We start from the raw sequence: 72,089 nt of genomic DNA, 5'->3' as shown, positions 1-72,089 counted from the left end.
AATGTACCCCCCATAAGCAGACTCTATAGTATAATGCACTCCCCATTGGCAGATTCTATATAGTATAATGTACCCCCATAGGCAGACTCTATATAGTATAATGCACATCCAATAGGCAGACTCTGTAGGATAATGTAACCCCCCATAGGCAGACTATGTAGGATAATGTAACCCCCCATAGGCAGACTCTATAGTATAATGCAGCCCCATAGGCAGACTCTATATAGTATAATGTACCCCCATAGGCAGACTCTATATAGTATAATGTACCCACCATAGGCAGCCTCTATAGTATAATGCACTCCCCATAGGCAGACTCTATATTATATAATGCACTCTCTATAGGCCTCCATATAGTATAATGCACTCCCCATAGGCAGACTTTATATAGTATAATGCACATCCCATAAGCAGACTCTATAGTATAATGTTACCGCCATAGGCAGACTCTATAGCATAAAGCACTCACCATAGGCACTCTATAGTACAAGGCACTTCCCATAGGTAGGCTCTATAGTATAATGCAGCCCCTAATATAATGCAACCCCATAGGCAGCCTCTATAGTATAAAGCAGCCTCTAATATAATGCACCCCCAGAGGCAGCCTCTATAGTATAAGGCAGCCATCTGATGCATCTGTCTGGCCACAAACTCCTTAGAGAAGTCTGGTTCCTTCAACACTGGCTGTTTACACAGGGCTAGCTTCAGGTCCTGGAAGGCAGTCTCCGATTCTGGAGACCACTTAGCCACAGCCAACTTCGTCCCTTTAAAGAGGTCTATCGTAGTGGCGGCTATCATGGCAAGATTAACGATAAATTGGTGGCAGTAGCCCACTATGCTCAGAAAGATCTGATCTGCTTCTTTGAAAGGGGTATTGGTCAACTCTGGATCGTGTCAATTTTATTTATTTGGGGCTTTATCTCGCCCAACTATTTAGCTTCCTCCATCCCCATGTCATATTTCTTCGGGTTTATGGAAATCTCCGCCTTCTGTAGAGCATCCTGGATCAAGATCACAATGTCATCCAGGTAGGCCACTGCGTACTTCTTATGGTGAGCTTGGATCTATGGGTCTTTGGAAGGTGGCAGAAGCTCCTAGCAACCCACACAGCATCCTTGTGTACTGGAAGCAACCGTCTGGTGTTGAGAAGGCCTTTTTCTTGGCATCTTGGGATGTTGGAATTCGTCAATACCCTTTTGTGAGGTAAAGGGTGGTAATGTACCTAGCCGGCCCCAGCCTTTCAATCAGTTCATCAACACGGGGCATTGGACACGTTCGAACTTAAAGAGACCTCATTCAGCTTCCTATAGTCATTGCAAAACCGCCATTCTCCATCTGATTTTGGTAACAAGACTCTCTTGGACTCTTCAATGACTCCCAGGCTCAGCCTCCGCTTCATCTCTTTCGAGATCACCTCTTGGCGGGCTTCGGGAATCCAAAACAGCTTCAAGTTCACCTGAACATGAGGCTCAGTGAGCACTTCATGCTCTGTAACCTGATTACAACCCGGTAATTCTGAGAACAGGTTTCTGTTCAGATGTAGCAACTCTCTGAACTGCTGCTTTTGAGCATGTGACATCGACTTTGCCACCTTGACCTCTTTCATGTTGTCTTCAGACTTAGCCACCAAACACAGGGCATCCATGGGCTCCCTATCTCACCAAGGCTTAATCAGGTAGGCATAGTACACCTAGCAGGGCTTCCTTCTCCCTTTTTGGTGGAATTTATAGTTGACGTCGCCAATCTTTTCAACTAGTTCCTAGGGCCCCTGCTACTTTGCCAGAAATTTGGTCTCCACCATAGGTACCAGCACCAAATTCCCAGGGTTGAAATGTCTCACCCTCACTGCTCTATTGTTAATCCTTGACTGTGCCTATTGTGCTTTGAGGTGTTCTTTCAAAATGGGCAACACCTTGCCAAATCTCTGTTGCATCTGGGCCACATGTTCGATTACACTGCTGGACGGTGTAGACCCTGCCTCCCAGATCTCCTACGCTACATCCATGAGTCAATGGGGGTGTCGGCCACATAACAGTTCAAAAGGGGAGAAACCAGTAGAGGCCAGTGGATCTTCTCCGACGGAGAATAAAAAGTACGACAGTAGTCAGTCCCAGTCTAGTCCATCCTTCTCTACTACCTTCTTTAACATGGCTGTCAAGGTTTTATTAAATCTTTCTACTAAACCATCTGTCTGGATGGTAGACTGATGTCCTGAGTTGTGTGTTCTGCAGGGATTTGGACAACTCTCTCATTACCTTTGACATGAATGGAGTCCCTTGGTCCGTTAGGATCTCCTTAGGCAACCCTGTTCTAGACCAGATCTGGACCAACTCCCAAGCTTGGCGGAGAAGTTTCGTAGTGGTACAGACTCCGGATAACTTGTAGCATAGTCCAGGATCACCAAGATATACTGATGCTCTCTGGCGGACTTAACCAGGGGTCCCACTAGATCCACGGCTATGCAATCAAACAGAACCTCAATGATGGGCAATGGCACTAAGGGGCTACAGAAGTGAGCCACCGTGGAGGTCAGCTGGCAGGTGGATCAGGACCTACAATAGTTCAAGATTTATCAGTGACAACATGGCCAGTAGAACCTCTGAAGGATCTGTTCCGGTGTTTTATCTACTCCCAGATGACCACATAGACATGGCCCATACTCATGTGTTAACACCCTGCGTCTGTACGGCCCTGGCACCAGTAATTGCTCAATTACCTCCCCTCTCTGCTTGGTGACCCGATATACCATAGCAGTTACAGCGAAATATGGATATCAGATATTAACCCCCAGCTCCTGAGCAACACCATTAAAGTACAGTCACGTTATCAAATGTTGTTTATAGAATGAAGTCCCTGAGTTGGGCGGTTCCAAAGTTTCCCCCAGACGCCTCCATCTCAGGGATGTTGGCCTCTAGGAATGCTACCTCATCCTCTTTGCCAACAAGCACACAAAAGGGAAACCTGTCAGTTGCAGCCTGTGACAAGGTTTCTTTAGGAGCTGTCTTCCAAGCAATTAGGCATTGTGAAGAAACCGGATTATATCTTAATTACCCAGACAACTATTTTTAGCAAACCAAGAAGAATACCCTGTTATCTATACTTTTGCTTGTGTAAGCCTGTAAGGCTGTGTGCACACATAGCAGATTTTTTGTGTTTTTTTCGCGGGTTTTCGCTATAAAACCGCTATAAAACCGCGAAAAAAACGCTAACATTAAGCATCCTATGTAACAGAATGCAATCCGCATTTTTTGTGCACATGCTGCATTTTTTTCCTGAGCGGAATCGCAATCCAGAAAAAAACGCAGCATGTTCATTAAAATTGCGGAATCGCGGCGATTCTGCACACATAGGAGTGCATTGATCTGCTTACTTCCCGCACGGGGCTATGCACACCATGCGGGAAGTAAGCAGATCATGTGCGGTTGGTACCCAGGGTGGAGGAGAGGAGACTCTCCTCCACGGACTGGGCACCATATAAGTGGTAAAAAAAAAAAGAATTAAAATAACAAATAGTGATATACTCACCTTCTGGCGGCCCGACCTTCTCAGCGGCTTCCGAGGTGTGTGTGAAGGACCTGCGATGACGTCGCGGTCACATGACCACGGTCACGTGACCGCTACGTCAATGGAAGGTCCTGAACACACAGCATTAGGAACGGACGCCTGCAGGTGAGTATAACCTTTTTTTTAATTTTTTTTATTATTTTTAACATTCTATCTTTTACTATAGATGCTGCATAGGCTGCATCTATAGTAAAAAGTTGGTCACACTTGTCAAACATTATGTTTGACAAATGTGACCAACCTGTCAGTTTTCCAAGCGATGCTACAGATCGCTTGGAAAACTCTAGCATTCTGCAAGCTAATTATGCTTGCAAAACGCTAGTTTTCTGCGGGTGTATGCATGCAAATTCTGCATGCGATATACCCGCGGCAGGAGGCGCAGAATTGCCGCGGAAATTTCCGCGGCAATTCTGCTACGTGTGAACTCAGCCTTAGGGTATGTCCACACGTCAGGATTTCTTGCAGAAATTTCCTGAAGAAAACCGGAAATTTTCTGCAAGAAATCCACATTTTTTTTTGCGGTTTTTCCCGTTTTTTTTCGAGGTTTTTTTAGCATTTTGCAAGCGTAATTAGCTTGCAGAATGCTAAAGTTTTCCAAACGATCTGTAGCATCGCTTGGAAAACTGACTGACAGGTTGGTCACACTTGTTAAACATAGTGTTTGACAAGTGTGACCAACTTTTTACTATAGATGCAGCCTATGCAGCATCAATAGTAAAAGATAGAATGTTTAAAAATAATAAAAAAAATTTAAAAAATGGTTATACTCACCTGCAGACAGCAGATCTCCTCAGCGGCTTCCGTTCCTATAGATGGTGTGTGTGTGCAGGACCTTCGATGACGTCGCGGTCACGTGACCGCGACGTCATCGCGGTCACGTGACCGCGACGTCATCGCAGGTCCTTCACACACACCATCTATAGGAACGGAAGCGGCAGCATGCACCGCTGAGAGGCGGGAAGACTCCGGGGGCCATCGACGGTGAGTATATGACTATTTTTTATTTTAATTCTTTTTTTTTTACCAATTATATGGTGCCCAGTCCGTGGAGGAGAGTCTCCTGGGTACCAACCGCACATGATCTGCTTACTGCCCGCATGGTGGGCATAGCCACATGCGGAAAGTAAGCAGATCAATGCATTCCTAGGTGTGCAGAATCCCCGCAATTCTGCAAATTTAATGAACAGGTTGCTTTTTTTTCCGCGATGCGATTTTTTCGTGGAAAAAAATGCAACATTTGCACAAGAAATGCGGAATGCACTGAAAATAATGGGAGGCATATGTAAGCGTTTTTTTCGTGTTTTTATAGCGAAAAAACTGCGAAAAATACTGAACGTGTGCACATGGCCTGAAAGCAGAGAGGGAAAAACTATTCACATAGATTAAATAATCAAGCCATGCTACTTGCTCTCATCACCATTGTTCCCTTTTGTGTGAGGCTGGACTGAAGGACACTGGGTAAATCTAAAAATAGGCTACATGCCTTTGTATAAAGAGATTGAGATGGAGAGAGTCAGCCGGAGATTCTGCCAAGGCACAAAACACCCAAAGTACCAGAAACAGGACTGCAGCCAATTCATCATGGCTCCATCATGAGTGACACGGATCTATCATTCTACAGGAAACAACCAAGGGGTATTGGGCTCCGGTTGGAAGTATACAGATCTGCTCCATTGACGATCGCTGGACCATGGATATGTTTGGAGAAAGCTAGGATTGGAACCCGCTGGACACCTGGCTCCATGGAGATGTTCGGATAAGCCAGGTTGTGACTCACATGTCAACTGGCCTTGTACCTTGTATGGACTCAATAGATTATCATTTTCCAAAGCTTGTCGTTACCTCCTCTCTGTGTGTGCCATAGGTGGAGCAACCGATCCTGGAAGATGAAGGCAGGTTGTGATTCTCGGATCAACTGGCCTTGTATGGACTGTCATCTTCCTATGCTCTAAGTTACCTCCTCTCTGCGTGCGTGTCACAGGTGGGGTAGCCGACCCTGGGAGCTCTAACATAACATCTGCCGTTATCCCGGCGGGTCAGCGGAAGGGTGAGACTCTGTAATGTGAACCATCAGGGGTACTGTGCTGGGACTGTTCTATGTATTTGCCTGTTTTGTGGTTCAATACAGTATTGCCATACTGTTTTACCCTCACCCTGTGTTGTTCGAGTAGGGTTATGCCCACAATCCCTGGTCCATGCGGTTCTGGCTAGCGGACCTGGGCGCCCACCAATCCTCACAGGCATCCTCACTTTCCCTGACAAGTCCCAAAATAATGTAAAGTCCTGCCCTATTATAACAGGGTGCAATAGGTCCTTGACAAATGGTAAGGTTTTTAATATTAGAGTTAGGACAGTTCCAATTAGGGTCACCGTGAAGTGGTGGGATTGCTTTTGAATTTTTTGATCATAAAACGTTAACTAAATACTCTATATTATTTTCATGAACTATTGCTGTTTATTTACTGCAGGGTATTCAATAATTATGTTTCTGTCTTTTTTTTTTCTGTTCAGTGGCTAGTGTGAACGTGTGCTTACATGCTGCATGCTCACCAGTTTATATCCCAGTTCATACCCTTGGGTTCTTTTCAGTCTGTTTGCATCATGTGCATATAAAGGTGTGACCTGCCTTTCCTTGAGCTAGACGTTATATTGATATGGTTGCCCCTGGCTGGGTGTCCACTAGCTGGGCCGTCTTTCTCAACCTTTATACACATGCATGTCACTTGACAAACGGTAAGGTTTTCAATATTAGAGTTAGGACTGTCCCAAATAGGGTCACCGTGAAGTGGTGGGATGGCTTTTGCATTTTTTTTTTACTCATGTGTCCAATATTATTTTAATTCACTATTGCTGTTCATTTATTTACTGCAGGGTATACAATCATTATGTTTCTTTGTTTTTTTTCTGTAATAGGTCCTTGACTACACCAACCTCATGTGAATCTGGACCACAATTTGTGTCTATGATCACTTGGGCAACAGGGTAGTCTTTAGCGTCCCCATGGATACAGCAGATGTTCACCATCTTCCCAGGAATCAGCTGATGAGTAATTGAGGCCCTTACTAAGGTTATCAAGCTTCCCGAGTCCAACAAACCAGGCATTTGCACAGCGTTCACTGACACGGGACATGTCTGCGGTCCCTCATCTAGTTGAGGGACAGCACTGCAGGCAGGATATGCAAAATACAAGTCCTATGCTGAGGTACATCGGTGGTCATGGGGCACCCTCCAACAAATTACGTTATTGGATGGGGCCATGGCCAAGATCTCAGATGACTCTTAGACACCCTCTAATTTGGCTGTAGTTGCCCTCTTTTGGGGTGTCAGCCCTAGTTTGGAAACCCCAGAGGAAATGCTAAGACCCCTTAGTTCCCCATGGAAATTTTGAATTTCTGATACCTTTCCACCAGCTCATCGGCATACCGGGACTATCCCTGCGCAATCCAGGATTGCACCGACCTCGGAAGTGAGTGTATGAACCTGTCCATTACAACCCTCTCCACCATCTGTGCTGGAGAGGAAGATTCAGGTTGCAACCACATTTGACCCAGGTGGTCGAACATTTGGGACCGGGGAGGTTTGTCACCGTAATAGGCCCAGTGGTGCACCAGTTGCACCCTCACAGACAGGATCACTCCTAAGTGTGCCAAGAAATGTCTTCAACTTGGCATACTCTTTTGCGTCATTTAAGGCCAAGTCATAATAGGCATTCTGCAGTTCCCCCATTAGATATGGCACAAGAACCTCCGGAGGCAATTTCTCCAGTTCCGGCACCCTTTCGAAAACAGTCATGAACACCTAGTCATCATCATCCGAGGTCATCTTTTGCAAGGCTCTCCTTACAGTTTTCCTGACGTGCGAGTCATCACCTTGACTTAGGAGTTGGGCCCTGCCATGGATCGCCTTGGCTAGGAGTTCCATCTGCTGCTGCATCTGTTGCTACTGCTGCTGTCATAGCTGTTGCTGCCTGAGATTAGTCTCCATTTTGAGATTAATCTGCAATTGTTGCTTTGTCAACTCCTCAATGTTGTTAGCTTTCACTGCTGCAGTCACTTTTCCCAGGACATATAGTATCTCTGCGGCAGTCACATTGCCCCTTGGGATTCGTGCCCGTGCTTCTAGCACCAATTGTAGGGTTTCTCAGCGCTATACGTGCTGGAAACTGCTTTCCCGGGCTTACATCACCGAAGCTACCAACCTCGATGATAAATATCTACTCTCAAGGCACTTTCTGGCGGCCCTCTTAAAACATGTATAATGGGATTTCTTGTGGCGAGGACTGATTTTTGAACCTTGCGGAAAGGGTATTTTCATGGTCTCCTCTCTTGTTGCTCAGTGCGTCTTCCAAAACGAGATCGCCAACGTCCTGATTCTATCACATTGTCCAGGCTTCTTTCCTGTAAAGCTGCCCTCTGTCCTCACGCCCTTTGCCTACACTTCAGGAGAGTGTGCATGTTTTTAATGAGGAAAAGGGGGTGAGCTGCTGTCGTTTATTGCCTGATTAAATACGGTAAGGCTACTTTCACACTAGCGTTTTTTTTGCATACGTCGCAATGCGTCGTTTTGGCAAAAAAACGCATCCTGCAAAGTTGTCTGCAGGATGCGTTTTTTTCCCCATAGATTTACATTGGCGACGCATTGCGACGTATGCACACACGTTGCAACCGTCGTGCGACGGTTGCGTCGTGTTTTGGCGGACTGCCGGCAGCAAAAAACGTTACATGTAACGTTTTTTTGTGCCGACGGTCCGCCATTTCCGACCGCGCATGCGCGGCCAGAACTCCACCCCCACCTCCCCGCACCTCACAATGGGGCAGCGGATGCGTGGAAAAACAGCATCCGCTGCCCCCGTTGTGCGGCGCATTCACTGCTAGCGTCGGTACGTCGGCCCGACGCACTGCGACGGGCCGAGTACGACGCTAGTGTGAAAGTAGCCTAAGAGTTTCTGCGTCAATTTAACATTCTGGAGGCGTGAGGTCCCATACACATTAGATAGTTGGCCTTAGGAGGGTCTTATGTAACGTTCCCTTGTGGGGTCTTGATATACTGAGTGATGGTACAATTGTTGTGCTCTCGTCTCCTTTCGAGTCTATCACTAGTCAAGACTTCGCTGGTTTCCAGTCGGCAGACAGTAGCGTATATTGTCGGGGTTCAGATGATTTTAAGGCTGAATTCAGAAGAAGCAGACTGGATGCGTTCCCAGCAGATTACAGTGCAAGGATTTTATAAATGTCACCGACGTGATGTCAACTTTGCCGTGAGGAAACACATGCATGCGGAGGATTACATGACATGAACACTGATCACGTTGGTGAAATCCAAAGTGGTTATTGGCGACAGCTCAGTATTATAATTGGAGCAAATCTGTTAATCGCACATGACCAAGTGGAGAAACCCGTCATCAGTCTCCAAGGATTTCTTATTTTCATCCTCTCCAGGAAGCGACCCTGTGTACCGGTTTAGGCCATTTCCTCCAGTGATGCACTCACATTGCTATAGCTGAAGCGTCCCTGTCGTCGGCAGCATACGGCCCATTATGGCAGCGGCCCGGATTTGTCCTCCGTACACAGGTCTGACAGGGAGGAGAGCAGGGGATTAAATCCTCCATATTCTGGCCTGAAGCACCGGTCTAACATTACCTGCTCTTAACGATCACATCCCTCAGTGACACCGTTACAAGCCTCTGTGACTCGTCCTCCGTCCCTGTACACTGGACATCATGCCTCATAGTGAGTACTACATGTGCATCAGACTCGCATAAGAGGCAGATGGACCGTGTGACAGCACTATCTGCATGACAGCCACCATGGCTGGCCAGAGCACTTTCTGCCGAGACCTAGCTGACCAGTCACTGCCACTACATACATTCAGAGCCCAACAGATACCAATGGGGAGACCACCACCTATGGGATAACCGCAGCGTTCTTCTGCTTTGCTTATATTGTGACATCTTATTCTGCAGCGCTCTACAGACATCACTGTCCCCATTTGAATTTCCAATCACTATGTCTCTAGAGAAATCTGAAGAACCCAAACAGAGGGAGAACATACAAACTCCTTGCAGAGGTTGTCCTTGGTGGGATTTGAAACCAGGATCCCAGCACTGCAAAGCAACAGTGCTAACCACTGAGCTGCATATATTTCCAGTGTTAACCACTGAGCTGCGTATATTTCCAGTGCTAACCACTGTGCTGCGTATTTCCAGTGCTAACCACTGTGCTGCGTATATTTCCAGCGCTAGCCACTGAGCTGCATATATTTCCAGCGCTAACCACTGAGCTGCGTATATTTCCAGTGCTATCCACTGTGCCGCGTATATTTCCAGTGCTATCCACTGTGCCGCGTATATTTCCAGTGCTATCCACTGTGCCGCGTATATTTCCAGTGCTATCCACTGTGCCGCGTATATTTCCAGTGCTATCCACTGTGCCGCGTATATTTCCAGTGCTAACCACTGAGCTGCGTATATTTCCAGTGCTATCCACTGTGTTGCGTATATCTCCAGTGCTAACCACTGAGCTGCGTATATTTCCAGTGCTAACCACTGAGCTGCGTATATTTCCAGTGCTAACCACTGAGCTGCATATATTTCCAGCGCTAGCCACTGAGCTGCATATATTTCCAGTGCTAACCACTGAGCTGCATTTCCAGCGCTAACCACTGAGCTGCGTATATTTCCAGTGCTAACCACTGAGCTGTGTATATTTCCAGTGCTAACCACTGAGCTGCGTATATTTCCAGTGCTATCCACTGTGCCGCGTATATTTCCAGTGCTATCCACTGTGCCGCGTATATTTCCAGTGCTATCCACTGTGCCGCGTATATTTCCAGTGCTATCCACTGTGCCGCGTATATTTCCAGTGCTAACCACTGAGCTGCGTATATTTCCAGTGCTATCCACTGTGTTGCGTATATCTCCAGTGCTAACCACTGAGCTGCGTATATTTCCAGTGCTAACCACTGAGCTGCGTATATTTCCAGTGCTAACCACTGAGCTGCATATATTTCCAGCGCTAGCCACTGAGCTGCATATATTTCCAGTGCTAACCACTGAGCTGCATTTCCAGCGCTAACCACTGAGCTGCGTATATTTCCAGTGCTAACCACTGAGCTGTGTATATTTCCAGTGCTAACCACTGCGCTGCGTATATTTCCAGTGCTAACTACTGAGCTGCGTATATTTCCAGTGCTAACCACTGAACTGCGCATATTTCCAGTGCTAACCACTGTGCTGCGTATATTTCCAGTGCTAACCACTGCGCTGCGTATATTTCCAGTGCTAACTACTGAGCTGCATATATTTCCAGTGCTAACCACTGAGCTGCGCATATTTCCAGTGCTAACCACTGAGCTGCATATATTTCCAGTGTTAACCACTGAGCCACCGTGCGGCATATACTTACAATGCTAACCGCTTATCCCCGTGCGTCTGCTCTGACAGATAATGGACACCATGTGGCTGCTGTCTGTCGGAGATAAGACATGTCATACATTCACTCTAGATCTAAAGATTGGCACAGCAGTGTGCACAGGACGGTCCTCAAGGAGAAGCCGCTGATATTAAATAACAGAAGACCAAGCTGTTCAGAAGACATTGTGCCATGAGCAGCGGTAACACACGTCACTGTTTTATTACATGGATGTCACGGTTCCCTACAGAAGACGGCTGTGACCAGGTCTCCGTGTACCACACATCAGCAGCGTATACACTAGACTAGAGCCGGACTTTTAATAATTTTCTGTATCTGCTCCACAATTTATTTATTTTTTTCTAGTGGCGCAAGTCAAGCAACAAAAATTAAAAATTTGTGTGTCTCCACCCGTGGTGCTTTCTGTGACGGTCTCAAGTGAAACTGGCAGAAGTCCGGGGAAGTGATAACACAGACGTGTCCAGGAGGGGAGGACAGTGTTCGTGTTCTTTCGTTAATTTTACACTAATCAGAACTTTATTTAAAAAAAAAAAAAAAAAAATTAAATTGTTTATAGAGAGAAAAAAAGTAAATAAAAATTGTATCTCTTTGCAACTGTGCAGAGATCTCCCGCAGACGCTGTAGTGATTGGAGTATTTCCTTCCTACGGCCCGGCTCGCTAGCTCGTGCGCTGCAGAGGATGGCTTTATTTCCTATGGACTTGTGCACTATAAAGGTTGCCATCAGCATTTCTTGGCTACATTTGGCGTTTTCGGTAAAGCACTCGCAGGGTTTATCGCGCAGACATTGGCCAGGCATTTCACAGCTTCTGTATATAAGACAATCGTGAACTCTGACATAAAGCCATGGCATCACCTTCATCTTCCATTTATACATGTCCGACCGGGTGCTCAGACGTGGCGTGAGCCTTATACAGATGAATAGTAAAACTAGTGTCAGGGTATGTGTCTAGTCCACGTTCAGGATTGCATCAGGATTTGGTCAGGATTTTCCATCAGTATTTATAAGCCAAAACCAGGAGTGGAACAAATAGAGGAAAAGTATAACAGAAACATATGCACCACTTCTGCATTTATCACCCACTCCTGGTTTTGGCTTACAAATACTGATGTAAAATACTGACCAAATCCTGATGCAATCCTGAACGTGGACACATACCCTTACTCAGGCTTGTGAAGGTTTACGTGAGCATGAGGCACGGAGACGTCTGACAAGGATATAGAAACAAGAGGCACATTGTACATAATATAACAAAAATTTATTCTCAAAGTTGTTTTTACAAAACAAAAATAAAGAAGGTATATATGGGAGAAGATATCCAAAAGCCCCCAGGGAGATAATTAAAATATTCAAGTGTCAGATCCACTCAAAAATTAATACAATCTCACCCAGAGAGCCTTCCGCTAACACCCATATGGACTCCTCCAGACATCCAGGACGTACCCTGAGCTCCCAATCCTAATGACTACCTACAATAGGAAGCATGTACCTCCCGTCAGCCACACCGAACCCCAACATGTCCTCCTCATCCATATTGTTAGCATTCAGGTGCTGCTATTCTCCTAATATCCAGACACAACACACCACATAGTCCCCCGTGGTCCCAAAAACCTGCGCCATCCATTTACTGTACAAAGACGTCAATCAGAGAGGACAATCACTTCATCCGGGTCACACTGCGTGGAGACATGAGACTGGAAGAGAAAGCAGAAGAAACCAAAGATGGAGCCGCAGTATAACAGATGGGAGGAGAGGGGAAAATGTCAGGTTAGAGGAAGCAGAAGGGTACAACTCATGGTTGGCTCGGTGTGGCCAGATCCCTCACCTTCCTGGTTGGCTTGGTCGGCGTATCCACCGGACTGCTGCAGGTCATCATCAGGCCTGGAGTGTCCTCGTCCTCAGTCATACTGTCACAGTCAGAAGAGCTGGAGAGCGACGTGTAAGGGCTGCCGAGAAAAAGGACTATATTAATATGCTGGAATCAAAATTGGTGCAAGAAAACTTACTCCTCAACATATATCCCTTCTCATCAGAGTCTATGGCTCCTGGCCGGATATTGCTACATGACTCGTGTACAGGGACAGAATACACTCAGGAAAAACCCACATAAATGGTTCCTGAACGGCTCATCTTTATGCAGCCTTCACCTACCAGTCGTGACGCTCTAGGATATTACTAAAGGGTACCTGTCACCTAATCTGACAGCAGAGTAATGTAGGAGCAGAGACCCTGATTCCAGCGATGTGTCGCTTACTCTGGGCCATTCAATGATCTGTCCTAAAAGGGAATTTACACTAAGAAAAAACAAAAAAGATTCCTGATAATTGTGCAGTGTAAACAAGCTGCTGTGAATGAGCAAACAATATAGCAATCTGTACATCAGAATGTGATCGGACCCTCAGCACCTTCCCAAAACAGATCAATAGCAGTATGGTAGGAGAAAATACTAAAACATAACCTTTAATAATATCCTAAAAACAGGCTGATATCCACAATGAATAAATAGACTATTAAACAATAACTAAAGTGCAAGTGCTCAAAATATAAACCTGGTATGTTCTCACCAAAGCAGAACTTCCTCTATTCCAATTATGTAGATAGGACTTCTCATAGGAGTAAAGGCTCCACTTTCCCCTTAGGGTAACTTCACACAGGGCGTTTTTGTTGCTTTTTTTTCTGCAGCAAAACCTGATCATCTCGGTAGGAAAGAAGCTGCGTCAAAAACGCAGGTTTAGGTGCATTTTTGGTGCGTTTTTTTTTCTCTTTGTCCATGCTAATGTCCTTGGATTTTCAGCAGCAAAAACGCAGCAAATAATAATACCTGCATTTTTTTCAACACCCATTCAAGTCAATGGGTGAAAAAATGCAGCAAAAACGCAGAAAGAAGTGACATGCTCTATGTCCAAAAAATGCAGCAAAGCACAAAATACTGATCACACAAAAAACCAATGTGTGTGCATGAGATTTCCGAAATCTCATAGGCTTTGCTGGTACTATAAAAAGCAGCTGAAAATTAGCATAAAAAAACGAAGCAAAAACTCCCTGTGTGAACTTACCCTTAGAGTCAAAACATGGGGAATGGGCAAAAAAAGAACACAAGAACAGAGTATATTTGATTATTACCACTCCGTGTCGTGCCCCTGCATTGCTGCCATCCTAACAAGGGCTATAACCTAGTGTGGACCTGTAAGTAAATTACCCATAGGGTTATGTAACCTCCCCAATGCATTTCTCCCTCCGTATGGGGGGGGGGGGGGGGGGTCATCAGGTTTTTTTTTTTTCCCCCCAAGATCAATAGCAGTATCTTTTGAGGCTCCTTGCAGTGGAAGGTCAGCCTCATAGACCGACAAGTTGTGTCAGCGCCCTTGTCAGGGGAAAAAAAAAAGAAGGGGTCTTGTATTAGGGCGGCAGCAATGCAGGGGCCCGACACGGTGTGGTAACAATCAAATATACTCCTCCCTTGTTCTTGTTTGCCATTCCTCATGTTTTGAACCTAAGGAGAAAATGGAGCCTTTACTCCTATGAGAAGTCATATCAACATAATTGGAATACAGGAAGTTCTGCTTTGGTGAGACCATACCAGGTTTATATTTTGAGCACTTGCACTTTAGTTACTGTTTAATAGTCTATTTGTGCATTGTGGATATCAGCCCATTTTTAGGATATTATTAAAAGTTATGTTTTAGTATTTTCTCCTACCCTGCTGCTATTGTTGGTTTGTGAATGAGCAAAACATTTGTTCGTCAGGTGAAATGACCTTTCGTGCTGCTCAGATGATTATCGCTCTTGGCAGCGCATCGTTCGGTGTAAGAAGTGTGAGAACAACGGCAGCCTGTGTGCACTGGACCATTTATTACTCAGTGTTTTATGTGCAACGTTAAAAGGGTTTCCCAATACTGGACACCCCAACATAATGAAGTCCGGACCGCAATTAACATATAATTAGTGTATACCCTCTGGCAGCGGCGCTGTTGTTCCCAGTGACGTGACTTGTGTCATGTGCAGACTGTAGAGAGACTGCAGCTCACCAATAGTCTGTGCGGGCAGACGGCCATTGTGACGAAACGGTAAAGGCTGCAGCCGCCACATGACAAGCCACGTCTCCCTCCGAGAACACCGGTGCAGACATTGCTGGGACGGCGCGGCTGCAGGAGGGGACTATGAGCGGTCTGTATTTTAATGGAAGTTCTGAATTAATTACATAAATTAAACTGGGGACGTCCAGAAGCGATAACGCCTATTGGCACGGACTGTCTAAACATTTAACGCTGCAGATCTGTTAATGTAAATGCACCTGAAGGCTTCACGGAGTATTGTAGTATTAGAGACAACACATTACATCCGGTAGCAAATGTCTCCGAGCCGCCATGAACTTACTGAGAAATCCTTATGACATTGGCGTTTTGGGTATTGCCAAATTATTTACTACCCATCCCCACACTTTCTATAGACACAATGAGTGTCCAGACACACCAGGTCAGACAAATGGTCACAAATGCCTAACAGGGTAGATAAAAATGGAGGTAAAAATAAACACCAATTCTTACAGCCACCACCAAACTGGACAGTTATGTGACTTCACTGTTGGGTCAGGAGCAAAATAAGATCAGGAACACATATTGCAGGAGAAGTTACTGACATCAGGAGGCTGGATATCAGACATCAGTCAGCAATTATGCCAGAAGACGTGATCCTATTACCCAAATATCTGATCCAACAAGCTGCACACACGGGTATGTATTCACTTCTCTAATAAAACAGACACTAACGACTGAAGTAGCTGATCTTACACCATGTGAACCCTCGCTTATTACCCTTGGTCTGGTTTACTAATCTGAGATGTCCCCTCACTGGTTCATCCTTCTCCCATCTCTGCCCCTGTCCCACTGATACATCTTTCTCCCATCCCTGCCACCGTCCCATGCCTCACTGGTTCATTCTTCTCCCATCCCTGTCCCATGTCTCTCTGGTTCATCCTTCTCCCTTCCCTGCCCCCGTCCCATGTCTCACTGGTTAATCCTTCTCCCATCCCTGTCCCCTTCCCATGTCTCACTGGTTCATCCTTCTCCCATCCCTGTCCCATGTCTCTCTGGTTCATCCTTCTCCCATCCCTGCCCCCATCCCATGTCTCACTGGTTAATCCTTTTCCCATCCCTGTCCCCTTCCCATGTCTCACTGGTTCATCCTTCTCCCATCCCTGCCCCCATCCCATGTCTCACTGGTTCATCCTTTTCCCATCCCTGCCCCCGTCCCATGCCTCACTGGTTCATTCTTCTCCCATCCCTGTCCCATGTGTCTCTGGTTCATCCTTCTCCCATCCCTGCCCCCGTCCCATGTCTCACTGGTTCATCCTTCTCCCATCTCTGCCCCGTCCCCTGCCTGTGGTTCATCCTTCTGCCATCCCTGCCCCATGTCTCACTGGTTCATCCTTTTCCCATCCCTGCCCCCCCGTCCCATGTCTCACTGGTTCATCCTTTTCCCATCCCTGCCCCCCGTCCCATGTCTCACTGGTTCATCCTTTTCCCATCCCTGCCCCATGTCTCATTGGTTCATCCTTTTCCCATCCCTGCCCCATGTCTCACTGGCTCATCCTTCTCCCATCCCTGCCTCAGTGGTTCATCCTTCTGCCATCCCTGCCCCATGTCTCACTGGTTCATCCTTTTCCCATCCCTGCCCCCCCCGTCCCATGTCTCACTGGTTCATCCTTTTCCCATCCCTGCCCCCCGTCCCATGTCTCACTGGTTCATCCTTTTCCCATCCCTGCCCCATGTCTCACTGGTTCATCCTTCTCCCATCCCTGCCCTATGTCTCATTGGTTCATCCTTTTCCCATCCCTGCCCCATGTCTCACTGGTTCATCCTTTTCCCATCCCTGCCCCCGTCCCATGTTTCACTGGTTCATCCTTTTCCCATCCCTGCCCCACTCCCATGTCTCTCTGGTTCATCCTTCTCCCATCCCTGTCCCATGTCTCACTGGTTCATCCTTTTCCCATCCCTGCCCCCGTCCCATGTCTCACTGGTTCATCCTTTTCCCATCCCTGTCCCCGTCCCATGTCTCTCTGGTTCATCCTTCTCCCATCCCATGTCTCACTGGTTCATCCTTCTCCCATCCCTACCCCCTTCCAATGTCTCACTGGTTCAGCCTTTTCCCATCCCTGCCCCTTCCCATGTCTCACTGGTTCATCCTTTTCCCATCCCTGCCCCCGTCCCATGTCTCACTGGTTCATCCTTTTCCCATCCCTGCCCCCGTCCCATGTCTCTCTGGCTCATCCTTCTCCCATCCCATGTCTCACTGGTTCATCCTTCTCCCATCCCTGCCCCCTTCCAATGTCTCACTGGTTCAGCCTTTTCCCATCCCTGCCCCCGTCCCATGTCTCACCCTTCTCCCATCCCTGCCCCATGTCTCACTGGTTCATCCTTTTCCCATCCCTGCCCCTTCCCATGTCGCACTGGTTCACCCTTTTCCCATCCCTGCCCCCTTCCCATGTCCCACTGGTTCATCCTTTTCCCATCCCTGCCACCGTCCCACTGGTTCATCCTTTTCCCATCCCTGCCCCTGGTCTCACTGGTTCATCCTTTTCCCATCCCTGCCCCCGTCCCATGTCTCTCTGGTTCATCCTTCTCCCATCCCATGTCTCACTGGTTCACCCTTTTCCCATCCCTGTCCCCCCCTTCCCATGTCTCACTGGTTCATCCTTCTCCCATCCCTGCCTCAGTGGTTCATCCTTCTGCCATCCCTGCCCCATGTCTCACTGGTTCATCCTTTTCCCATCCCTGCCCCCCGTCCCATGTCTCACTGGTTCATCCTTCTCCCATCCCATGTCTCACTGGTTCATCCTTCTCCCATCCCTGCCCCCGTCCCATGTCTCACTGGTTCAGCCTTTTCCCATCCCTGCCCCCTTCCAATGTCTCACTGGTTCAGCCTTTTGCCATCCCTGCCCCCGTCCCATGTCTCACTGGTTCATCCTTCTCCCATCCCTGCCCCATGTCTCACTGGTTCATCCTTTTCCCATCCCTGCCCCCTTCCATTGTCTCACTGGTTCATCCTTTTCCCATCCCTGCCCCCTTCCAATGTCTCACTGGTTCATCTTTTTCTCATCCCTGCCCCTTCCCATGTCTCACTGGTTTATCCTTTTCCCATCCCTGCCCCCTTCCCATGTCCCACTGGTTCACCTTTTTCCCATCCCTGCCCCTTCCCATGTCTCACTGGTTTATCCTTTTCCCTTCCCTGCCCCATGTCGCACTGGTTCACCTTTTTCCCATCCCTGCCCCTTCCCATGTCTCACTGGTTCATCCTTTTCCCATCCCTGCCCCCTTCCCATGTCTCACTGGTTCATCCTTCTCCCATCCCTGCCCCCTTCCAATGTCTCACTGGTTCAGCCTTTTCCCATCCCTGCCCCCGTCCCATGTCTCACTGGTTCAGCCTTTTCCCATCCCTGCCCCTTCCCATGTCTCACTGGTTCATCCTTTTCCCATCCCTGCCCCCTTCCCATGTCTCACTGGTTCATCCTTCTCCCATCCCTGCCCCCTTCCAATGTCTCACTGGTTCAGCCTTTTCCCATCCCTGCCCCCGTCCCATGTCTCACTGGTTCAGCCTTTTCCCATCCCTGCCCCCTTCCAATGTCTCACTGGTTCAGCCTTTTCCCATCCCTGCCCCCTTCCAATGTCTCACTGGTTCATCCTTTTCCCATCCCTGCCCCTTCCCATGTCTCACTGGTTTACCCTTTTCCCATCCCTGCCCCCTTCCCATGTCCCACTGGTTCACCTTTTTCCCATCCCTGCCCCTTCCCATGTCTCACTGATTCATCCTTTTCCCATCCCTGCCCCCTTCCAATGTCTCACTGGTTCATCCTTTTCCCATCCCTGCCCCTTCCCATGTCTCACTGGTTTATCCTTTTCCCATCCCTGCCCCATGTCTCACTGGTTCACCTTTTTCCCATCCCTGCCCCTTCCAATATCTCACTGGTTCATCCTTTTCCCATCCCTGCCCCCTTCCCATGTCTCACTGGTCTAGCTTGATTCTTTTGCTGCTCTTCTCTTTGTGATCTTCTGTGCGTTCTTTTCCATTAAATACGTTCAGCCCATTACTGTTAGTCCAGTTCTCTGGCGACATGTCTTTCCGTTTTCGGCGAGGTGGAGAACGGTCTTCCCCTTGATCTGAAGGCTTACAAGAGTCTTTAATAAGAGGGGCGCTGATCTTTCTAAGTTTCAGGCGATGTAATGATCTTTTGCGCACTGGTGTGGCCATGTGTACTCCATTCCTACTGCGCAGTGGTGACAAGTCACAGTCTGTCTTGTTTTCACAGTCGTCCGGGGCTGTTGCCGTTGAGTGGACTTTGGGAAGGGTTACCTCGTCTTCCCTGATAGGACTATCTGAAGGTGTCCGATCCCTGCTGGCTGCAGCTTCAACCATGGAATCATCGTCTTCATTGTCACGATTTCCTGCAGTTTCTATACAGATCGTCTCCTCTTCCGTGCTTGCAACCTCACTGTCTATACTCGTCCTTCTTGACACAGAAGGTTCTTCTGCATTTACATCAGGGCAGCTTTCTTCTTGGCCCACAGGAGATGGAGGCGGCTCGCTATACATCCCTGCATCACTTCCGTCAGGTGAAGGATCATCTTCAGGTTCTGTGACGTCTTTACCATCTCCTTCCAAGTCATCCTTGTCTTTCACCATCAAGGACACAGTCATATCAGGTAGTAAATACTTTTCTGTGTTTTTATGATTTTCTTCATTCACTGTGTTGTTAGGAGATGACTCGCAATTCAACAGCAGATCCTCCGTTTCCTCAAATTCATTAATCTCGGGACTTTGTCTCAAGACAGTGTCTTCTTGATTCTCCTCTGTTTGCTCTTCGGAGTTTGTGGGGGTGTCGCAGACCTCCTGCTCCTCATTCTGCTCATCGTCAGACTTGGCTTTAGCAGGGCTGCCGTTACTTGGAAGTCCAGAGGAACCCGAGAGTTGTGCTTCCACCTCTGACTCCAGGGTGGTGTTTGAAGAGTCTTTATCAAGTGATGTAGAGGATGCTGGGGATGAATCCTGTTCTGTTGCTTCTTCACCGTCTTCCTTTTCTTTTTCCCCGTCAGATGCCATATCCATCTTTTGATCAGCCTCATTTTCTTGGTCGGCAGCAACTTCTTCTAAATGGAAAAGACAGGAATGCAAAATAAGATTAGAGCAACGCATCAAGGTCACATATCACTACAGTAATACCGTGCAATGTTGTAGAAGTGAGCACAGTTGTCATATGATATGTATGAAGCCGCATCCTATTTTTCATCCTAAGAAGCCTTTTGTACGTTATGCTGGCCTTGATCAGCCCAATCGCGAGGGTCCAGCTTTAGAGGTCCCCAAGGAAAAGCTTAATTATTTATTGCTTTGTTAGAGAAAGCTGGGCCGTTCATACATGTCTTCGCATTTATAGGTCATACAGCACACTAGGGGTACGTTCACACTGTATATGCGGGATTATATTACAGTACTGGCATTGGGGATCAATGTGGAAAATCTCATCAAGATACTGTAGAGAAAAGCTTCGGCATAAATTGACCAGTGCTGAAGATTTGACATCTGATCAGTTTTTGTTTTGTATTTTCCATGTGTAATAGAAATAGTAAATTTTCAACCTGCAGAATTTATGCAGCAGAATCCAAGTCATTTGGTGCCAAATTAGCCAATGGATATTTGCTACAGCTTTTCCACTACATATCTGCCTAATAGGGCAAATGAAAAGGGGTCGTCTGGAAGAGACTTTGGCTCTAAGTCACCGGGGTCCATTACATGGCAGAGGCCGTGAGACGTGTTTGGGACAGACCCCACCTCACCTTCCTCGTTCTCTCCCTCCTCACTATCTGGACTTCCTTTACTGTGCTCCAGCTCTTCCTCAATGTCCGTTTCAGAGTTTTCTGATTCAACGTCTTCCTCTGATTCCCCCGATGACGACTGTGTTGATGACTGTGTATGCTTTCCAGATGTCTGTCAATAAGAGAAGAGATGTTACTCCAGGACACAGCACCTCTGCCAGCAAGAATTAGACAAGAAGCGATTTATTAGACAATCTTATCAGTGTCGGGCCTTATACTCCATACAACTGAGACTGGAGACATCCAAAATGATCCACCATGGTGTAAGGAAATGCACTGCTGACGGCTCAGCTATAATGCTGCGCTGCAGTCACACAGCAGAGCACGGCCTGGGCAGACACTGAAACAGCAGGGGCTGCTCCTAACGAGAGGCGTAGGTGACAACAGAAGGCATGACAGCTGAGAAAATCAGAGGTAGGAAGTCTAATATTCGCAAGGTAAGCTTTCAGTGGCCGACACCATCTCCGCACAATTTCCCTGTTACCAGTACACGTTCTCTTGCAGCTTACGATACTGTTGGACATTTTTCCAAATACTATTTGGAAGTCTTCACATCATCTCTACTAAATATCTCAGATTTCTCTGGGCAGGATAATTGTGAAAACTGTCAGGAAGGCCTTTATCAGCCCATGATGAGCTGTATGCACAGTCTTTCTCCGCTCCCGGTCTATGTGGTTTCTGACATTGCACCTACCCTTCTCGTCTTCCTCCTGGTGTCCTCCTCGCCGTCATCCTGCAGCTGAGCATACTTCTTGATGATGATATCAAGGCTATTCAGTGCCGTATTGCGGTTTTCTCGCAGACGTCGTGACAAGCTCAGGTCCTGCTGAGCGGGATCATTCACTAGAAAACACATTAAGGGTTAATGAGAAGTTCGCACCTACCAAAAGCAGTCATTGACCGGCGTTACAGCAATCTGCAGTCTGCCCCGGCCACTGACGAGATTTCTTACAAACAAAACAGAAAAGCTTCACAAGCAAAGTCACCAGCTATCATACACATAGGCATGGACACAAGATCAGACATTAAAGGGGATTTCCCATCTCCAAGATGCTATCCCAATATGTAGTAGGTCTAATAATAATAATATTAGGAAATACCTCCAATTAAAAGTGTATTATAGTTCTTCTGATTAGCTATGACGCTTACCCCATGTCCAGGGCATTGCAGTAGCTTAGGTATCCATGGTTACAGCCACTCATAGTGAGTTAGCCGCTAGTGTTCATAGTCCTGGATACCTAAGCTACTGAAATGCCCTGCATATGGGGTAAGCAACATAGCAAATCAGAAGAACTATACTACATTTCTAGTTGGAGGTATCTGCTAATAATAATAATAATAATATTATATAATAATATTATACCTACTACATATTGGGATAAGATCTTGGAGATGGGAATACCCCTTTAAGCATACCATTCCATCGGGGATGATGATTTATTTTACGCAGTCAAACCTGACCCTCGGAGTAGATTCATCCACTTTATTCAGGTAACTGGAATCCAATAATGAAACCTTGGACTTTGCTTTCCATGTTGTAAGTTGTTTATATACCGTAGTAAGGGTTGGCAGACTATGGCAGACTACTGTGCCCGTCGCCACTTAGCAGGTACAGGCACTAATAAGAGGTACAGGTCTGTATCTGGGAGGAGGAAACTAGAGGAGGCACGCACTGACATGCCATTCATTCCTTCTTGACTGAATTTTTGTTATTTCAATTTTATTCTCTCCTTTTCAAAAACGAAATTCAGAATTTTGTTTAAGAAAAATAAATAAATTGGTTTGTCACCATTTTCAAAGACCACTTATTTTTTTTGCTGATGGACCCGTATAGTGTCCTTTTCGCATGGAGAGCTGTAGTTTTTATTGGTAGCGTTTTGGTGGACAGACCGTTTTGAGTGGATTTTTTCAGGGAAGGTGCAGTCACAGGCTTCATAGAACAAAGATGGAGACCAGAGTCTTTAGTAGGCCAACGGGTGCCATGGCAACCTATTGTCCCCCCCTTATGTCGAGGGTGGGGGATGGGTGGGTGAAGAATTGGAATGGACCCCCATCCCAGATCTCACCAGTTAAATGCTGCTGACAGCATCATTTAAAGTGTTAAATGGGAGATCTGAATCCAAAGTTGAAATTATTCCTAGATGTCCATCAATTCAATATAATAATCAATTCAATATCATAATTTACTCACACTTATAATGTGCTTTAATTAATTCCTTACTGCTTCCATTCTGCTATTTTTTTTACTTCCGTTGTGATTTTTGTTATAAAGGGATGTCATTATTGATAAAGGGCTGTGGTCAATGCCATAGTCACTTTTCCCACCCCGCCACAAAGCGTCCATTTCAGAGGCCCCTAAAAGTGACATCAGTTTTGGGAGTTGGTCTCTGCTCTCCACGTTCTCTGCTTACAATGCGCAGTGACCGTGCACTCTCTTGTTACTTCTCATTAGAGCTGATGAGGGAGCGCACTGTCACTGTGCCTTCAAAGGAATAAAGAACTCGTACTGAGCATGTGTCAGAATTAACAACCAACACAAGCTCAATACAGTAAAGCCAGGACTAGCCCAGCATCTGAAACAGACACATTTAATTCTTTGTTTCAGGGTGGGGAAAGAGACTGTGCCTGTGACCACAGCCCGGACCCACTGAGGACGTTCCGATTTGGTATCCCAGCATGCACTGGGGAGTCTCAAATGAAACGTCATCGGAATGGAAAAAAAAAGCTGGAAGATAGAGCAGACCGGGGACTTTTAGTTAACATAATCTAATCATTTCAATAACATATTTTAAGACGACATTGAGGATCTAATTTTACTTTGGTTTGGGACCACCCCTTTAAGCAGCAGTGATCAAAGTTTCTAATGGAGCGTAACAGCTGGCACCTGCCGTATATGACGTGGCCTGAGCCCAAGTCTGCTCCATGCACCTGCATAGGAAATGCAAGTACTATGCCAGGAAGTGGTTAAACAACTAATTGGGAGGTTGCCGAATGTATGACCCCTCCCCAGGATCCTAAGGAAAGGACATGAATGTCACTGTTTAGATAAGTGAATAAAAACTAAATGCTCTACCCCTACTTGTTGCTCCCTGGAGATCTACAGACGATGTAGATCAGAGGTCCCCAACCTTTTTTGCACCAGGGACCGGCTTTAAGCAAGACCAGTTTTCCATGGCCCGGTGGGGGTGGGGCAGGGGCGGGGCTTTGGTCATATGGGGGTGGGGTTATGGAGGGATGGAGCTTAGTGCATACTTATCATATAATTATGACATTTATAATGAGAATGTGATTCAACTTACCATAGGTTCAGAATGAGTGGGAGCACCATGCTTGTTTCCCTGGTGCTTTGCACCATTATTGCCCCATAGCTGTGCCATATAGTGCTCTGCACCATTATTGCCCCATAGCTGTGCCATACAGTGCTCTGCACCATTGCCCCATAGCTGTGCCATATAGTGCTCTGCACCATTATTGCCCCATAGCTGTGCCATATAGTGCTCTGCACCGTTCATTATTGCCCCATAGCTGTGCTGCTGCTGCTGCAATAAAAATAATAAAACACATACTCACCTGTCTTGCTTGCAGCTCCTCGGCGCCATCTTCCCGGCGTCTCTCTGCACTGACTGATCAGGCAGAGGGCGGCGCGCACACTATATGCGTCATCGCGCCCTCTGCCTGCAGTCAGTGCGGAGAGACGCCGGGAAGATGGAGACAGCGCCCGGCGTGTGGAACGAGGACACGTAAATATGCGATACTTACCTGCTCCCGGCATGCCGCTCCTTCCCCCGGACAGCTGGTCTTCGGTGCCGCAGCCTCTTCCTCTGTCAGCGGTCACCGGCACCGCTGATTAGAGAAATGAATTATGCGGCTCCGCCCCTATGGGAGGTGGAGCCGCCTATTCATTTCTCTAATGAGCGGTCCCACGTGACCGCTGAACAGGGGCGCCGCGGACCGGCTGAAAAACCCCAACGGCCCGGTCCTGGTCCGCGGTCCGGCGGTTGGGGACCTCTGATGTAGATGATATATTATGATACACAAGACACGTTCACTTCACAAATGATCTGAGATACAAATCAGAAAGTAACCAAGAAAAAACAGATAAAGCAACCACACAAAAAGCAACTAATACTGCCGCTGTCCACTCACCGCTCTTATAGGGGTCAGTCAGGTGGCAGCCAAAGTTGTAAATCATATCCAAATGTCTCCTGTCTTGCAGCTTATTACCAAGTTCTCGGAAGGCATCTTGGGCCATGCTTTGCATCTGCTTACGTGACAGTCCTAGGCTATGCTTCTCATTCGCTCGCTCAACCACCTGAATCACATCCCCATAATCAGGGAAGAGGTCTCTGCTACTATTGATGAACTTTTCCAGGCGCCGGTTGACTTCTGGGTACCGGGTGCCCCTGTACAGAATCCTCTGCTCGATGACTCGGCCGGTCAGACTCGAGCAGTCTTTTAGGTCACACAGTTTTTCAAATATCCGCAGCAATTTGCGCTTGAGCCTGGACTCCTGGATGTAGGACGAGTCCTCATCTTCAAGCTCGTCCAGGCTCAGCTCTTTCTCCTGCAGCTTTTTTATCTCCAGAGAGTAAATTCTCAGCAGATTCTCCAGGTAGCGAATCTGACGCTTGGAGCCAGTTTTCTTTTCGGCCACGCCCTCGGCTTCCTCCTCCTCGATTTCTGCTGGCGTTTCCGCTTGCACCGTGGTGGGCTTCTGGATGGCTCGTGTCTGCAGGACGACCTTGCGCTTTTGGGAGTTTGCTTTGAGCGAGGTGCACAGTTCGTTGATGTAAACAAAGACTTTGGAGCGCTTGGCTTGCACTCGAGTGAGACAACGGCCCAGGGTGTTTCTGAACTCCACCGAGGTCAGATAGGAGGGATTGGCCTTGGAGTATCTTCCCTGAAGAAACGAGATAACCTCCGGGTGATCCGAAGTCAAATTTGAGCAGAATTCAATAAACTGAAAAAGAAAGATGTAGCCCAGATTAAGACACCGACCTAAAAAACTAACAACATAGACTCCATTTATAAAAGAAGACTCCAAAAATACTGGGGTCACCAGCGCCCCCCTGCGTTGTAAGATTAACAGGCCCCATATAACGTGGCTATGACGCAGTCTTGTCCTGTCCATAGAGATGACACCAGGCCACTAATGGTGGCTGCAATCATAAGACGCGACATCACTACTGTGACAATCTGAAGTGACACCAACAGAAGGGGACAGAAGCTCAATTTTAAATCGAGATCAACTTACAAAATAGTAAAAAAAAAAATGGTGACAAGAGCGATAACAGAAGTGCAATAGAATATAAGGGGTAAGGGACATATTGGAATAAAAGGACATGTCCTCACCTCATTAAACAGAGTCTTGTTTTGGGCACTGATCACCTCCGCCTTACTCGGGGGGCTGCTGCAGCTTTTTTCCGTGTTTCCATTGGTTTCCTTACATGGATTGCGTGGACTTGCTGTGGCTTTTGTGGGACGTGGTGGTTCTTCCTCTTCATCGTCATCTAGTATGATGATTTCCTTCACTGTTGACATTTTTCTCTTTCAGGAACTCAAGGATGTGACGGTGTAAACATGGCAGGACTTACCAACTGACAACCGAGTGTGACCTGTCAAAGATAAAGCAGTGATAAGGCCTTGTTCATACTACGTTTATGAAGTGTGTACAGTGGTTTCATCTAAACCCCTGAAAAATAGGATTTGGGCAAAACCAACAGGACGCAATGAGGACTTTAAAATTGACTTTAGCTTTTTCCGATGGTGTAGGTCTTTTCAGACGGGCACCAGCAGACTGACACCACCGTAAAACAAACGAGGGGTTTATTTGAACTCCAATTGTGTCCGTGCAATCTGCGGGTTTCTGCTTGTTGCCCACTAATAGAAGTATTAGGATAATAAAATACACCTTTACTTTCCTTCTAATGGTCCTGGCATCCCTGCCGAAGTGATGTCACTGGTGCCAGACCAGTGGAGCGGAGTAAAAATGTAAGCAATGGTTAATGAACTATTTCAACTTGTTACCTTCATAGAGTTTCTCCTTTGTTAAATCTGCAAATAACCTTGAATTCTCAGGACATTTGCAAGATACCCACTGACCCTGCACAATTCCCAGCGGGTATCCATCATTTCTCCACTCAGCTTTCCATGGAGAAGAGTTTAAACTGAGACTTCCCTAAGAAATTAGCTAAGAAGCCTTTACACTGCAGTGAACGGAAGCCACCGTGAACGTTGGCGGCATCAACAGATTTATTTTTCCCTTTATCTTGGGTGCTCTAAGTGAATGGAGTCCAATAGGAATCAGTCACCCCCTGGACGATTTTGATCTATGGGCAGTGTCTACATCGAACTTCTGCGCAGGCGAGTCTCTGCTACTACGCAGCAACTCACCGCAGACACTGCCCATAGGAGAGCGGACAGTGATCATGTAACCGTGCACATGCATAGAGCATGTGCGGGACTACAGCGCTGAACAGGTCAGTGTGACACAGACTGGGGGGGACCATTATAATGAAGTTGGGAGGCAATGGTTTCTTCCAGGCACCGCACGCCCCAAAGAAATCATTAGCATATAACAAATGGATTTCTTAAGATCTACACCACAGCTACGAGGCACACAGGCCAGACTGGTTTAACCATTCTATTACCTGTATGCCCATAGTAATAGATCAAAATTGTCCAGGGGGTGACAGATTCCCTTTAAGGGAAAACCCGGCCACAGTAAAAGTTGTTTCATAATGTATAAAATGCAAATTAATTCCTGCAATACTTATATAGTGCCTCACTCACATTGTATTGTATCTTATTAGGCAATTTTATTCGGATTCTACAAATGACTTCCTGTAACAAATACACGGCCATCGCCTTATTGCTGGCAGACGGGCCCATGCAGAGGGATCAGACAGTGCGTCACGTATAGAGTTGAGCGAATTTTTCAAAATTCGATTCAGATTATGATTGGCGGCAAATATTGATTATGCAATATTCACCACACACAGTCGAATGTCATTTGAGTCAATGGGAGTAGAAATGACCGAACATGTTCGAAACCGATCATCAAACAAATTCGGCACGAATAGGGTAACGGTATGGCAAATTCAGGGACTGATCCCAAACATATTCATTCGCTCAACTCTAGTCACGTACCTCACTGTTACAAGTATCACCTACAGAGCAGTGACGCAGATCACAGCTGATGTATTTAATGGCCACATACACATTAGCAGGGCTGTGTTTGTTAGTTGGCATGCTGTAGCAATGCGACCACAGAAACCTCTGCATTTTGCTAGGAGGCGAGTGTCAGTTTCGTTCTTTGAGATAAGACAATGGCTGCAGGCCGTGCACCGCTGATCACTGGGCTGCAGGGCCCTGATCTCAGGATCGCCGGGGTCCCAGCGATCAGCAAGATGCCCCCTACCCCATGTATAGGGTATAATGTGACGGACCCCCTATAGACGTCCTCCCATCGGGTACACTTATGGCGCATCCGTAGGACGGAGCGGCATCTACAGACGGTTACCGCGTGGATACAATATAAATGTGTGACCCCACACAGAGGGCTGACCACCGGGGAGCAGAGGTGGCGGCCATATTGGATGTCACTTATAAGATAACCTGATAACAAAGGAGCATCTGTGCAGGCAGAGCAGTGCAGAGATCCAGCTGGGGCAGCAGCTCCTGGAGGACCCTGCACAGACCCCAGGTCACCTCCACAGACATGGAGCCCCTAGAAGGAGCACAGCACACAGCCGGCTCAGCAGCGCCCCTGGCGGACGGGCAGGAGGCGACACTAGTAACTACACACGGCACGGAGGGATAACGGGCGCTCCCTGGACACCCCGAATACACTCACTGCGCCCCACGGGTGTGAGAGAAACTCGGCCATAGCGGCGCCGGAAGCCACAACACCCCGCAAACACAACAATGACACGTCCCCGCTCGCCGTATTACCGCTCAGCGACTTCTCCCGCCACTTCCGGCCTCCTGTAATGTCAATGACGTCACGAGAGTCATTTCCGTTTCCGGAAAGATCCAGAGACGCCATGACGCGACACACACAGCAGGGGGCGGAGCCGGCGAGGTTCAAACCTAGAAAAGCGCGCGGCGGGGCGTGGCTGCGACCGGATGACAACGTAAAGGCACGCCCACTGCGGGGGGCGTGGTCAGCGTGTATATAACGGCTGCACACTAGGCGGGAGGCTCCAGTCACCGCGTGCGCGGAGTTACAGAACGCCTGGGCGCCATTTTTTTTCTCCACTTCATGACCAGAACCGTTTTTCTTTGTATTCGTCATATTATTTTTTTTCTATTTATAATGTATTTTTTTAGTGTAATATTGGATGGAAGATTATTTTTTAATATTCTCCATGCGAGATAAATAAGGATCGTGTTTAGAAGGGGCAGTACGAGCAACATGGTGCTCGAGTTGTAACTGCTGTTTATAAGTAAATCACATTTTTACATAAACGTTTTATTTTTCAACATTTCCTGAGACTTTAACCCCTTCATGACCCAGCCTATTTTGGCCTTAATGACCTTGCCGTTTTTTGCAATTCTGACCAGTGTCCCTTTATGAGGTAATAACTCCGGAACGCTTCAACGGATCCTTGCGATTCTGAGATTGTTTTTTCGTGACATATTGGGCTTCATGTTAGTGGTAAATTTAGGTCGATAATTTCTGAGTTTATTTGTGAAAAAAACGGAAATTTCGCAAAAAATTTGAAAATTTCGCAATTTTCACATTTTTAATTTTTATTCTGTTAAACCAGAGAGTTATGTGACACAAAATAGTTAATAAATAACGTTTCCCACATGTCTACTTTACATCAGCACAATTTTGGAAACAATTTTTTTTTTTGCTAGGAAGTTATAAGGGTTAAAATTTGACCAGTGATTTCTCATTTTTACAACAAAATTTACAAAACCATTTTTTTTAGGGACCACCTCACATTTGAAGTCATTTTGAGGGTTCTATATGGCTGAAAATACCCAAAAGTGACACCATTCTAAAAACTGCACCCCTCAAGGTGCTCAAAACCACATTCAAGAAGTTTATTAACCCTTCAGGTGTTTCACAGCAGCAGAAGCAACATGGAAGTAAAAAATGAACATTTAACTTTTTAGTCACAAAAATGATCTTTTAGCAACAATTTTTTTATTTTCCCAAGGGTAAAAGGAGAAACTGGACGAGGGACGTTGTTGTCCAATTTGTCCTGAGTACGCTGATACCTCATATGTGGGGGCAAACCACTGTTTGGGCGCACGGCAGGGCTCGGAAGGGAAGGAGCGCCATTTGACTTTTTGAATGAAAAATTGGCTCCAATCTTTAGCGGACACCATGTCGCGTTTGGAGAGCCCCCGTGTGCCTAAACATTGGAGCTCCCCCACAAGTGACCACATTTTGGAAACTAGACCCCCCAAGGAACTTATCTAGAAGCATAGTGAGCACTTTAAACCCCCAGGTGCTTCACAAATTGATCCGTAAAAATGAAAAAGTACTTTTTTTTCACAAAAAAATTATTTTAGCCTCAATTCTTTTATTTTCACATGGGCAACAGGATAAAATGGATCCTAAATTTTGTTGGGCAATTTCTCCTGAGTATGCCGATACCTCATATGTGGGGGTACACCACTGTTTGGGTGCACGGCAAGGCTCGGAAGGGGAGGCGTGCCATTTGACTTTTTGAATGGAAAATTAGCTCCAATCGTTAGCGGACACCATGTCGCGTTTGGAGAGCCCCTGTGTGCCTAAACATTGGAGCTCCCCTACAAGTGACCCCATTTTGGAAACTAGACCCCCCAAGGAACTTATCTAGATGCATAGTGAGCACTTATAACCCCCAGGTGCTTCACAGAAGTTTATAACGCAGAGCCGTGAAAATAAAAAAATAATTTTTCTTTCCTCAAAAATGATTTTTAGCCCAGAATTTTTTATTTTCCCAAGGGTAATAGGAGAAATTGGACCCCAAATGTTGTTGTCCAGTTTGTCCTGAGTACGATGATACCCCATATGTGGGGGTAAACCACTGTTTGGGCGCACGGCAGGGCTCGGAAGGGAAGGCACGCCATTTGGCTTTTTGAATGGAAAATTAGCTCCAATCATTAGCGGACACCATGTCGCGTTTGGAGAGCCCCTGTGTGCCTAAACATTGGAGCTCCCGCACAAGTGACCCCATTTTGGAAACTAGACCTCCCAAGGAACTAATCTAGATGTGTGGTGAGCACTTTGAACCCCCAAGTGCTTCACAGAAGTTTATAACGCAGAGCCGTGAAAATAAAAAATGTGTTTCCTTTCCTCAAAAATATTTTTTTAGCCCAGAATTTTTTTATTTTTGCAAGAGTAACAGGAGAAATTGGACCCCAAAAGTTGTTGTCCAGTTTCTCCTGAGTACGCTGATACCCCATATGTGGGGGTAAACCACTGTTTTGGCACACGTCGTGGTTCGGAAGGGAAGTAGTGACGTTTTGAAATGCAGACTTTGATGGAATGCTCTGCGGGCATCAGGTTGCGTTTGCAGAGCCCCTGATGTGCCTAAACAGTAGGAACTCCCCACAAGTGACTCCATTTTGGAAACTAGACCCCCAAGGGAACTTATCTAGATGTGTGGTGAGCACTTTGAACCCCCAAGTGCTTCACAGAAGTTTATAACGCAGAGCCGTGAAAATAATAAATGTGTTTCCTTTCCTCAAAAATATTTTTTTAGCCCAGAATTTTTTATTTTTGCAAGAGTAACAGGAGAAATTGGACCCCAATATTTGTTGCCCAGTTTGTTGTGAGTACGCTGATACCCCATATGTGGGGGTAAACCACTGTTTGGGCACACGTCAGGGCTCGGAAGGGAAGTAGTGACATTTGAAATGCAGACTTTGATGGAATGGTCTGCGGGCGTCACATTGCATTTGCAGAGCCCCTGATGTGCCTAAACAGTAGAAACACCCCACAAGTGGCCCCATTTTGGAAACTAGAACCCCGAAGGAACTTATCTAGATGTGTGGTGAGCACTTTCAACCCCCAAGTGCTTCACAGAAGTTTATAACTCAGAGCCGTGAAAATAAAAAATAATTGTTCTTTCCTCAAAAATTATGTTTTAGCAAGTAATTTTTTATTTTTGCAAGGGTAACAGGAGAAATTGGACCCCAACAGTTGTTGCCCAGTTTGTCCTGAGTACGCTGGTACCCCAAATGTGGGGGTAAACCACTGTTTGGGCGCACGTCGGGGCTTGGAAGGGCGGGAGCACCATTTGACTTTTTGAACGAAAGATTGGCTGGAATCAATGGTGGCGCCATGTTGCGTTTGGAGACCCCTGATGTGCCTAAACAGTGGAAACCCCTCAATTCTAACTTCAACACTAACCCCAACACACCCCTAATCCTAATCCCAACTGTAGCCATAACCCTAATCACAACCCTAACCCCAACACACCCCTAACCACAACCCTAACCGCAACACACCCGTAACCCTAATTCCAACCCTAATCCTAACCCTAATCCCAACCGTAACCCTAATCCCAACCCTAACCACAACTGTAACCCCAACACACCCCTAACCCTATCCGTAACCCTAACCACAAGCCTAATCTTAACCCTATTTCAAACCCTAGCCCTAATTCCAACCCTAACTCTAATTCCAACCCTAACCCTAAGGCTATGTGCCCACGTTGCGGATTCGTGTGAGATTTTTCCGCACGATTTTTGAAAAATCTGCAGGTAAAAGGCACTGCGTTTTACCTGCGGATTTAGAGCAGATTTCCAGTGTTTTTTTGTGCGGATTTCACCTGCGGATTCCTATTGAGGAACAGGTGTAAAACGCTGCGGAATCCGCACAAAGAATTGACATGCTGTGGAAAATACAACGCAGCGTTTCTGCACGGAATTTTCCGCACCATGGGCACAGCGGATTTGGTTTTCCTTAGGTGTACATGGTACTGTAAACCTGATGGAAAACTGCTTCGAATTCACAGCGGCCAATCCGCTGCGGATCCGCGGCCAATCCGCTGCCGATCCGCTGCGGATCCGCGGCCAATCCGCTGCGGATCCGCTGCCAATCCACTGCGGATCCGCGGCCGATCCGCTGCGGATCCGCTCTGTGTGCACATGCCATAACCCTACCCCTAACCCTACCCGTAACCCTAACCCTAGTTCTAACCCTAACCCTAGTGGAAAAAGAAAAAAAAATATTTTCTTTATTTTATTATTGTCCCTACCTATGGGGGTGATAAAGGGGGGGGGGGTTATTTATTATTTTTTTATTTTGATCGCTGTGATAGAACCTACCACAGCGATCAAAATGTACTTTGTAATGAATCTGCCGGCCGGCAGATTCGGCGGGCGCACTGAGCATGCGCCCGCCATTTTGGAAGATGGCGGCGCCCAGCGAGGAGACGGACCGACACCGGGAGCCTCGGTAAGTATAAGGGGGGGGAGATCGGGGCATGGGGGGGGGCGTCGGAGCACCGGGGGGTGACATAGGAGCAGGGGGGGAGCGGGCAGGAGGACGGGGGAGCGGAGCACAGGACGGAGGGGACCGGTCCCCATAACGGAGCACTGGGGGGGCGATCGGTGGGGTGGGGGGGGGTCACTTCAGGTTTTCCAGCCATGGCCGATGGTATTGCAGCATCGGCCATGGCTGGATTGTAATATTTCACCAGTTTTTTAGGTGAAATATTACAAATCGCTCTGATTGGCAGTTTCACTTTCAACAGCCAATCAGAGCGATCGTAGCCACGGGGGGGGTGAAGCCACCCCCCCTGGGCTGAAGTACCACTCCCCCTCTCCCTGCAGATAGGGTAAAATAGGAGTTAACCCCTTCACCCGATCTGCAGGGACGCGATCATTCCATGACGCCACATAGGCGTCATGGGTCGGATTGGCACGGGTTTTCATGATGCCTACGTGGCGTCATGGGTCGGGAAGGGGTTAATCTGTTCATATTTTCAAGTGCTATAACGGTTTGTTTTTGGCACAATGAGACGTAGTGTTATTGGCGCCATTTTGGAATATGTACGACATTAATCACATTTATTTCATTTTCTGTCATGGCACTCCTGCCTCAGTAGTTCGTATTTTTTTGTGTGGTGCCGCTACAGGTTTATATTACTAGACTCTGGGATTCCCCTACACAATAGGATCAGTAGAAAGTCACAGGATTATATTATGGATCGTTATAGACAGGAACTAGGGCTGAGCGAGCGCTAAAATGCTCGGATGCCTACAGGACCCTACAAGGAGGTCTGGGGGGCAGTGAAAATGTTCAAATGAATGGAAAAACAACATGGGGGGACCCCTGGAAGCATCTCTGACCCCACTGCTGAGAACAATGGGGTCACACGTTTACTCCATCTTAAGGACTGACAACAAAAACATTCAAAACAGACCAGAAATTTTACAGGGAAAAAAGTGAAGAAACATTCTGTCCTGTATAATGACTTGTATATAAGGCAAAATTTTAAAAGGATGAAAAAATTATTTAAGTAATCCAAAATTTACATTTTTATTTAAAAGAAATGGAAGTTTCATTGTAATTTATTAAGGAAGCAAGAAGTGCCAAAAATTTAATGGAAGATGAACTTACACCCTGTGTAAGATATAAAAGAGAACCTCATACACATTCTGTTCAAATTGTCATGTTGTGGTACTCCTGAACTCATAAAAGCTTTGCACACAATGCAAAGCCTGCTAAAAATTATAAGCAGGATCATCCATACACCCTTGAAGGCACCAACTGTAGTACCTCATTCAAATATTGTGAGCAAAGTGTAGTGGTACTCCTACACTCATAAAAGCTCTGCACAGAGTGCAAAGTCTGACATACTGTAAATTACAAAGCAGGGCCATCCATACAACCTTGAAGGCACCGACTGGCGTGCCTCATAAAAAACATTAAGAAGGTGTAGTTGTGGTACTTCTACACTCATAAAGGCTCTGCAGGCTGCTAGGGACAGCGTGAGCCACGAACCTCGGGACAGTGGGTAGCCAGAGAACCCCTCTGCACGAGTCCCCTTTTCCACCCTGGGAACCCCAAGATAGACATCGGGGGCACACTCTTCTGCAGGAGAAATTGGACTGAAACCTTTAGGCGGAGTGAGATGGAATCCAGATATACTGCTAGAAAAGAAGACGACCCCCTAGAACTAGAAGAGATAGTAAAAGGGATGTTCTTCCTATACTGAAGAACAGGGCTGAAGTTGTATCCGGTACCAGTGGGAAAGTTGACAACCCGTTGGGCCTTATCCTCTATAGCTGCCTGTAAATACTGCCATTGACCAAGTAAAAGATTGGTCATTTTTATGAACCTCATGTCTCTTGGAGTGATTGCTGCCCTGGTTCCAGAAGAGGGATTCCTGGAGTCCGAAGAGGCCTGTGGACCTGAAGTAAGTGAGATGCACCTCACACACAGCAGCAAACTGGGACTGAGACGCAAGTTGTCTGTAGGATGCCAAAGTCAGTGGGAACAGAACCTCGCCCATGACCACCTACACAAGCATGGAGTGTGTGTAAGGCTACGTTCACATTAGCGTTGTGCGACGCAGCGTCGGGCGCCGCTGCGGCGACGCATGAGTCATGCACCCCTATATTTAACATGGGGGCGCATGGACATGCGTTGCACTTGCGTTTTGTGACGCATGCGTCACTGCGGCGCACGCATCAGGGCACACAGGACGCAGCAAGTTGCATTTTTTGTGCGTCCAAAATCAAGCAAAAAAAGGACGCATGCGTCACAAAACGCTGCGTTGTGCATGCGTTCACATTTGCGTTGTGCGTTGCGTCGCCGACGCTGCGGCGCACAACGCAAATGTGAACGTAGCCTAAGCTTGCCAAGCTTCACAGTCGCCACCAGGTTGCGGCCATTATCACACACGAAAATGTCTGGTTGTAGGTTCAGCAGTGAGAGCCACAAATCTATCTGGTCTGTTATTTTTTTCAAAAACTGCCACGGTGTGAGGTTTGTCTTCTAGACAAATTAGCTTCAGCAGAGCCTGTTGCCACTTCGCTGAGGCTGATGTGGACAACATGCTCCGAGATAACACATTATTATTATTTATTTATATAGCACCATTAATTCCATGGTGATGTACATGAGAAGGGGTTACAGCAAAATACAAATATCACTTACAGTAAACAAAACTAACAATGACAGACTGATACAGAGGGGAGAGGACCCTGCCCTTGCGGGCTTACATTCTACAGGATTATGGGGAAGGAGACAGTAGGTCGAGGGTTGTAGTAGCTCCGATGGTGTTGACGTGGCCATGTGGTCATTACAGCCTGTAAGCTTCTTTGAAGAGATGGGTTTTCAGGTTTCTTTTGAAGGATCCAAATGTGGTGGATAACCGGATGTGTTGGGGCACAGAATTCCAGAGGATGGGGGATATTCGGGAGAAGTCTTGGAGGCGATCGGGTGAGGAGCGAAGCAGCGTGGAGAGGAGGTCTTGGGAGGATCGGAGATTACGTGAGGAAAGATATTGAGAGATTAATTTGGAAATATATGGAGGAGAAAGGTTATGGATGGCTTTGTAGGTCAGTGTTAGTAGTTTAAACTGGATACGCTGGGAAATTGGGGGCCAGTGAAGGGATTTGCAAAGGGAAGCAGGAGTGTAGCAAGGAGAGAGATTAATTAGTCGGGCAGCAGAGTTAAGGATGGACTGGAGGGGTGCGAGAGTGTTAGAAGGTAGGCCACAAAGGAGGATATTGCAGTAGTCGAGGCGGGAGATGATTAGGGCATGCACAAGCATTTGGTAGAGTGTGAAAGGGAGGAATAGGAGAAGGTTCAGGAACTGCTGTAGGAGGTGAAGGAAACCATGATAGAAGTAGGGCCAGCAGTCTTCGGCATCGGTAGCACATGTGCTATGCCAGGGTCTGGTGCGGCCCTGGCCTCTGCAATTTTCACCCAGTGTGCCGTCAGGAAAATGTAGCGACCCTGGCCACAAGTGCTTGTCCATGTGTCAGTTGTTAAGTGGACAATCCCAGTAAGTGCGTTGGCTAGGCACAGGTAATGTTCCTGGACACATGCTGGTACAAGGTGGTGAAGCCACACTGAGAGAAATAGAGGTGGCTGGGCACTTTTTGACTTTTTACTGTCAATGCCCTTATATATTTTTTTCATGTTGTTTATTATAGTGCTTTGGAACAAAGCACTATACTGTTATTCCACCGTGGTAAACTTCTTATTATAGTGCTTTGGAACAAAGCACTATACTGTTATTCCACCGTGGTAAACTTCTTATTATAGTGCTTTGGAACAAAGCACTATACTGTTATTCCATCGTGGATAACTTCTTCTTATTATTATAGTGCTTTGGAACAAAGCACTATACTGTTATTCCACCGTGGTAAACTTCTTCTTATTATAGTGCTTTGGAACAAAGCACTATACTGTTATTCCACCGTGGATAACTTCTTCTTATTATAGTGCTTTGGAACAAAGCACTATACTGTTATTCCACCGTGGATAACTTCTTCTTCTTCTTATTATAGTGCTTTGGAACAAAGCACTATACTGTTATTCCACCGTGGTAAACTTCTTCTTATTCTTATTATTCAGTCCGCACGTAATGCGGCCCGAACCGCTAAACTCACAGACTCCAGTGAGGTGTCATTTCGAAGCCAGCGTCCCCAAGAGGTGTGCTAAGTATTTTTCGTGCCGATCGGATTTGTAGTTTTTGCGCAATTTGTGTTTGAAAAAAGTCTTTCAATGCGTTTCAATAGAGAAATTTTCCTATACGTTTATAATGGGCTGGTTTCTGAGGCAATTTCTAAAAATAACTGCCACCTGGCCGATTAGCTCATTGATATGCGCAGTCAGACACAGTTACTATGCCAACGCCTATGAAGTCTACATCAGCTCACCAGGTCACAAGTTTTGTCAGATAATATCAGCTCTTAAAGTGACAGTACAGCACAATTCCAAACCACTATCTGTAGTCTTATAATTATTAGACTGTGGCCCGATTCTAACTCATCGGGTATTCTAGAATATGTATGTCCACGTAGTATATTGCACAGCCACACAGTACAAAGCGCAGAGCCACGCAGTACACAGCGCAGAGCCACGCAGTACACAGCGCAGAGCCGCGCAGTACACAGCGCAGAGCCGCGCAGTATAAAGCGCAGAGCCGTGCAGTATAAAGCGCAGAGCCGTGCAGTACACAGCGCAGAGCCGCGCAGTACACAGCGCAGAGCCGTGCAGTACACAGCGCAGAGCCGTGCAGTATAAAGCGCAGAGCCGTGCAGTACACAGCGCAGAGCCGCGCAGTACACAGCGCAGAGCCGCGCAGTACACAGCGCAGAGCCGCGCAGTACACAGCGCAGAGCCGCGCAGTACACAGCGCAGAGCCATGCAGTACACAGCGCAGAGCCATGCAGTACACAGCGCAAAGCCGCGCAGTATAAAGCGCAGAGCCGCGCAGTACACAGCGCAGAGCTGCGCAGTACACAGCGCAGAGCCGCGCAGTACACAGCGCAGAGCCGCGCAGTATAAAGCGCAGAGCCGCGCAGTATAAAGCGCAGAGCCGTGCAGTATAAAGCGCAGAGCCGTGCAGTACACAGCGCAGAGCCGCGCAGTACACAGCGCAGAGCCGTGCAGTACACAGCGCAGAGCCGTGCAGTATAAAGCGCAGAGCCGTGCAGTACACAGCGCAGAGCCGCGCAGTACACAGCGCAGAGCCGCGCAGTACACAGCGCAGAGCCGCACAGTACACAGCGCAGAGCCGCGCAGTACACAGCGCAGAGCCATGCAGTACACAGCGCAAAGCCGCGCAGTATAAAGCGCAGAGCCGCGCAGTACACAGCGCAGAGCTGCGCAGTACACAGCGCAGAGCCGCGCAGTACACAGCGCAGAGCCGCGCAGTATAAAGCGGAGAGCCGCGTAGTACACAGCGCAGAGCCGCGCAGTACACAGCACAGAGCCGCGCAGTACACAGCGCAGAGCCACGCAGTACACAGCGCAGAGCCGAGCAGTACACAGCGCAGAGCCGCGCAGTACACAGCGCAGAGCCGCGCAGTACACAGCAAAGAGCCGCGTAGTACACAGCGCAGAGCCGAGCAGTACACAGCGCAGAGCCGCGCAGTACACAGCGCAGAGCCGCGCAGTACACAGCACAGAGCCGCGTAGTACACAGCGCAGAGCCGAGCAGTACACAGCGCAGAACCGCGCAGTACACAGCACAGAGCCACGCAGTACACAGCGCAGAGCCGCGCAGTACACAGCGCAGAGCCGCGCAGTATAAAGCGGAGAGCCGCGCAGTACACAGTGCAGAGCCGAACAGTACACAGCGCAGAGCTGCGCAATACACAGCGCAGAGCCGCGCAGTACACAGCGCAGAGCCGCGCAGTACACAGCGCAGAGCCGCGCAGTACACAGCGCAGAGCCGCGCAGTACACAGCGGAGAGCCGCGCAGTACACAGCGCAGAGCCGCGCAGTATAAAGCGGAGAGCCCCGCAGTACACAGCGCAGAGCCGAGCAGTACACAGCGCAGAGCCACGCAGTACACAGCACAGAGCCGCGCAGTACACAGCGCAGGGCCGCGCAGTACACAGCGGAGAGCCGCGCAGTACACAGCGCAGAGCCGAGCAGTACACAGCGCAGAGCCGCGCAGTACACAGTGCAGAGCCGCGCAGTACACAGCGCAGAGCCGCGCAGTACACAGCGGAGAGCCGCGCAGTACACAGCGCAGAGCCGCGCAGTACAGAGCGCAGAGCCGCGCAGTATAAAGCGCAGAGCCGCGCAGTACACAGCGCAGAGCCGCGCAGTACACAGCGCAGAGCCGCGCAGTACACAGTGCAGAGCCGCGCAGTACACAGCACAGAGCCGCGCAGTACACAGCGCAGAGCCACCCAGTATACAGCGCAGAGCCGCGCAGTATACAGCGCAGAGCCGCGCAGTACACAGCGTAGAGCCACGCAGTATGCAGCGCAGAGCCACGCAGTATACAGCGCAGAGCCGCGTAGTATACTGTGCAGAGCCCCGCAGTAAACAGCGCAGAGCCGCGCAGTACACAGCGTAGAGCCGCGCAGTACACAGCGTAGAGCCACGCAGTATGCAGCGCAGAGCCGCGCAGTATACAGTGCAGAGCCCCGCAGTATACAGCGCAGAGCCGCGCAGTACAAAGCGCAGAGCCGCGCAGTATACAGCGCAGAGCCGCGCAGTATACAGCGCAGAACGCGCAGTACACAGTGCAGAGCCGCGCAGTACACAGTGCAGAGCCGCGCAGTACACAGCACAGAGCCGCGCAGTACACAGCGCAGAGCCACGCAGTATACAGCGCAGAGCCGCGTAGTATACAGCGCAGAGCCGCGTAGTATACAGCGCAGAGCCGCGTAGTATACAGCGCAGAGCCACGCAGTATACAGCGCAGAGCCACGCAGTATACAGCACAGAGCCACGTAGTTATACTGCCCAGTCACGTAGTATATTGTCCAGTCACATAGTATACTGCATATCCCTGTTAAAAAAAAAAAAGAATTAAAATAAAAAAGTTACATACTCACCTCCTGGAGCGGCCGGTATCTGATGGTTGTTGCACCTCCTAGAGCGGCCGGTACACGATGCTTGTTGCACCTGGAGTGGCCGGTACCCGATGCTTGTTGCGCGCTCCGGTCCCAAGAGTGCATTGCGGTCTCACGAGATGATGACGTAGCGGTGTTGTGAGACAGAAAGACGGAAGTGCCCTTAGACAATTATATAGTAGATTACCCCGCTCACCAAATCGGACCCCGAGGGGCCCGGCTCACCAAATCGGACCCAGAGTGACCCCGCCCCCTAAATCAGACCCAGAGTGACCCCGCCCACCAAATCGGACCCAGAGTGGCTCCGCCCACCAAATCGGACCCAGAGTGACCCCTTCCACCAAATCAGACCCAGAGTGACCCCTTCCACCAAATCGGACCCAGAGTGACCCCTTCCACCAAATCGGGCCCAGAGTGACCCCGCCCACCAAATCGGACCCAGAGTGACCCCACCCACCAAATCGGACCCTGAGGTGCCCAGCCCACCAAATCAGACCCTGAGGTGCCCAGCCCACCAAATCGGACCGAGTGACCCCACCCACCAAATTGGTCCCTAAGGTGCCCCGCCCACCAAATCGGACCCAGAGTGGCTCCGCCCACCGAATCGGACCCAGAGTGGCCGCGCCCACAGAATCGGACCAAAAGTGACCCCGCCCACCGAATCGGACCTAGATTTACCCCGCCCACAAAATCAGACCCAGATTGACCCAACCCACCAAATCGGACCGCCTGAGGGGCACCCAAGTGTGAAAGTCTTGCAGGGGCAGCCCGGGCACCATTCCAAAGCACTATCTGTAGTTCCTTCAGGAAATACCCATCTAGTTATAGTGCTTTGGAACAAAGCACTATACTGTTATTCCACCGTGGTAAACTTCTTCTTATTCTTATTATTCAGTCCGCACGTAATGCGGCCTGAACCGCTTCACTCACAGACTCCAGTGAGGTGTCATTTCGAAGCCAGCATCCCCAAGAGGTGTGCTAAGTATTTTTCGTGTCGATCGGATTTGTAGTTTTGGCGCAATTTGCGTTTGAAAAAAGTGTTTCAATGCATTTCAATACGGAAATTTTACCATACGTTTATAATGGGCCTGATTTCTGAGGCAATTTCTAAAAATAACTGCCAACTGCCACCTGGCTGATTGGCTCATTGATATGCGCAGTCAGACTCAGTTACTATGCCAACGCCTACGAACTCTACCATGACAGTTTTGCCAGATAATATCAACTCTTAAAGTGACCCACCCACCAATCGGATCCCGAGGTGCGCAGCCCACCAAATTGGACCCCGAGTGGCCTCGCCCAACAAATCGGACCCAGAGTGGCCTCGCCCACCAAATCGGACCCGGAGTGGCGCCGCCCGCCAAATCGGACCCGGAGTGACTCCGCCCGCCAAATCGGACCCGGAGTGACTCCGCCCGCCAAATCGGACCCGGAGTGGCGCCGCCCGCCAAATCGGACCCGGAGTGGCGCCGCCCGCCAAATCGGACCCGGAGTGGCGCCGCCCGCCAAATTGGACCCGGAGTGGCGCCACCCGCCAAATCGGACCCGGAGTGGCGCCGCCTGCCAAATCGGACCCGGAGTGGCGCCGCCCGCCAAATCGGACCCGGAGTGGCGCCGCCCGCCAAATCGGACCCAGAGTGGCCCGCCCACCAAATCGGACCCGGAGTGGCGCCGCCCGCCAAATCGGACCCGGAGTAACTCCGCCCGCCAAATCGGACCCGGAGTGGCGCCGCCCGCCAAATCGGACCCGGAATGACGCCGCCCACCAAATCGGACCCGGGGTGGCGCCGCCCGCCAAATCGGACCCGGGGTGGCGCCGCCCGCCAAATCGGACCCGGAGTGGCGCCGCCCGCCAAATCGGACCCGGAGTGGCGCCGCCCGCCAAATCGGACCCGGAGTGGCGCCGCCCGCCAAATCGGACCCGGAGTGGCGCCGCCCGCCAAATCGGACCCGGAGTGGCGCCGCCCGCCAAATCGGACCCGGAGTGGCGCCGCCCGCCAAATCGGACCCGGAGTGGCGCCGCCCGCCAAATCGGACCCAGAGTGGCCCCACCCACCAAATCGGTTCCAGAGTGGCCCCACCCACCAAATCGGACCCAGAGTGGCCCCACCCACCAAATCGGTTCCAGAGTGGCCCCACCCACCAAATCGGTTCCAGAGTGGCCCCACCCACCAAATCGGTTCCAGAGTGGCCCCACCCACCAAATCGGTTCCAGAGTGGCCCCACCCACCAAATCGGTTCCAGAGTGGCCCCACCCACCAAATCGGTTCCAGAGTGGCCCCACCCACCAAATCGGTTCCAGAGTGGCCCCACCCACCAAATCAGCACCTGAGTAATGCAAACACCTCAGAATATCTCAAAACCTGAGGTAAAATACTGAGTGATGCGAACACTTCAGAATATCTCACGCCCTGAGTTGTCTACTTGTCCATAGGATTTTTGAGAATCGTGAAGTAAACCTCTGGGAGAGGTGAGCACCTCATAACTGGTTATGTTATGTTATGTACAGTAGATCTTTGGATGAGGCAAATGCCTCAGAGTGGGCCATATTGTGAGGTAACGCTCTGGGAGAGGAAAACGCCTCAGAGCTGCTAGTACCGTGAGGTAATTGTCTAGTTATTATAGTGCTTTGAAAAGCACTATCTTGTAATCTGAACGCTGCTAATTTATTATAGTGCTTTGAAAAAAACACTATTTTGATAATTCCTTGCTCTCAGTTCTACTGTATCTAATTGAGGGGGAAAAGCCTATTGTGTATGTTTTGGCTTTCTAATAGTTATGGATTCGAGCTGAAGGCACATCTTCAAACAGAAAACTTAAATTACACAAAAAATTGATAATATGCTTATTTTTTTGTCAATCAGCTGTGTGGTCAGCTGAAGTTGATTGCTGTGATGCAACCTAGGATTTTTACTTTCACTTTACCTCAGCCTGTGTGAGAGAGCACTTCAACATCTATTCAATTGTCATATTACACTGAACAGGTTAGAAAAATTATATGTAATTAATATATTAGTGATCATACATTTACTTATTGGCTCTTGTTATTGTCTGGTGCATTTTTTTTAACATTTGTTGGTAACTTATGGGACAGACACATTTTGGAGTCGCCAGTTGTTTTATGACAGGATTTTTCCATTACTCTGTTATTTGGTAGGATTGTTCTGAGAGGATTTTTCTATTTTGCTATATTCCCACTACTGTTATAGGTTTCCTATCACAGAAAAAGCTGAACGGGAGCATTTTTACCTTCAACTTTGCTACAGCCTGTGTAACCGAACACATCATCATCAATTCAATTAGCATATTACAGTGAACAGGTTAGAGACATTTTATGTAATTAATATATTGGAGATGATACATTTACTTACTGGCTTTTGTTATTGTCTGGTGCATTCTTTTTGGGGTTTTTTCTGTTAACCTATGGTGACAGATCCATTTCTGACCCACCATCTGTTTTATAGAATTTTTAGATTAGGTCTTATTCACACAGGAAATTAGTGCTAGCAAAATTGCTTTGAACAGAGGTGATTTTTTTTCTATGGGCTCCTATGGTAGAATAATTGCTAGCAATTTAAAATTTAAAAATTTAGGGCAGTGCTTTCCTGTCATAGGACACCATAGTAAAAATATAGTCTCTGTTCAAAGTGATTGTTCACTAGAAAAATCGCTAGCAATAATTGCTAGGGAAAATCGCCTGAGTGAATAAGGTCTTAGGCTTCATGCACATGGCCACTTTTGCCCAGTGCTGCTGGTAATTATCATTTTGATTTTCTCCACCATTACCATTATAGGTCAGTGACCTACTGTATAATCAGCAATTACCACTGGTCTTTTTGCTGGCCCCATTGAAATAATTAGGGCGCAGTCCTACTATGAATTTTCGGTGGTGATAATCGCAGCCAGAAAAAGCACTTGTGTGAATAGGCTCTTAAGGCCCCATCACACAGTACGAGATTTGTCATAACGATTTGACAATCTGTGATGTAGCAGGCTTGTAACTCTGACTTCATACTGTGTGAAATACTGTACATGGTTGGGCCCCTGCTCTTCTTTGTATAAGGTGAAAGTTCAGCCCTTTCTTTGCTCCTAGGAATCCTGCTGTGACCGCGCTATCGCTACATGTGACAGCGGGATATGACATTGTATACATATGTCGCAGAATCACAATTGCAGAGGTTATCTGCCAGTGTGACAGGGCCCTTACTCTGTTATTTTAGAGGATTTTTCTATTAAGCTACATTTTCAGTATTGTTACAGGTTTTTGGTCACCTGCTCTGTCATAGAAACAACTGAACGAAAGGCAAGAGGAGAAAAATGTATTAATTTTTGTTCTTTTTGATAGTGGGAATGGAATGGATTCATTTGGCCTCTGTGGTATGCTTTCCGTTTTTAAAAATACAAAAGCAAAGGTTGCAACCCTTTTGTTTCTGTTTAAAAAAACTGAAAAGAATACAAATGAATATAAAATGAATCATATAATTTCCCATTGCCTTCAATGAGAACAAAAACGAATCAATTTTTCTCCATTTTCTTCAATTCATGGATGGAGTAACTTGTAGAGAAAGGGAGTCAGAACAGTAGAAGTCAGCATTTAGGGCTAAAACACACGGCCAAAAAAAGCATCTGAATTCAGATGCTTTTTTTGGGCGTGTGTGAAGCTCTGCCCGCGAGTAAGCAGTGCAGAACTCTGAGGCTCAGGTGAGCCTCCGAGTACAGGCCAGACCGACCATGGCACTCAGAGACTGAACTCTGAGCACTGAGCAATTGTCGGGTGCTCAGAGTTCAGTCCCTGAGTGCCGTGTTCAGGCCGGGCTGTGCTCTGGGGCTCACCTGAGCTGCAGAGTTCAGTTCTGCAGACCAGGCATCCAGGGTGGATATCCCTGTCCAAATTTAGATGGGAATATTCACCCGTGTGTCTTTGCCCTTACTTTGACAGGATTTTTCAGACAGAATTTATCTATTAGGTTGTGTTCACACATTCATTTTTTTCAGTTATGCTGATCAGTTTTTTTTTTCATTTGGCTGCACCAAAAAAAAAAAACATCTGTTTGCTTCAGATCCATTTTTATTTCAGTTTTTGAGTAACACAACAGCACAGGCTGCAGCAGAGATGTTTAAGTGTATAAAGCTAAAACAAAATGGATCTAAAGCAAACTGAAGCCATTCCGTTTTTTCAAGCTTCATTGAAATCAATAGCAGAAAAATGATTTTGTTACATGCTAAAACATATGTACGAGCACAATTATTGCGTGACTATATAGTGTGGCATCACACAACCCTGTTGCACAAAAATGCTATTTATAGTGCTTTGGAACAAAGCACTATACTGTTATTCCATCGTGGATAACTTCTTCTTATTATTATAGTGCTTTGGAACAAAGCACTATACTGTTATTCCATCGTGGATAACTTCTTATTATTATAGTGCTTTGGAACAAAGCACTATACTGTTATTCCACCGTGGTAAACTTCTTATTCTTATTATTCAGTCCGCACGTAATGCGGCCCGAACCGCTAAACTCACAGACTCCAGTGAGGTGTCATTTCGAAGCCAGCGTCCCCAAGAGGTGTGCTAAGTATTTTTCGTGCCGATCGGATTTGTAGTTTTTGCGCAATTTGTGTTTGAAAAAAGTCTTTCAATGCGTTTCAATAGAGAAATTTTCCTATACGTTTATAATGGGCTGGTTTCTGAGGCAATTTCTAAAAATAACTGCCACCTGGCCGATTAGCTCATTGATATGCGCAGTCAGACACAGTTACTATGCCAACGCCTATGAAGTCTACATCAGCTCACCAGGTCACAAGTTTTGTCAGATAATATCAGCTCTTAAAGTGACAGTACAGCACAATTCCAAACCACTATCTGTAGTCTTATAATTATTAGACTGTGGCCCGATTCTAACTCATCGGGTATTCTAGAATATGTATGTCCACGTAGTATATTGCACAGCCACACAGTACAAAGCGCAGAGCCACGCAGTACACAGCGCAGAGCCACGCAGTACACAGCGCAGAGCCGCGCAGTACACAGCGCAGAGCCGCGCAGTATAAAGCGCAGAGCCGCGCAGTACACAGCGCAGAGCCGCGCAGTATAAAGCGCAGAGCCGCGCAGTATAAAGCGCAGAGCCGTGCAGTATAAAGCGCAGAGCCGTGCAGTACACAGCGCAGAGCCGCGCAGTACACAGCGCAGAGCCGTGCAGTACACAGCGCAGAGCCGTGCAGTATAAAGCGCAGAGCCGTGCAGTACACAGCGCAGAGCCGCGCAGTACACAGCGCAGAGCCGCGCAGTACACAGCGCAGAGCCGCGCAGTACACAGCGCAGAGCCGCGCAGTACACAGCGCAGAGCCGCGCAGTACACAGCGCAGAGCCATGCAGTACACAGCGCAAAGCCGCGCAGTATAAAGCGCAGAGCCGCGCAGTACACAGCGCAGAGCCGCGCAGTACACAGCGCAGAGCCGCGCAGTACACAGCGCAGAGCCGCGCAGTACAAAGCGGAGAGCCGCGTAGTACACAGCGCAGAGCCGCGCAGTACACAGCACAGAGCCGTGCAGTACACAGCGCAGAGCCACGCAGTACACAGCGCAGAGCCGAGCAGTACACAGCGCAGAGCCGCGCAGTACACAGCGCAGAGCCGCGCAGTACACAGCACAGAGCCGCGTAGTACACAGCGCAGAGCCGAGCAGTACACAGCGCAGAGCCGCGCAGTACACAGCGCAGAGCCGCGCAGTACACAGCACAGAGCCGCGTAGTACACAGCGCAGAGCCGAGCAGTACACAGCGCAGAACCGCGCAGTACACAGCACAGAGCCACGCAGTACACAGCGCAGAGCCGCGCAGTACACAGCGCAGAGCCGCGCAGTATAAAGCGGAGAGCCGCGCAGTACACAGTGCAGAGCCGAGCAGTACACAGCGCAGAGCTGCGCAATACACAGCGCAGAGCCGCGCAGTACACAGCGCAGAGCCGCGCAGTACACAGCGCAGAGCCGCGCAGTACACAGCGCAGAGCCGCGCAGTACACAGCGCAGAGCCGCGCAGTATAAAGCGGAGAGCCACGCAGTACACAGCGCAGAGCCGAGCAGTACACAGCGCAGAGCCGCGCAGTACACAGCACAGAGCCGCGCAGTACACAGCGCAGAGCCGCGCAGTACACAGCGGAGAGCCGCGCAGTACACAGCGGAGAGCCGCGCAGTACACAGCGCAGAGCCGAGCAGTACACAGCGCAGAGCCGCGCAGTACACAGCGCAGAGCCGCGCAGTACACAGCGCAGAGCCGCGCAGTACACAGCGGAGAGCCGCGCAGTACACAGCGGAGAGCCGCGCAGTACACAGCGCAGAGCCGCGCAGTACACAGCGCAGAGCCGCGCAGTATAAAGCGCAGAGCCGCGCAGTACACAGCGCAGAGCCGCGCAGTACACAGCGCAGAGCCGCGCAGTACACAGGGCAGAGCCGCGCAGTACACAGCGCAGAGCCGCGCAGTACACAGCGCAGAGCCACCCACTATACAGCGCAGAGCCGCGCAGTATACAGCGCAGAGCCGCGCAGTACACAGCGTAGAGCCACGCAGTACGCAGCGCAGAACCGTGCAGTATACAGCGCAGAGCCGCGTAGTATACTGTGCAGAGCCCCGCAGTAAACAGCGTAGAGCCACGCAGTATGCAGCGCAGAGCCGCGCAGTATACAGTGCAGAGCCGCGCAGTATACAGTGCAGAGCCCCGCAGTATACAGCGCAGAGCCACGCAGTACAAAGCGCAGAGCCGCGCAGTATACAGCGCAGAGCCGCGCAGTATACAGCGCAGAACGCGCAGTACACAGTGCAGAGCCGCGCAGTACACAGCGCAGAGCCGTGCAGTACACAGCGCAGAGCCGCGCAGTACACAGCGCAGAGCCACGCAGTATACAGCGCAGAGCCGCGTAGTATACAGCGCAGAGCCGCGTAGTATACAGCGCAGAGCCGCGTAGTATACAGCGCAGAGCCACGCAGTATACAGCGCAGAGCCACGCAGTATACAGCACAGAGCCACGTAGTTATACTGCCCAGTCACGTAGTATATTGTCCAGTCACATAGTATACTGCATATCCCTGTTAAAAAAAAAAAAGAATTAAAATAAAAAAGTTACATACTCACCTCCTGGAGCGGCCGGTATCTGATGGTTGTTGCACCTCCTAGAGCGGCCGGTACACAATGCTTGTTGCACCTGGAGTGGCCGGTACCCGATGCTTGTTGCGCGCTCCGGTCCCAAGAGTGCATTGCGGTCTCACGAGATGATGACGTAGCGGTGTTGTGAGACAGAAAGACGGAAGTGCCCTTAGACAATTATATAGTAGATTACCCCGCTCACCAAATCGGACCCCGAGGGGCCCGGCTCACCAAATCAGACCCAGAGTGACCCCGCCCCCTAAATCAGTCCCAGAGTGACCCCGCCCACCAAATCGGACCCAGAGTGGCTCCGCCCACCAAATCGGACCCAGAGTGACCCCTTCCACCAAATCAGACCCAGAGTGACCCCTTCCACCAAATCGGACCCAGAGTGACCCCTTCCACCAAATCAGGCCCAGAGTGACCCCGCCCACCAAATCGGACCCAGAGTGACCCCACCCACCAAATCGGACCCTGAGGTGCCCAGCCCACCAAATCAGACCCTGAGGTGCCCAGCCCACCAAATCGGACCGAGTGACCCCACCCACCAAATTGGTCCCTAAGGTGCCCCGCCCACCAAATCGGACCCAGAGTGGCTCCGCCCACCGAATCGGACCCAGAGTGGCCGCGCCCACAGAATCGGACCAAAAGTGACCCCGCCCACCGAATCGGACCTAGATTTACCCCGCCCACAAAATCAGACCCAGATTGACCCAACCCACCAAATCGGACCGCCTGAGGGGCACCCAAGTGTCAAAGTCTTGCAGGGGCAGCCCGGGCACCATTCCAAAGCACTATCTGTAGTTCCTTCAGGAAATACCCATCTAGTTCTTATTATTATTCAGTCCGCACGTAATGCGGCCCGAACCGCTTCACTCACAGACTCCAGTGAGGTGTCATTTCGAAGCCAGCGTCCCCAAGAGGTGTGCTAAGTATTTTTCGTGTCGATCGGATTTGTAGTTTTGGCGCAATTTGCGTTTGAAAATGTTTTTTCCCCTCATTGTAATGCTTTTCAATAGGGAAATTTTCACATAGGTTATAATGGCCGGGTTTCTGAGGCAATTTGAAATGTACCTGCCACCTGGCTGATTAGCTCATTGATATGCTCAGTCAGGCCCAGTTACTATGCCAACGCCTGCGAACTGTACATGACCCTAGCAGGACAGTTTTGGCAGATAATATCAGCTCTTAAAGTGATAGCACAGCACAATCTATAGTCTTATTATAATTATTGCCCCGCTCACCAAATCGGACCCAGAGTGGCGCCCCCCGCCAAATCGGACCCAGAGTGGCGCCGCCCGCCAAATCGGACCCAGAGTGGCGCCGCCCGACAAATCGGACCCAGAGTGGCGCCGCCCGCCAAATCGGACCCAGAGTGGCGCCGCCCGCCAAATCGGACCCAGAGTGGCCTCAACCCTGAGGGGCTACAACTACCAAACCAGCGCCTGAGGGGCACCCAAGTGTGAAAGCCTTGCAGGGGCAGCCCGGGCACCATTCCAAAGCACTATCTATAGCTCATTCAGGAAATACCCATCTATTTCTCTCTGTTATCAGCCATTCCCCTGTCCTGCTGTCAGTCTATTCTCCCTGTTATCAGCCATTCCCCGTCCTCCTGTCAGCCATTACCCTGTCCTGCTGTCAGTCTATTTCTCTCTGTTATGAGCCATTCCCCGTCCTGCTGTCAGTCTATTCTCTCTGTTATCAGCCATTCCCCTGTCGTGCTGTCAGTCTATTCTCTCTGTTATCAGCCATTCCCTTGTCCTGCTGTCAGTCTATTCTCTGTTATCAGCCATTCCCTTATCCTGCTGTCAGTCAGAGTGACCCGGCCCACCAAATCGGACCCAGAGTGACCCGGGCCACCACATCGGACCCAGAGTGACCCGGGCCACCAAATCGGACCCAGAGTGACCCGGGCCACTAAATCGGACCCAGAGTGACCCGGGCCACCACATCGGACCCAGAGTGACCCGGGCCACCACATCGGACCCAGAGTGACCCGGGCCACCACATCGGACCCAGAGTGACCCGGGCCATCACATCGGACCCAGAGTGACCCGGGCCACCACATCGGACCCAGAGTGGCCCCGCCTACCAAATCCTCAACTACCAAACCAGCGTCTGAGGGGCACCCAAGTGTGAAAGTCTTGCAGGGGCAGCCCGGGCACCATTCCAAAGCACTATCTGTAGATTCTTCAGGAAATACCCATCTAGTTATTATAGTGCTTTGGAACAAAGCACTATACTGTTATTCCACCGTGGTAAACTTCTTCTTATTCTTATTATTCAGTCCGCACGTAATGCGGCCCGAACCGCTAAACTCACAGACTCCAGTGAGGTGTCATTTCGAAGCCAGCGTTCCTGAGAGGTGTGCTAAGTATTTTTCGTGTCGATCGGATTTGTAGTTTTTGCGCAATTTGTGTTTGAAAAAAGTCTTTCAATGCGTTTCAATGGAGAAATTTTCCTATACGTTTATAATGGGCTGGTTTCTGAGGCAATTTCTAAAAATAACTGCCACCTGGCTGATTAGCTCATTGATATGCGCAGTCAGACACAGTTACTATGCCAACGCCTATGAAGTCTACATCAGCTCACCAGGTCACAAGTTTTGTCAGATAATATCAGCTCTTAAAGTGACAGTACAGCACAATTCCAAACCACTATCCGTAGTCTTATGATTATTAGACTGTGGCCCGATTCTAACTCATCGGGTATTCTAGAATATGCATGTCCACGTAGTATATTGCACAGCCACGCAGTATACAGTGCAGAGCCGTGCAGTACACAGCGCAGAGCCGCGCAGTACACAGCGCAGAGCCGCGCAGTACACAGCGCAGAGCCGCGCAGTATAAAGTGCAGAGCCGCGCAGTACACAGCGCAGAGCCGCGCAGTACACAGCGCAGAGCCGTGCAGTACACAGCGCAGAGCCGCGCAGTATAAAGCGCAGAGCCGTGCAGTACACAGCGCAGAGCCGCGCAGTACACAGCGCAGAGCCGTGCAGTACACAGCGCAGAACCGCGCAGTATAAAGCGCAGAGCCGTGCAGTACACAGCGCAGAGCCGCGCAGTACACAGCGCAGAGCCGCGCAGTACACAGCGCAGAGCCGCGCAGTATAAAGCGCAGAGCCGCGCAGTACACAGCGCAGAGCCGCGCAGTACACAGCGCAGAGCCGTGCAGTACACAGCACAGAGCCGCGCAGTTTAAAGCGCAGAGCCGTGCAGTACACAGCGCAGAGCCGCGCAGTACACAGCGCAGAGCCGTGCAGTACACAGCGCAGAGCCGCGCAGTACACAGCGCAGAGCCGCGCAGTACACAGCGCAGAGCCGCGCAGTATAAAGCGCAGAGCCGCGCAGTATAAAGCGCAGAGCCGCGCAGTACACAGCGCAGAGCCGCGCAGTACACAGCGCAGAGCCGTGCAGTACACAGCGCAGAGCCGCACAGTATAAAGCGCAGAGCCGCGCAGTATACCGCGCAGAGCCGTGCAGTACACAGCGCAGAGCCGCGCAGTACACAGCGCAGAGCCGCGCAGTACACAGCGCAGAGCCGCGCAGTATAAAGTGCAGAGCCGCGCAGTACACAGCGCAGAGCCGCGCAGTACACAGCGCAGAGCCGTGCAGTACACAGCGCAGAGCCGCGCAGTATAAAGCGCAGAGCCGTGCAGTACACAGCGCAGAGCCGCGCAGTACACAGCGCAGAGCCGTGCAGTACACAGCGCAGAACCGCGCAGTATAAAGCGCAGAGCCGTGCAGTACACAGCGCAGAGCCGCGCAGTACACAGCGCAGAGCCGCGCAGTACACAGCGCAGAGCCGCGCAGTATAAAGCGCAGAGCCGCGCAGTACACAGCGCAGAGCCGCGCAGTACACAGCGCAGAGCCGTGCAGTACACAGCACAGAGCCGCGCAGTTTAAAGCGCAGAGCCGTGCAGTACACAGCGCAGAGCCGCGCAGTACACAGCGCAGAGCCGTGCAGTACACAGCGCAGAGCCGCGCAGTACACAGCGCAGAGCCGCGCAGTACACAGCGCAGAGCCGCGCAGTATAAAGCGCAGAGCCGCGCAGTATAAAGCGCAGAGCCGCGCAGTACACAGCGCAGAGCCGCGCAGTACACAGCGCAGAGCCGTGCAGTACAGAGCGCAGAGCCGCACAGTATAAAGCGCAGAGCCGCGCAGTATACCGCGCAGAGCCGTGCAGTACACAGCGCAGAGCCGCGCAGTACACAGCGCAGAGCCGCGCAGTACACAGCGCAGAGCCGCGCAGTACACAGCGCAGAGCCGCGCAGTACACAGCGCAGAGCCGAGCAGTACACAGCGCAGAGCCGCGCAGTACACAGCGCAGAGCCGCGCAGTACACAGCGCAGAGCCGCGCAGTATACAGCGCAGAGCTGCGCAGTACACAGCGCAGAGCCGCGCAGTACAGAGCGCAGAGCCGCACAGTATAAAGCGCAGAGCCGCGCAGTACACAGCGCAGAGCCGCGCAGTACACAGCGCAGAGCCGCGCAGTACACAGTGCAGAGCCGCACAGTACACAGCACAGAGCCGCGCAGTACACAGCGCAGAGCCACCCAGTATACAGCGCAGAGCCGCGCAGTACGCAGCGTAGAGCCACGCAGTATGCAGCGCAGAGCCGCGCAGTATACAGCGCTGAGCCGCGTAGTATACAGCGCAGAGCCCCGCAGTATACAGTGCAGAGCCCCGCAGTATACAGTGCAGAGCCCCGCAGTATACATCGCAGACACGCGCAGTACACAGCACGGAGCCGCGCAGTACACAGCGCAGAGCCGCGTAGTATACAGCGAAGAGCCACGCAGTATATAGCGCAGAGCCGCGCAGTACAAAGCGCAGAGCTGCGCAGAGCTGCGCAGTATACAGCGCAGAACGCGCAGTACACAGTGCAGAGCCGCGCAGTACACAGCGCAGAGCCGTGCAGTACACAGCGCAGAGCCGCGCAGTACACAGCGCAGAGCCACGCAGTACACAGCGCAGAGCCGCGCAGTACATAGCGCAGAGCCGCGCAGTACACAGCGCAGAGCCGCGCAGTACACAGCGCAGAGCCGCGCAGTACAAAGCGCAGAGCCGTGCAGTACAAAGCGCAGAGCCGCGCAGTATAAAGCGCAGAGCCGCGCAGTACACAGCGCAGAGCCGCGCAGTACACAGCGCAGAGCCGTGCAGTACACAGCGCAGAGCCGCGCAGTACACAGCGCAGAGCCGCACAGTATGAAGAGCAGAGCCGCGCAGTACACAGCGCAGAGCCGCGCAGTACACAGCGCAGAGCCGCACAGTATAAAGAGCAGAGCCGCGCAGTACACAGCGCAGAGCCGCGCAGTACACAGCGCAGAGCCGCGCAGTACACAGCGCAGAGCCGCGCAGTACACAGCGCAGAGCCGCGCAGTACACAGCGCAGAGCCGCGCAGTACAAAGCGCAGAGTCGCGCAGTATAAAGCGCAGAGCCGCGCAGTACACAGCGCAGAGCCGCGCAGTACACAGCGCAGAGCCGCGCAGTACACAGCGCAGAGCCGCGCAGTACAAAGCGCAGAGTCGCGCAGTACAAAGCGCAGAGCCCCGCAGTACACAGCGCAGAGCCGCGCAGTACAAAGCGCAGAGTCGCGCAGTACAAAGCGCAGAGCCCCGCAGTATACAGCGCAGAGCCGCGCAGTACACAGCGCAGAGCCGCGCAGTATACAGGGCAGAGCCGCGCAGTACACAGCGCAGAGCCGCGCAGTACACAGCGCAGAGCCGCGCAGTACACAGCGCAGAGCCGCGCAGTACACAGCGCAGAGCCGCGCAGTATAAAGCGCAGAGCCGCGCAGTACACAGCGCAGAGCCGCGCAGTACACAGCGCAGAGCCGCGCAGTACACAGCGCAGAGCCGCGCAGTACACAGCGCAGAGCCGCGCAGTACACAGCGCAGAGCCGCGCAGTACAAAGCGCAGAGTCGTGCAGTATAAAGCGCAGAGCCACGCAGTACACAGCGCAGAGCCGCGCAGTACACAGCGCAGAGCCACGCAGTACACAGGGCAGAGCCGCGCAGTACACAGCGCAGAGCCGCGCAGTACACAGCGCAGAGCCGCGCAGTACACAGCGCAGAGCCGCGCAGTACACAGCGCAGAGCCGCGCAGTACACAGCGCAGAGCCGCGCAGTACAAAGCGCAGAGTCGCGCAGTATAAAGCGCAGAACCGCGCAGTACACAGCGCAGAGCCGCGCAGTACACAGCGCAGAGCCGCGCAGTATACAGCGCAGAGCCGCGCAGTACAAAGCGCAGAGTCGCGCAGTTTAAAGCGCAGAGCCACGCAGTACACAGCGCAGAGCCGCGCAGTACACAGCGCAGAGCCACGCAGTATACAGTGCAGAGCCGCGCAGTACACAGCGCAGAGCCGCGCAGTATACAGCGCAGAGCCGCGCAGTACACAGCGCAGAGCCGCGCAGTACACAGCGCAGAGCCGCCCAGTATACAGCGCAGAGCCGCGCAGTATACAGCGCAGAGCCGCGCAGTACACAGCGTAGAGCCACGCAGTATACAGCGCAGAGCCGCGCAGTATACAGCGCAGAGCCGCGTAGTATACAGCGCAGAGCCGCGTAGTATACAGCGCAGAGCCACGCAGTATACAGCGCAGAGCCGAGTAGTATACAGCGAAGAGCCACGCAGTATATAGCGCAGAGCCGCGCAGTACAAAGCGCAGAGCCGCGCAGTATACAGCGCAGAGCCGCGCAGTATACAGCGCAGAGCCGCGTAGTATACAGCGCAGAGCCGCGTAGTATACAGCGCAGAGCCACGCAGTATACAGCGCAGAGCCACGCAGTATACAGCGCAGAGCCACGTAGTTATACTGCCCAGTCACGTAGTATATTGTCCAGTCACATAGTATACTGCATATCCCTGTTAAAAAAAAAAAAAAGAATTAAAATAAAAAAGTTACATACTCACCTCCTGGAGCGGCCGGTATCTGATGGTTGTTGCACCTCCTAGAGCGGCCGGTACACGATGCTTGTTGCACCTGGAGTGGCCGGTACCCGATGCTTGTTGCGCGCTCCGGTCCCAAGAGTGCATTGCGGTCTCATGAGATGATGACGTAGCGGTGTTGTGAGACAGAAAGACGGAAGTGCCCTTAGACAATTATATAGTAGATTACCCCGCTCACCAAATCGGACCCCGAGGGGCCCGGCTCACCAAATCGGACCCAGAGTGACCCCGCCCACCAAATCGGACCCAGAGTGACCCCGCCCACCAAATCGGACCCAGAGTGGCTCCGCCCACCAAATCGAACCCAGAGTGACCCCTTCCACCAAATCAGACCCAGAGTGACCCCTTCCACCAAATCGGACCCAGAGTGACCCCACCCACCAAATCGGACCCTGAGGTGCCCAGCCCACCAAATTAGACCCTGAGGTGCCCAGCCCACCAAATCGGACCGAGTGACCCCACCCACCAAATTGGTCCCTAAGGTGCCCCGCCCACCAAATCGGACCCAGAGTGGCTCCGCCCACCGAATCGGACCCAGAGTGGCCGCGCCCACAGAATCGGACCAAAAGTGACCCCGCCCACCGAATCGGACCTAGATTTACCCCGCCCACAAAATCAGACCCAGATTGACCCAACCCACCAAATCGGACCGCCTGAGGGGCACCCAAGTGTGAAAGTCTTGCAGGGGCAGCCCGGGCACCATTCCAAAGCACTATCTGTAGTTCCTTCAGGAAATACCCATCTAGTTATAGTGCTTTGGAACAAAGCACTATACTGTTATTCCACCGTGGTAAACTTCTTCTTATTCTTATTATTCAGTCCGCACGTAATGCGGCCCGAACCGCTAAACTCACAGACTCCAGTGAGGTGTCATTTCGAAGCCAGCGTCCCCAAGAGGTGTGCTAAGTATTTTTCGTGCCGATCGGATTTGTAGTTTTTGCGCAATTTGTGTTTGAAAAAAGTCTTTCAATGCGTTTCAATAGAGAAATTTTCCTATACGTTTATAATGGGCTGGTTTCTGAGGCAATTTCTAAAAATAACTGCCACCTGGCCGATGAGCTCATTGATATGCGCAGTCAGACACAGTTACTATGCCAACGCCTATGAAGTCTACATCAGCTCACCAGGTCACAAGTTTTGTCAGATAATATCAGCTCTTAAAGTGACAGTACAGCACAATTCCAAACCACTATCCGTAGTCTTATAATTATTAGACTGTGGCCCGATTCTAACTCATCGGGTATTCTAGAATATGTATGTCCACGTAGTATATTGCACAGCCACACAGTACAAAGCGCAGAGCCACGCAGTACACAGCGCAGAGCCACGCAGTACACAGCGCAGAGCCGCGCAGTACACAGCGCAGAGCCGCGCAGTATAAAGCGCAGAGCCGCGCAGTACACAGCGCAGAGCCGCGCAGTATAAAGCGCAGAGCCGTGCAGTATAAAGCGCAGAGCCGTGCAGTACACAGCGCAGAGCCGCGCAGTACACAGCGCAGAGCCGTGCAGTACACAGCGCAGAGCCGTGCAGTATAAAGCGCAGAGCCGTGCAGTACACAGCGCAGAGCCGCGCAGTACACAGCGCAGAGCCACGCAGTACACCGCGCAGAGCCGCGCAGTACACCGCGCAGAGCCGCGCAGTACACAGCGCAGAGCCGCGCAGTACACAGCGCAGAGCCATGCAGTACACAGCGCAAAGCCGCGCAGTATAAAGCGCAGAGCCGCGCAGTACACAGCGCAGAGCCGCGCAGTACACAGCGCAGAGCCGCGCAGTACACAGCGCAGAGCCGCGCAGTATAAAGCGGAGAGCCGCGTAGTACACAGCGCAGAGCCGCGCAGTACACAGCACAGAGCCGCGCAGTACACAGCGCAGAGCCACGCAGTACACAGCGCAGAGCCGAGCAGTACACAGCGCAGAGCCGCGCAGTACACAGCGCAGAGCCGCGCAGTACACACCACAGAGCCGCGTAGTACACAGCGCAGAGCCGAGCAGTACACAGCGCAGAGCCGCGCAGTACACAGCGCAGAGCCGCGCAGTACACAGCACAGAGCCGCGTAGTACACAGCGCAGAGCCGAGCAGTACACAGCGCAGAACCACGCAGTACACAGCACAGAGCCACGCAGTACACAGCGCAGAGCCGCGCAGTACACAGCGCAGAGCCGCGCAGTATAAAGCGGAGAGCCGCGCAGTACACAGTGCAGAGCCGAGCAGTACACAGCGCAGAGCTGCGCAATACACAGCGCAGAGCCGCGCAGTACACAGCGCAGAGCCGCGCAGTACACAGCGCAGAGCCGCGCAGTACACAGCGCAGAGCCGCGCAGTACACAGCGCAGAGCCGCGCAGTACACAGCGCAGAGCCGCGCAGTATAAAGCGGAGAGCCACGCAGTACACAGCGCAGAGCCGAGCAGTACACAGCGCAGAGCCGCGCAGTACACAGCACAGAGCCGCGCAGTACACAGCGCAGAGCCGCGCAGTACACAGCGGAAAGCCGCGCAGTACACAGCGCAGAGCCGAGCAGTACACAGCGCAGAGCCGCGCAGTACACAGCGCAGAGCCGCGCAGTACACAGCGCAGAGCCGCGCAGTACACAGCGGAGAGCCGCGCAGTACAGAGCGCAGAGCCGCGCAGTATAAAGCGCAGAGCCGCGCAGTACACAGCGCAGAGCCGCGCAGTACACAGCGCAGAGCCGCGCAGTACACAGCGCAGAGCCGCGCAGTACACAGCACAGAGCCGCGCAGTACACAGCGCAGAGCCACCCAGTATACAGCGCAGAGCCGCGCAGTATACAGCGCAGAGCCGCGCAGTACACAGCGTAGAGCCACGCAGTATGCAGCGCAGAGCCGCGCAGTATACAGCGCAGAGCCGCGTAGTATACTGTGCAGAGCCCCGCAGTAAACAGCGCAGAGCCGCGCAGTACACAGCGTAGAGCCACGCAGTATGCAGCGCAGAGCCGCGCAGTATACAGTGCAGAGCCCCGCAGTATACAGCGCAGAGCCGCGCAGTACAAAGCGCAGAGCCGCGCAGTATACAGCGCAGAGCCGCGCAGTATACAGCGCAGAACGCGCAGTACACAGTGCAGAGCCGCGCAGTACACAGCGCAGAGCCGTGCAGTACACAGCGCAGAGCCGCGCAGTACACAGCGCAGAGCCACGCAGTATACAGCGCAGAGCCGCGTAGTATACAGCGCAGAGCCGCGTAGTATACAGCGCAGAGCCGCGTAGTATACAGCGCAGAGCCACGCAGTATACAGCGCAGAGCCACGCAGTATACAGCACAGAGCCACGTAGTTATACTGCCCAGTCACGTAGTATATTGTCCAGTCACATAGTATACTGCATATCCCTGTTAAAAAAAAAAAAGAATTAAAATAAAAAAGTTACATACTCACCTCCTGGAGCGGCCGGTATCTGATGGTTGTTGCACCTCCTAGAGCGGCCGGTACACGATGCTTGTTGCACCTGGAGTGGCCGGTACCCGATGCTTGTTGCGCGCTCCGGTCCCAAGAGTGCATTGCGGTCTCACGAGATGATGACGTAGCGGTGTTGTGAGACAGAAAGACGGAAGTGCCCTTAGACAATTATATAGTAGATTGCCACGCTCACCAAATCGGACCCCGAGGGGCCCGGCTCACCAAATCAGACCCAGAGTGACCCCGCCCCCTAAATCAGTCCCAGAGTGACCCCGCCCACCAAATCGGACCCAGAGTGGCTCCGCCCACCAAATCGGACCCAGAGTGACCCCTTCCACCAAATCAGACCCAGAGTGACCCCTTCCACCAAATCGGACCCAGAGTGACCCCTTCCACCAAATCGGGCCCAGAGTGACCCCGCCCACCAAATCGGACCCAGAGTGACCCCACCCACCAAATCGGACCCTGAGGTGCCCAGCCCACCAAATCAGACCCTGAGGTGCCCAGCCCACCAAATCGGACCGAGTGACCCCACCCACCAAATTGGTCCCTAAGGTGCCCCGCCCACCAAATCGGACCCAGAGTGGCTCCGCCCACCGAATCGGACCCAGAGTGGCCGCGCCCACAGAATCGGACCAAAAGTGACCCCGCCCACCGAATCGGACCTAGATTTACCCCGCCCACAAAATCAGACCCAGATTGACCCAACCCACCAAATCGGACCGCCTGAGGGGCACCCAAGTGTCAAAGTCTTGCAGGGGCAGCCCGGGCACCATTCCAAAGCACTATCTGTAGTTCCTTCAGGAAATACCCATCTAGTTATTATAGTGCTTTGGAACAAAGCACTATACTGTTATTCCACCGTGGTAAACTTCTTCTTATTCTTATTATTCAGTCCGCACGTAATGCGGCCCGAACCGCTAAACTCACAGACTCCAGTGAGGTGTCATTTCGAAGCCAGCGTTCCTGAGAGGTGTGCTAAGTATTTTTCGTGTCGATCGGATTTGTAGTTTTTGCGCAATTTGTGTTTGAAAAAAGTCTTTCAATGCGTTTCAATGGAGAAATTTTCCTATACGTTTATAATGGGCTGGTTTCTGAGGCAATTTCTAAAAATAACTGCCACCTGGCTGATTAGCTCATTGATATGCGCAGTCAGACACAGTTACTATGCCAACTCCTATGAAATCTACATCAGCTCACCAGGTCACAAGTTTTGTCAGATAATATCAGCTCTTAAAGTGACAGTACAGCACAATTCCAAACCACTATCCGTAGTCTTATGATTATTAGACTGTGGCCCGATTCTAACTCATCGGGTATTCTAGAATATGCATGTCCACGTAGTATATTGCACAGCCACGCAGTATACAGTGCAGAGCCGTGCAGTACACAGCGCAGAGCCGCGCAGTACACAGCGCAGAGCCGCGCAGTACACAGCGCAGAGCCGCGCAGTATAAAGCGCAGAGCCGCGCAGTACACAGCGCAGAGCCGCGCAGTACACAGCGCAGAGCCGTGCAGTACACAGCGCAGAGCCGCGCAGTATAAAGCGCAGAGCCGTGCAGTACACAGCGCAGAGCCGCGCAGTACACAGCGCAGAGCCGTGCAGTACACAGCGCAGAGCCGCGCAGTATAAAGCGCAGAGCCGTGCAGTACACAGCGCAGAGCCGCGCAGTACACAGCGCAGAGCCGCGCAGTACACAGCGCAGAGCCGCGCAGTACACAGCGCAGAGCCGCGCAGTATAAAGCGCAGAGCCGCGCAGTATAAAGCGCAGAGCCGCGCAGTACACAGCGCAGAGCCGCGCAGTACACAGCGCAGAGCCGTGCAGTACACAGCGCAGAGCCGCGCAGTATAAAGCGCAGAGCCGTGCAGTACACAGCGCAGAGCCGCGCAGTACACAGCGCAGAGCCGTGCAGTACACAGCGCAGAGCCGCGCAGTATAAAGCGCAGAGCCGTGCAGTACACAGCGCAGAGCCGTGCAGTACACAGCGCAGAGCCGCGCAGTACACAGCGCAGAGCCATGCAGTACACAGCGCAAAGCCGCGCAGTATAAAGCGCAGAGCCGCGCAGTATAAAGCGGAGAGCCGCGCAGTACACAGCGCAGAGCCGGGCAGTACACAGCGCAGAGCCGCGCAGTAGACAGCGCAGAGCCGTGCAGTACAGAGCGCAGAGCCGCACAGTATAAAGCGCAGAGCCGCGCAGTATACCGCGCAGAGCCGTGCAGTACACAGCGCAGAGCCGCGCAGTACACAGCGCAGAGCCGCGCAGTACACAGCGCAGAGCCGAGCAGTACACAGCGCAGAGCCGCGCAGTACACAGCGCAGAGCCGCGCAGTACACAGCGCAGAGCCGCGCAGTATACAGCGCAGAGCTGCGCAGTACACAGCGCAGAGCCGCGCAGTACAGAGCGCAGAGCCGCACAGTATAAAGCGCAGAGCCGCGCAGTACACAGCGCAGAGCCGCGCAGTACACAGCGCAGAGCCGCGCAGTACACAGTGCAGAGCCGCGCAGTACACAGCGCAGAGCCACCCAGTATACAGCGCAGAGCCGCGCAGTACGCAGCGTAGAGCCACGCAGTATGCAGCGCAGAGCCGCGCAGTATACAGCGCTGAGCCGCGTAGTATACAGCGCAGAGCCCCGCAGTATACAGTGCAGAGCCCCGCAGTATACAGCGCAGACACGCGCAGTACACAGCACGGACATGCGCAGTACACAGTGCAGAGCCGCGCAGTACACAGCGCAGAGCCGCGTAGTATACAGCGAAGAGCCACGCAGTATATAGCGCAGAGCCGCGCAGTACAAAGCGCAGAGCTGCGCAGAGCTGCGCAGTATACAGCGCAGAGCCGCGCAGTATACAGCGCAGAACGCGCAGTACACAGTGCAGAGCCGCGCAGTACACAGCGCAGAGCCGTGCAGTACACAGCGCAGAGCCGCGCAGTACACAGCGCAGAGCCACGCAGTATACAGCGCAGAGCCGCGTAGTATACAGCGCAGAGCCGCGTAGTATACAGCGCAGAGCCACGCAGTATACAGCACAGAGCCACGCAGTATACAGCGCAGAGCCACGTAGTTATACTGCCCAGTCACGTAGTATATTGTCCAGTCACATAGTATACTGCATATCCCTGTTAAAAAAAAAAAGAATTAAAATAAAAAAGTTACATACTCACCTCCTGGAGCGGCCGGTATCTGATGGTTGTTGCACCTCCTAGAGCGGCCGGTACACGATGCTTGTTGCACCTGGAGTGGCCGGTACCCGATGCTTGTTGCGCGCTCCGGTCCCAAGAGTGCATTGCGGTCTCACGAGATGATGACGTAGCGGTGTTGTGAGACAGAAAGACGGAAGTGCCCTTAGATAATTAGATAGTAGATTACCCCGCTCACCAATTCGGAACCCGAGAGGCCCGGCCCACCAAATCGGACCCCGAGGGGCCCGGCCCACCAAATCGGACCCAGAGTGACCCCGCCCCCTAAATCAGACCCAGAGTGACCCCGCCCACCAAATCGGACCCAGAGTGGCTCCGCCCACCAAATCGGACCCAGAGTGACCCCTTCCACCAAATCAGACCCAGAGTGACCCCTTCCACCAAATCGGACCCAGAGTGACCCCTTCCACCAAATCGGGCCCAGAGTGACCCCGCCCACCAAATCGAACCCAGAGTGACCCCACCCACCAAATCGGACCCTGAGGTGCCCAGCCCACCAAATCAGACCCTGAGGTGCCCAGCCCACCAAATCGGACCGAGTGACCCCACCCACCAAATTGGTCCCTAAGGTGCCCCGCCCACCAAATCGGACCCAGAGTGGCTCCGCCCACCGAATCGGACCCAGAGTGGCCGCGCCCACAGAATCGGACCAAAAGTGACCCCGCCCACCGAATCAGACCTAGATTTACCCCGCCCACAAAATCAGACCCAGATTGACCCAACCCACCAAATCGGACCGCCTGAGGGGCACCCAAGTGTGAAAGTCTTGCAGGGGCAGCCCGGGCACCATTCCAAAGCACTATCTGTAGTTCCTTCAGGAAATACCCATCTAGTATTATTATTGTAATCCGAACGTGGAAATCTTATTATTCAGTTTTTTTCCGCAATTAATGCGGCCCGAACCGCTGCACGCACATACTCAAGTGAGGCATCATTTCGAAGCCAGCGTCCACGAGAGGTGTGCTAAGTATTTTTCGTGTCGATCCGATTTGTAGTTTTTTAAAAAATTGCATTTAAAAAAAAAAAATTCCCATAGGAAATAATGGCGAACTTTCCATTACCCCCAACTTGACCTTCCAAAGATGGCAGCTATGCAAATGTATGGTGTCCATTTTAGGACATGATCATTTATCAAAGTCAAACATCAGAATAAAGTGACTATGACACCCTCTCGTCCCGTGTGTTAAAAGTAAGTGCACCCCCGATCCCGTGTGTGAAAAGTAAGTGCACCGAGTGGCCCCGCCCCCCAAATTGGACCCCGAGTGGCCCAGCCCACAAAATCAGACCTAGATTGACCCAACCCGCCAAATCAGACCCAGAGTGACTCTGCCTACCAAATCGGACCGCCTGAGGGGCACCCAAGTGTGAAAGTCTTGCAGGGGCAGCCCGGGCACCATTCCAAAGCACTATCTGTAGTTCCTTCAGGAAATACCCATCTAGTTATTATAGTGCTTTGGAACAAAGCACTATACTGTTATTCCACCGTGGTAAACTTCTTCTTATTCTTATTATTCAGTCCGCACGTAATGCGGCCCGAACCGCTAAACTCACAGACTCCAGTGAGGTGTCATTTCGAAGCCAGCGTTCCTGAGAGGTGTGCTAAGTATTTTTCGTGTCGATCGGATTTGTAGTTTTTGCGCAATTTGTGTTTGAAAAAAGTCTTTCAATGCGTTTCAATGGAGAAATTTTCCTATACGTTTATAATGGGCTGGTTTCTGAGGCAATTTCTAAAAATAACTGCCACCTGGCTGATTAGCTCATTGATATGCGCAGTCAGACACAGTTACTATGCCAACTCCTATGAAATCTACATCAGCTCACCAGGTCACAAGTTTTGTCAGATAATATCAGCTCTTAAAGTGACAGTACAGCACAATTCCAAACCACTATCCGTAGTCTTATGATTATTAGACTGTGGCCCGATTCTAACTCATCGGGTATTCTAGAATATGCATGTCCACGTAGTATATTGCACAGCCACGCAGTATACAGTGCAGAGCAGTGCAGTACACAGCGCAGAGCCGCGCAGTACACAGCGCAGAGCCGCGCAGTACACAGCGCAGAGCCGCGCAGTATAAAGCGCAGAGCCGCGCAGTACACAGCGCAGAGCCGCGCAGTACACAGCGCAGAGCCGTGCAGTACACAGCGCAGAGCCGCGCAGTATAAAGCGCAGAGCCGTGCAGTACACAGCGCAGAGCCGCGCAGTACACAGCGCAGAGCCGTGCAGTACACAGCGCAGAGCCGCGCAGTATAAAGCACAGAGCCGTGCAGTACACAGCGCAGAGCCGCGCAGTACACAGCGCAGAGCCGCGCAGTACACAGCGCAGAGCCGCGCAGTATAAAGCGCAGACCGCGCAGTACACAGCGCAGAGCCGCGCAGTACACAGCGCAGAGCCGTGCAGTACACAGCGCAGAGCCGCGCAGTTTAAAGCGCAGAGCCGTGCAGTACACAGCGCAGAGCCGCGCAGTACACAGCGCATAGCCGTGCAGTACACAGCGCAGAGCCGCGCAGTATAAAGCGCAGAGCCGTGCAGTACACAGCGCAGAGCCGCGCAGTACACAGCGCAGAGCCGCGCAGTACACAGCGCAGAGCCGCGCAGTATAAAGCGCAGAGCCGCGCAGTATAAAGCGCAGAGCCGCGCAGTACACAGCGCAGAGCCGCGCAGTACACAGCGCAGAGCCGTGCAGTACACAGCGCAGAGCCGCGCAGTATAAAGCGCGGAGCCGTGCAGTACACAGCGCAGAGCCGCGCAGTACACAGCGCAGAGCCGTGCAGTACACAGCGCAGAGCCGCGCAGTATAAAGCGGAGAGCCGCGCAGTACACAGCGCAGAGCCGAGCAGTACACAGCGCAGAGCCGCGCAGTAGACAGCGCAGAGCCGTGCAGTACAGAGCGCAGAGCCGCACAGTATAAAGCGCAGAGCCGCGCAGTATACCGCGCAGAGCCGTGCAGTACACAGCGCAGAGCCGCGCAGTACACAGCGCAGAGCCGCGCAGTACACAGCGCAGAGCCGCGCAGTACACAGCGCAGAGCCGCGCAGTACACAGCGCAGAGCCGAGCAGTACACAGCGCAGAGCCGCGCAGTACACAGCGCAGAGCCACCCAGTATACAGCGCAGAGCCGCGCAGTACGCAGCGTAGAGCCACGCAGTATGCAGCGCAGAGCCGCGCAGTATACAGCGCTGAGCCGCGTAGTATACAGCGCAGAGCCCCGCAGTATACAGTGCAGAGCCCCGCAGTATACAGCGCAGACACGCGCAGTACACAGCACGGACACGCGCAGTACACAGCGCAGAGCCGCGCAGTACACAGCGCAGAGCCGCGTAGTATACAGCGAAGAGCCACGCAGTATATAGCGCAGAGCCGCACAGTACAAAGCGCAGAGCTGCGCAGAGCTGCGCAGTATACAGCGCAGAACGCACAGTACACAGTGCAGAGCCGCGCAGTACACAGCGCAGAGCCGTGCAGTACACAGCGCAGAGCCGCGCAGTACACAGCGCAGAGCCACGCAGTATACAGCGCAGAGCCGCGTAGTATACAGCGCAGAGCCGCGTAGTATACAGCGCAGAGCCACGCAGTATACAGCACAGAGCCACGCAGTATACAGCGCAGAGCCACGTAGTTATACTGCCCAGTCACGTAGTATATTGTCCAGTCACATAGTATACTGCATATCCCTGTTAAAAAAAAAAAGAATTAAAATAAAAAAGTTACATACTCACCTCCTGGAGCGGCCGGTATCTGATGGTTGTTGCACCTCCTAGAGCGGCCGGTACACGATGCTTGTTGCACCTGGAGTGGCCGGTACCCGATGCTTGTTGCGCGCTCCGGTCCCAAGAGTGCATTGCGGTCTCACGAGATGATGACGTAGCGGTGTTGTGAGACAGAAAGACGGAAGTGCCCTTAGATAATTAGATAGTAGATTACCCCGCTCACCAATTCGGAACCCGAGAGGCCCGGCCCACCAAATCGGACCCCGAGGGGCCCGGCCCACCAAATCGGACCCAGAGTGACCCCGCCCCCTAAATCAGACCCAGAGTGACCCCGCCCACCAAATCGGACCCAGAGTGGCTCCACCCACCAAATCGGACCCAGAGTGACCCCTTCCACCAAATCAGACCCAGAGTGACCCCTTCCACCAAATCGGACCCAGAGTGACCCCTTCCACCAAATCGGGCCCAGAGTGACCCCGCCCACCAAATCGGACCCAGAGTGACCCCACCCACCAAATCGGACCCTGAGGTGCCCAGCCCACCAAATCAGACCCTGAGGTGCCCAGCCCACCAAATCGGACCGAGTGACCCCACCCACCAAATTGGTCCCTAAGGTGCCCCGCCCACCAAATCGGACCCAGAGTGGCTCCGCCCACCGAATCGGACCCAGAGTGGCCGCGCCCACAGAATCGGACCAAAAGTGACCCCGCCCACCGAATCGGACCTAGATTTACCCCGCCCACAAAATCAGACCCAGATTGACCCAACCCACCAAATCGGACCGCCTGAGGGGCACCCAAGTGTGAAAGTCTTGCAGGGGCAGCCCGGGCACCATTCCAAAGCACTATCTGTAGTTCCTTCAGGAAATACCCATCTAGTTATTATTCAGTCCGCACGTAATGCGGCCCGAACCGCTTCACTCACAGACTCCAGTGAGGTGTCATTTCGAAGCCAGCGTCCCCAAGAGGTGTGCTAAGTATTTTTTGTGTCGATCGGATTTGTAGTTTTGGCGCAATTTGCGTTTGAAAATGTTTTTTCCCCTCATTGTAATGCATTTCAATAGGGAAATTTTCCCATAGGTTATAATGGCCGGGTTTCTGAGGCAATTTGAAATGTACCTGCCACCTGGCTGATTAGCTCATTGATATGTGCAGTCAGGCCCAGTTACTAGGCCAACGCCTGCGAACTGTACATGACCCCAGCACAGTTTTGCCAGATAATATCAGCTCTTAAAGTGACAGTACAGCACAATTTCAAAGCACTATCTGTAGTCTTATTATTATTACAGTACACAGCGCAGAGCCGCGCATTATACAGCGCAGAGCCAGGCAGCATACAGCGCGGAGCCGCGCAGCATACAGCGCAGAGCCCCACAGTATACAGCGCAGAGCCGCGCAGCATACAGCGCAGAGCCGCGCAGTATACAGCGCAGAGCCGCGCATTATACAGCGCAGAGCCCCGCAGCATACAGCGCGGAGCCCCGCAGCATACAGCGCAGAGCCCCGCAGTATACAGCGCAGAGCCGCGCAGCATACAGCGCAGAGCCCCGCAGCATACAGCGCAGAGCCGCGCAGCATACAGCGCAGAGCCCCGCAGCATACAGCGCAGAGCCCCGCAGTATACAGCGCAGAGCCCCGCAGTATACAGCGCCCACCAAATCGGCCACTGAGGGGCCCCACCCACAAAATCGGACCCAGAGTGGCTACAACTACCAAACCAGCGCCTGAGGGGCACCTAAGTGTGAAAGTCTTGCTGGGGCAACCCGGGAACCATTCCAAAGCACTATCTGTAGTTCCTTCAGGAAATACCCATCTATTTCTCTCTGTTATCAGCCATTCCCCGTACTGCTGTCAGTCTATTTCTCTATGTTATCAGCCATTCCCCGTACTGCTGTCAGTCTATTCTCTCTGTTATCAGCCATTCCCCGTACTGCTGTCAGTCTATTCTCTCTGTTATCAGCCATTCCCCGTACTGCTGTCAGTCTATTCTCTCTGTTATCAGCCATTCCCCGTCCTGCTGTCAGTCTATTTCTCTCTGTTATCAGCAATTCCCCTGTCCTGCTGTCAGTCTATTCTCTCTGTTATCAGCCATTCCCTTGTCCTGCTGTCAGTCTATTCTCTGTTATCAGCCATTCCCTTATCCTGCTGTCAGTCAGAGTGACCCGGCCCACCAAATCGGACCCAGAGTGACCCGGCCCACCAAATCGGACCCAGAGTGACCCGGCCCACCAAATCGGACCCAGAGTGACCCGGCCCACCAAATCGGACCCAGAGTGACCCGGCCCACCAAATCGGACCCAGAGTGACCCGGCCCACCAAATCGGACCCAGAGTGACCCGGCCCACCAAATCGGACCCAGAGTGACCCGGCCCACCAAATCGGACCCAGAGTGACCCGGCCCACCAAATCGGACCCAGAGTGACCCGGCCCACCAAATCGGACCCAGAGTGACCCGGCCCACCAAATCGGACCCAGAGTGACCCGGCCCACCAAATCGGACCCAGAGTGACCCAGCCCACCAAATCGGACCCAGAGTGACCCGGCCCACCAAATCGGACCCAGAGTGACCCGGCCCACCAAATCGGACCCAGAGTGACCCGGGCCACCAAATCGGACCCGGAGTGACCCGGCCCACCAAATCGGACCCGGAGTGACCCGGCCCACCAAATCGGACCCGGAGTGACCCGGCCCACCAAATCGGACCCGGAGTGACCCGGCCCACCAAATCAAACCCGGAGTGACCCGGGCCACCAAATCAAACCCGGAGTGACCCGGGCCACCAAATCGGACCCGGAGTGACCCGGGCCACCAAATCGGACCCGGAGTGGCCTGGCCCACCAAATCGGACCCGGAGTGACCCGGCCCACCAAATGGGACCCGGAGTGACCCGGCCCACCAAATGGGACCCAGAGTGACCCGGGCCACCAAATCGGACCCAGAGTGACCCGGGCCACCAAATCGGACCCAGAGTGACCCGGGCCACCAAATCGGACCCAGAGTGACCCGGGCCACCAAATCGGACCCAGAGTGACCCGGGCCACCAAATCGGACCCAGAGTGACCCGGGCCACCAAATCGGACCCAGAGTGACCCGGGCCACCAAATCGGACCCAGAGTGACCCGGGCCACCAAATCGGACCCAGAGTGACCCGGGCCACCAAATCGGACCCAGAGTGACCCGGGCCACCAAATCGGACCCAGAGTGACCCGGGCCACCAAATCGGACCCAGAGTGACCCGGGCCACCAAATCGGACCCAGAGTGACCCGGGCCACCAAATCGGACCCAGAGTGACCCGGGCCACCAAATCGGACCCATAGTGGCCTGGCCCACCAAATCGGACCCATAGTGGCCCGGCCCACCAAATCGGACCCAGAGTGACCCAGCCCACCAAATCGGACCCAGAGTGGCTCCGCCCCCCAAATCGGACCCAGAGTGGCCCCGCCCACCAAATCCTCAACCCTGAGGGGCTACAACTACCAAACCAGCATCTGAAAGGCACCCAAGTGTGAAAGTCTTGCAGGGGCAGCCCGGGCACCATTCCAAAGCACTATCTGTAGTTCCTTCAGGAAATACCCATCTAGTTATTATAGTGCTTTGGAACAAAGCACTATACTGTTATTCCACCGTGGTAAACTTCTTCTTATTCTTATTATTCAGTCCGCACGTAATGCGGCCCGAACCGCTAAACTCACAGACTCCAGTGAGGTGTCATTTCGAAGCCAGCGTCCCCAAGAGGTGTGCTAAGTATTTTTCGTGCCGATCGGATTTGTAGTTTTTGCGCAATTTGTGTTTGAAAAAAGTCTTTCAATGCGTTTCAATAGGGAAATTGTCCCATACGTTTATAATGGGCTGGTTTCTGAGGCAATTTCTAAAAATAACTGCCACCTGGCTGATTAGCTCATTGATATGCGCAGTCAGACACAGTTACTATGCCAACGCCTATGAAGTCTACATCAGCTCACCAGGTCACAAGTTTTGTCAGATAATATCAGCTCTTAAAGTGACAGTACAGCACAATTCCAAACCACTATCCTTAGTCTTATGATTATTAGACTGTGGCCCGATTCTAACTCATCGGGTATTCTAGAATATGTATGTCCACGAAGTATATTGCACAGCCACGCAGTATACAGTGCAGAGCCGCGCAGTACACAGCGCAGAGCCGCGCAGTACATAGCGCAGAGCCGCGCAGTACACAGCGCAGAGCCGCGCAGTACACAGCGCAGAGCCGCGCAGTACAAAGCGCAGAGCCGTGCAGTACAAAGCGCAGAGCCGCGCAGTATAAAGCGCAGAGCCGCGCAGTACACAGCGCAGAGCCGCGCAGTACACAGCGCAGAGCCGTGCAGTACACAGCGCAGAGCCGCGCAGTACACAGCGCAGAGCCGCACAGTATGAAGAGCAGAGCCGCGCAGTACACAGCGCAGAGCCGCGCAGTACACAGCGCAGAGCCGCACAGTATAAAGAGCAGAGCCGCGCAGTACACAGCGCAGAGCCGCGCAGTACACAGCGCAGAGCCGCGCAGTACACAGCGCAGAGCCGCGCAGTACACAGCGCAGAGCCGCGCAGTACACAGCGCAGAGCCGCGCAGTACAAAGCGCAGAGTCGCGCAGTATAAAGCGCAGAGCCGCGCAGTACACAGCGCAGAGCCGCGCAGTACACAGCGCAGAGCCGCGCAGTACACAGCGCAGAGCCGCGCAGTACACAGCGCAGAGCCGCGCAGTACAAAGCGCAGAGTCGCGCAGTACAAAGCGCAGAGCCGCGCAGTACACAGCGCAGAGCCACGCAGTATACAGCGCAGAGCCGCGCAGTACACAGCGCAGAGCCGCGCAGTACACAGCCAGAGCCGCGCAGTACACAGCGCAGAGCCGCGCAGTACACAGCGCAGAGCCGCGCAGTACACAGCGCAGAGCCGCGCAGTACACAGCGCAGAGCCGCGCAGTACACAGCGCAGAGCCGCGCAGTACACAGCGCAGAGCCGCGCAGTACAAAGCGCAGAGTCGCGCAGTATAAAGCGCAGAGCCGCGCAGTACACAGCGCAGAGCCGCGCAGTACACAGCGCAGAGCCGCGCAGTATACAGCGCAGAGCCGCGCAGTACAAAGCGCAGAGTCGCGCAGTATAAAGCGCAGAGCCACGCAGTACACAGCGCAGAGCCGCGCAGTACACAGCGCAGAGCCACGCAGTATACAGTGCAGAGCCGCGCAGTACACAGCGCAGAGCCGCGCAGTATACAGCGCAGAGCCGCGCAGTACACAGCGCAGAGCCGCGCAGTACACAGCGCAGAGCCGCCCAGTATACAGCGCAGAGCCGCGCAGTATACAGCGCAGAGCCGCGCAGTACACAGCGTAGAGCCGCGTAGTATACAGCGCAGAGCCGCGTAGTATACAGCGCAGAGCCGCGTAGTATACAGCGCAGAGCCACGCAGTATACAGCGCAGAGCCGCGTAGTATACAGCGAAGAGCCACGCAGTATATAGCGCAGAGCCGCGCAGTACAAAGCGCAGAGCCGCGCAGTATACAGCGCAGAGCCGCGCAGTATACAGCGCAGAGCCGCGTAGTATACAGCGCAGAGCCGCGTAGTATACAGCGCAGAGCCACGCAGTATACAGCGCAGAGCCACGCAGTATACAGCGCAGAGCCACGTAGTTATACTGCCCAGTCACGTAGTATATTGTCCAGTCACATAGTATACTGCATATCCCTGTTAAAAAAAAACAAAGAATTAAAATAAAAAAGTTACATACTCACCTCCTGGAGCGGCCGGTATCTGATGGTTGTTGCACCTCCTAGAGCGGCCGGTACACGATGCTTGTTGCACCTGGAGTGGCCGGTACCCGATGCTTGTTGCGCGCTCCGGTCCCAAGAGTGCATTGCGGTCTCATGAGATGATGACGTAGCGGTGTTGTGAGACAGAAAGACGGAAGTGCCCTTAGACAATTATATAGTAGATTACCCCGCTCACCAAATCGGACCCCGAGGGGCCCGGCTCACCAAATCGGACCCAGAGTGACCCCGCCCACCAAATCGGACCCAGAGTGACCCCGCCCACCAAATCGGACCCAGAGTGGCTCCGCCCACCAAATCGAACCCAGAGTGACCCCTTCCACCAAATCAGACCCAGAGTGACCCCTTCCACCAAATCGGACCCAGAGTGACCCCACCCACCAAATTAGACCCTGAGGTGCCCAGCCCACCAAATCGGACCGAGTGACCCCACCCACCAAATTGGTCCCTAAGGTGCCCCGCCCACCAAATCGGACCCAGAGTGGCTCCGCCCACCGAATCGGACCCAGAGTGGCCGCGCCCA

The 72,089-nt window shown here is 51.5% G+C and overlaps 1 protein-coding gene across 3 annotated transcripts; it reads right to left on the bottom strand.

Annotated features, from left to right (window-relative positions):
• Nucleotides 1–12,230: 12,230 nt before the first annotated feature.
• On the bottom strand, nucleotides 12,231–28,948 carry DAXX (death domain associated protein). 3 transcript variants are annotated; one of them, XM_077286198.1, is made up of 8 exons: nucleotides 28,814–28,948; nucleotides 26,213–26,475; nucleotides 25,007–25,820; nucleotides 21,555–21,703; nucleotides 20,822–20,972; nucleotides 19,000–20,137; nucleotides 12,820–12,940; nucleotides 12,231–12,688 (listed from the first exon to the last, which is right to left on the bottom strand). In XM_077286198.1, the coding sequence occupies exons 2-8, from the start codon at nucleotides 26,399–26,401 to the stop codon at nucleotides 12,635–12,637; spliced, it is 2,616 nt and encodes an 871-aa protein (XP_077142313.1). In that variant the 5' UTR covers nucleotides 26,402–26,475; nucleotides 28,814–28,948; the 3' UTR covers nucleotides 12,231–12,634. The 3 variants fall into 3 exon arrangements, with proteins under 3 accessions (XP_077142313.1, XP_077142316.1, XP_077142314.1); XM_077286201.1 differs by having other exon boundaries at nucleotides 19,000–20,134; XM_077286199.1 differs by having other exon boundaries at nucleotides 28,716–28,862.
• Between the last annotated feature and the right edge of the window lie 43,141 nt (nucleotides 28,949–72,089).

Source organism: Ranitomeya variabilis, chromosome 2, assembly GCF_051348905.1.
Source record: "Ranitomeya variabilis isolate aRanVar5 chromosome 2, aRanVar5.hap1, whole genome shotgun sequence".
NCBI lineage: Eukaryota > Metazoa > Chordata > Amphibia > Anura > Dendrobatidae > Ranitomeya > Ranitomeya variabilis.
This window is presented reverse-complemented; position numbering and strand designations above follow the sequence as displayed.

Coding starts and splice junctions, on each gene's coding strand:
- DAXX (XM_077286198.1), bottom strand. CDS start 26,401: ATGTCAACAGTGAAGGAAATCATCATACTAGATGACGATGAAGAGGAA. Junction 25,821..26,212: donor ACAAGACTCTGTTTAATGAG/GTGAGGACATGT, acceptor TTTCTTTTTCAG/TTTATTGAATTCTGCTCAAA. Junction 12,689..12,819: donor CGACCAAGCCAACCAGGAAG/GTGAGGGATCTG, acceptor TTTCTCTTCCAG/TCTCATGTCTCCACGCAGTG.